Source organism: Lytechinus variegatus, chromosome 2, assembly GCF_018143015.1.
Source record: "Lytechinus variegatus isolate NC3 chromosome 2, Lvar_3.0, whole genome shotgun sequence".
NCBI lineage: Eukaryota > Metazoa > Echinodermata > Echinoidea > Temnopleuroida > Toxopneustidae > Lytechinus > Lytechinus variegatus.
The window spans coordinates 37,232,266-37,299,161 of NC_054741.1; the positions used below are offsets into that span (position 1 = coordinate 37,232,266).

Genomic DNA, 66,896 nt, shown 5'->3' on the forward strand with positions numbered 1-66,896 from the left:
AGGAAGGTGTAGAGTTTAATAAAATCACAACCATTTACGTGATTTTTAATAAAAAAGACGAATTTCCTAGGGAAATCCATCTTTGTTTACAATTACATGTCTCTTATACATATATGAAGGGCGATTCAAGACTCCAACGATGAAGAAATATATCTACGGTATGTCAAAGTATTTGAAAAAGACATCATCATGAGTCCTCAAGAGATGCAAGAGCCAAGAGTCGTAGGATGAGTGGTTTGTAGCATTCTAACCTTGTTCATTGAATGAGTGGTTCGTAGGATGAGTGGGCGTGGCCAGAGCCAGATAATGTCAAATTGTAGATCCTGATGAAGAGGAAAGGCCTAGGCTGTTACTGTTAGCAGTACACCTATGGTATGTCAGTATTTTTGGTGATGTGGTGCCATCTACACCTTTGTCAAGGAGATTTCAAAATTTGAACAATCAGACTATGTGATATAACTGGTGAATTCGCTCTTGTGCTATTGGAACACATTTATCAAGAGTTCGTGATAAACCTATTTACTTGTGTACATAAGAAATGGTACATAAAAGTAATAGCAATGTCAACTGTAGATAGTTACAGAGGCACTTGAATGTTGTTTGCAATGTTTTTGGAGAATGAAAAATTGAAATGCCATGGTATGAAATAAAAACGAATTGTATTCTACCAAACCTTCTCACTTTGTGATACATATTACGAAAATATACCCCCAAATCAAAATAATTAAAAACTTACTAAAATAGAAATTCTGCAGGCTTTTCGCGGGCGTCTGTCTACCGTTACCGAAGCGAGAGCAAATATCGACGCGACTAGACTATTGATAGAGTACGTTGAGCTAGCTAGCTAGTAGCGCTAGCAGCTGCAGCTATAGCATAGAGCTCTTCATCATCGATCATCATCATCTGGTACGGGATCGGATGAAGGCCTGCAACTCCCGGTCGCTTCTTGTATGATTGATTGGTCACTGAAAACTACTACTTCATGAGCTCTTGCCTCTTGGTATACTAGTATTAATTGCTATATTCAGTACATAAACACAAGTCTGTATCAAAAGCCCGGATCAAAACCAAGGTGTTGTATTAGCCAATCACATTGACAATTTAAAATATTACTAACTTGTTATTAATTGTTATCATAAGTGAGAACCCATGCAGGATTACCTATATCTCCCATAATTAAACTTTTAAGTCGATCCACCCTAGAGTTTATTCAAATAAAAAGAGGAAATCCAACATAGAGCTCTTCATCATCATCATCATCTGGTACGGGATGAAGGCCTGCAACTCCCGGTCGCTTCTTGTATGATTGATTGGTCACTGAAAACTCACTTCATGAGCTCTTGCCTCTTGGTATATATTAATTGCTATATTCAGTACAAAAACACAAGTCTGTATCAAAAGCCCGGATCAAAACCAAGGTGTTGTATTAGCCAATCACATTGACAATTTAAAATATTACTAACTTGTTATTAATTATTATCATAAGTGAGAACCCATGCAGGATTACCTATATCTCCCATAATTAAACATTTAAGTCGATCCACCCTAGAGTTTATTTAAATAAAAAGAGAAAATCCAACATAGCTAGAGCTCTTCATCATCATCATCATCTGGTACGGGATGAAGGCCTGCAACTCCCGGTCGCTTCTTGTATGATTGATTGGTCACTGAAAACTACTACTTAATTCATGAGCTCTTATACTCTTGGTATATTAATTGCTATATTCAGACGGTATAAAAACACAAGTCTGTATCAAACTGGGGAAATTTCTCAGTCGCCCAAGAAACCTATTTATATCCCTGTCGCTGCAAACATGATTGCGAATTGTATTGGATTGATCCGAGCAGCGAAGAAGTATTGAGGCCATTTCAAGTATTAGTGTTTTGAGAATTTTATTTCAAAGGGAAAGAGACGGGAGTTCGAGTTTCTAGATTGAAAACACTTGGTTATTAATCTGTACACGACGAAATGACTATTCAGGCGTGAGGCGTCCGTCACGCACCGTCACAGTCGTGAGTTTCGCTGTAGGCCAACAAAACAATATACATGGTTATTATTTAAGAGCGTTAGAAAATCGTGATCAAATTTACAACTGTTAGAAAAACACCGAACTGGAATATCCAGGAGACCGTTTCATCAACATTTGCAATCTAGAAAAAAAAATACTTTTTCGTTGATTGTGAGAACCATTGGGGTTTACTGTAGCTGTTTTTACTTTTAGATATAGACTCTGGCTGATAAGGCGTCCAACGTACAGGTCGATCTTTCATGAAAAACTCCAGAAGATATTGTTAAAATGAAGAGGCCAAGAAATTTGGTTTAAGTTTTTAATTTAGTTTTCCTTTAATAGAATTAAAGTATCTCGTCGACAAAACTACAAAACCATCACTCACCACCACTGGCGTAAATCCCAGGGGATGGGGGATATACCCCCACACTTTTCGAGGAGGGGGGATGGCCTGTACAAACATCCCCCCACTTTTTACGAAAGAAATGAAAAAAAAAATCACAAGAGATAGTTGCTTTATTGGTAAAAATTCTTGCTGAAATACCGCTTAAATAAAACAATATTTTATTGAATCATAAAATGCAAATAAAGAGCCAGTTCACCATTTCCAAACAAAAAACTTATGTCCTTATAATAACATTTAAGAGAAACCCTCGTTTCTTCCAATTCATCAATGTTGGGGTCTTTGGGAAGGGATTAAGATGGAAAGTCAATTTTTTTAATGTAATCTCTAATAAAACCATTGAACCATCATGGGGTAAGAAAAATAATAATATTGGAGGGCCGGTATTTGCCATATGGACATACAGTGGCGTAACTACGGGGGGGGACATACCCCCCCCCCTCTCCATCGGCTCACCCCAAAAGAGGGGGAAAAGGAGAAAAGAGGGAGAAAGGAAGAGAAACGTAGTGGGAAAGAAGAAAATATTATTCATTATAATGTTATATTATAATTATGTTATGTTACGTACTAAGAAACATTTTTATCATAACTGAATGAAACATAATTTGCCCAGGGCCTACGTCTTCATTGTTCCTGGTGCTCGCATTGTCTGTTTACCGAGATATATAATCCTGAAGTACTAAAACATCCCGTTTTCAAGTCAATATAAACCAAATATATTTCCTAGCACTTGAGTTATTGTTTTATGTAGTGACATTTGCTTCTTTTACATGACTCAAAAAGTGATTGCCCCATGTTAAGGTCTTCGTATATATGAAACATTTCCTGTCCGTGATTACGTTCGCATTAGTGGATTGGTGAGATATGTCTGCTCTTCATGAATTCCTAAAATCAGTCCTTAAAATGTCCCTTCTTCTGATCTGAATATCAAAAAAAATTTCAGCTCGCGCTTCGCGCTCGCTTCATTTGACTAATGAAATACGTATGGTCCCAGTTACTTCCTACAAAGAAACCTTAGAATGCCCCACTTCAAGTCTAAATTTTCAGCTCGCGCTTCGCGCTCGCAATATTTGATTAGTGAGATGCGTATGATAATCATATGTTTACAAGCTTTGCTTTTTAATAGGTTCCTCATATTTCACGTAATTGTATATTTTCTTGTTAAATACTACAACTATGTATTTTTTGTCATCATGTATTCATAATTGTGTTCAAGATGTATGTTTTTGTGGAATGTGAAACAATAAATCAAATCAAAATCAAAATCAAATCATGATTGCACTGACTACAAAAAGTGTTTCATGTGTTCAGATGTAATTCTAATAAAATCAGCAAGCGCTTGGCACTCGCATTAGATGACTATGGTGAGATATGCATACTCTCAATGGATTCCTAAAATATATTCCTTAAAATCTCGCTGTTTGGGGTCAAAATATGCGAAAATTTCAGCTCGCGCTTCGCGCTCGCTTTGTTTAGCAAGACAGGTACCTGTCGTGTTTACACAAATTTGATTATGTCCCTTTTTAGGTGTGAATATAAAAAAAAATTCAGCTCGCGCTTCGCGCTCGCTTTATTTGATCAGTGAGATACATATCCGTTTAATGACATTGTCCTTAAAATTTCTCAATTAGGTCAGTATAACTGTCAAATGAGCGCCCACTCAGTGATTCAAAAATTTTGCTGGTGCCCCCACAATGCCGTGACCCACGGTACACCACTGTGGACATATCAATGACAATTCCTTGCATATCTAAATACCTGATTGATTGCCAAACAATGGCAAAATATTTTAGTCATCCCCCACCCATCAACACGGATTTACGCCAGTGCTCACCACCCCCCCCCCCCCCGGACAACAACAGTAAAACGTTTAATTGTCACATTTTCACGAAGGGAACCAACATGCTTTCACCAATAGAGGCAAATCGATTGTCAGATCATTCAAAGTGACCGAGAGCGCAGACACTTTTTTTGTTTACAGGTTTACATATTTGAATATCAATAGATACTGGTTGTAACTTAGGTTATATAAATCAAAAGTCCAGTAGGCAGTTCTTTAAACGTATATACAACAGACATTTATTAGTTGAGACGCAACAACAAAGATCACTACTGCGTCATCTTGGTAGCAGCCATAACTTTCTCCATGCAAGTGGTCACGTGTAATAACAAAGTATAGTCTACGCTTGCAGACCTTTATCAGTTATCACCACACCTCCCTTTCTTTAAAAAGGTTTATATACACATATATAATACTTCTTAAACTACAGAGTGACAGGGTGGACTACCTGTACACTTACAACAGTACTAGGGGATTATTCTGCCCCTTAAAGCTGGAGTACTGTCGCTGTCAAATATTTTAACATGCAACCTTACAGTTCATATATATTTCATTTTTGCTGTTTGTATGATGCGACAATTCGTTAACCGGTAGAGACATCTGTTGAGTTGAGTTTTGTGATAGCGATAAATTCAATCCCGTATTGCTGATTAACTTTAACATGCAAATTTATATCATGCACATGCAATCATGCAGTTATCATGGGGTTGTATTAGAGTTCAAACCATTTACAGTTTCAAAGTTATTTTTGAACTCATGTGGCTATTTACAAAACGAAACGCGAAAGTTTTTCTGTTTAGTTCGCTTTCCTCTATTTACAAGTTTAAACGATCTGGCGGTTTAACGACTCGTCCGCTTCTGGTTGTTCGGGATGGTGACGAAGATGCGCGAACATCAGATGCTGGTTCCGCTTCTGTGCTGTCATCTAGCTCGAAGTCATCCTGTGTTGGTAATGGAATAGACTCGGCTTGGTGTCTGGGATCTGGCCTGAGGTGACGTCTGTTTCTGCGACGTATCTCGCCTGTGGCTGTTTCAATTTGGTATGATCTGTTATGATTATTGACAGACTTTATGATACCATGTTGTGACCAGGTATTAGTTTTCATGTCTTGGAGTATCACATGATCTCCAGGTTTTAGCTTTGGCAAGTCATGAGCATGTTTATCGAATCGCTCTTTTTGTTTCACCTTCTGCTCATCCTTTCTTCCCCTCACAGATTTAGTATCAATCTGTTGGTTATTGAGCAAAGTATCAAGCATGGGAAGGTTTGACCTAATCTGACGATTGTACAGAAGTTCTGCTGGAGATTTTCCGCATGCTATTGGTGAACTTCGATAGACTTGTAAAGCTCTGTGGATATCTTGTCCACTGTGTTGTGACTTCAGTATGAGATTTTTGACAATCTTCACAGCATTTTCTGCGAGGCCATTTGATTGTGGATAATGTGGACTCGATGTGGTATGGTGAAAATCCCATTCTTTTGCAAAGCTTTTGAATTCTTGGCTTGCAAATTGAGGACCATTATCCGACATCAGTTCACATGGTGTACCATGACGAGCAAATATTGCTTTCATGTGATTAATCACGGCCTTGCTTGTAGTTGAAGTCAAAGTACATACTTCAATGAATTGTGAGTAGTAGTCGACGACGACCATATATTCTCTTTTGTTCAAAGTGAATAGATCTACTGCAATTTTTTCCCAAGGACGATTAGGCACTGCATGAGGATTTAGGCTTTCAGCCTGTTGTTTTGGTTTGTACATTAGGCATGAAGTACAATTTTGGACCATTTCAGTGATGTCTGCATTGATTCTTGGCCAATATATTACTTCCCTAGCACGTTTCTTACATTTCTCAATGCCTAAGTGACCTTCGTGTACTTGGTTTAGTATGTACCGTCTCATGGAAGTTGGAATTACTATCTTAGAACCTTTGAATATGATTCCATCTGCTTCAGAGAGTTCACTTCTAATGTTCCAGTACTGTTTTATTCTAGCTGGACATTGTTGCTTACTTTCTGGCCAACCATTTCTGATGGTGGCTAGCAACTCTTGAAGCTCTACATCTTTTTTGGTCTCTTCAACAATTTCTTGTCTTTTGTTTGATGTTACTGGCATTGCTTGTACTATCATATCTACATAGACTCTGATATCTTCTTCAGTTTCAACATTCAATTCTGCTTTTGGATCTACTGCTCGTGACAGTGTATCGGCAGTGAACATGTACTTTCCAGGTGTATATGACACTTTGAGATCATATCTCTGTACTCTGATTAGTAATCTTTGAATGCGTAGAGGACAATCTGCCAATGACTTAACAAACAATGGGATAAGTGGCTTGTGATCTGTTTCAACTTCTATCTTTTGACCATAGATATATTGATGAAATTTTTCACATCCGTAAGTGATAGCTAAGAGTTCTTTTTCTATCTGAGCGTAACGTGTTTCTGCATCAGTCATAGCTCTTGATGCGTAAGCTATTGGATGCCAATTTTGTTCATGTTGCTGTAGGAGAACTGCTCCTAGTCCATTTTTTGAAGCGTCAGCTGATATCTTTGTGGGTTTTGTGGAGTCATAGAAATGAAGCACTGGTTGACTCATTAGAGCTTCTTTCAACTCGCACCATGCTTTTTCTTGTTCATTTTCCCACATCCACTCTACTTTCTTGTCAAGCAAAATACGTAGAGGTGCTGACCTTGTTGATAGGTTTGGAATGAATTTTGCTTGGTAATTTATCATCCCCAAGAACCTTTGTATGTCCTGTTTACAGGTTGGTCTTGCCATGTTTCTGATGGCAGCCACCTTTTTAGGATCTGGTCTGACTCCATCTTGGCTGATCAAGTCACCAATGAAAGTCATCTGGTTCACATTGAACTCACACTTGTCTCGATTGAGTTTCAGGTTTGATTTTTGTGCGATGTCTAGAACTTTTCTCAGACGATCGTCATGCTCTTCTTGAGTGCTTCCCCATACCACTATGTCATCCATCATGGTATTGACACCAGGTATATCTACGAACAAGTTATGTATTATCTTGTGAAATACTTCAGGAGCACTGCAGATACCAAAAGGTAGTCTCAAGAATCTATATCTTCCGTACGGAGTGATAAATGTACAAAGCTTGGAACTATCTTCATCTAGTTGGATTTGCCAAAAACCACTTGATGCATCTAATTTACTGAAATACTTGGCTCCAGCAAACTGAGAGGTTATTTCAGCTCTAGAAGGCAATTTATAGTGTTCTCGTTTGATTGCTCGATTAAGATCACGCGGATCTAGACAGACTCTGAGTTGACCATTCTTTTTCTTGACTACAACAAGAGAAGACACCCAATCTGTCGGTTCATCAACCTGTTTGATTACATTCATGTTTTCCATCTTATCTAGTTCCTCTTTTAGTTTCTTTTGGAGTGGAAATGGAACTTTGCGACATGCATGTTGAACTGGTTGTGCATTGTCTTTCAATGTAATGTGATGTTTGCCTGGAAGACATCCTAATCCTACAAATACATTGTCATAATCTTGCACTACAGTTTTGCCTGTTTTAATCTCTGTTTGTTTATCAACATGATAGACGCGTTTTACTAGATACAACTCTTCACTCGTCCTGAGACCTAGTAATGGTTGACGATTTCCAGGAATGATGAAACATTGAACACTGTGTTTAATTCCTTTGTACTCCATTTGGACATAACAACGACCTTTTACTGGAATGTTAGTCTCATAGTAACCTGTTAACTTCACTTTGGCTTTTTGTAGTTTTGGTTTTGGTTTCAATTTGTGATAGATTGTTTCAGGGAGAGTGTTAGCCTGAGCTCCAGTATCTATCTTGAACTCAACTAGCTCATTATTGACTCTCAAATTGACTTTCCACTCTTCCTTTGATTCATGTTCCTGTGAATCAACTGAACAAATCATGAAACCATCTGAATCTACCTTTAAGTGTTGCAATTCATTGACTTTTGCTACTGGGGTACGACAACACTTAGCAAAATGATTTTGCTTACCGCACTTTTTACATGTTTTACCTTGTGCAGGACATTTTTCTTTGGTATGTCTATTACCACATCTTGTACATGTTTTATTGTTAGTACGATCTTGAGGTTTTGTTTGTCTTGTTTGGTTTGACTTTTTACCAGAAGATTTCTTATTCTTGCTGAGAGAATCAACCGGAATTGAGGCATTTTTCCCGGTGGAACTCAACGCTTGGGCCTGCGTTCGAGTTTGTTCAGCAACCCGACAAACTTGCAACGTTTTATCCAATGTGAGATCATCTAGCCTCAACAAATGCTCTCTTAGACCATCATCTAAGATACCACAGATAATTCTGTCCCGTATAAGACTCTCTTTCAACGAAGAAAACTCACACGACTGTGCACGACTTCGCAATTCAGTTGCATACTGATCAACACTCTCATGCTCTAATTGTGATCTTGTGAAAAATCTATGTCTCTCATACGTTAGATTACGTTTTGGCATGCAATATTCCTCAAATTTGTCCAACACTTTCTCAAGCTTCATGCTCTCATCCTCGGCAAATACAAACGTATTATACAATTCCAAGGCAGCATCACCAATTACGTGTAGAAGCATTGATGTTTGTGACTTGTCATCTTTTTCTGACATTCCTGAGGCAACATTGTATAGAGTGAATTTTTGTTTGAATCTTTTCCAATTCTCGGAAATATTTCCCTTTAAGTCAAGTGGAGGAGGTTGACTTAGATTTGTCATGTTGTCTGTTGTTGTCTTTGTTTCTGTGTATCGTTAATGTTAGTAACTTTGTCTTACTTTTTTAGTTTAGTAACTTTAACATACCAATATCACTTGTGCATATACTCATGAACAGTATAATAATTAGCAAGTATTTGTATCTTTCCAACAATTATGTTTGCTCAATTATACTACTTTCACTGAGATATAATGTTCATGTCCCATAAACGTCACGCTAACTGTCCGTCATACTGTAATTTGGCCAGGCACATTCATGCACTCCAAATCCATACAACGACATAGCCAACTACTATGGACATAACATCACACATACAGCAATGGTCATTCACTGATACACATGAATACAATAAGCTCTTTGTCTTTCACCATCTCTCTCCTCACGGGGGTTAGGGAGAAAATGGAATGAACTGGCCTGATTTCAATGATTCCTCCATCTCAAAGCTCGGTGGGTTACTCAGCATAATAATGCAGGATCTGACACCATGGTTGGAACTTAGGTTATATAAATCAAAAGTCCAGTAGGCAGTTCTTTAAACGTATATACAACAGACATTTATTAGTTGAGATGCAACAACAATGATCACTACTGCGTCATCTTGGTAGCAGCCATAACTTTCTCCATGCAAGTGGTCACGTGTAATAACAAAGTATAGTCTACGCTTGCAGACCTTTATCAGTTATCACCACAGATACCATGGCCATAAAATGTGATGTCTTTTTACACACCCCCCCCCCCCCCACCCACTCCATCCTCATTCAATCTTCAGCATCCAATAACACACCCCCAAAACAGATATTAAACAAGGAGGATGCCACACAATAATTCGTCAGACAAGACGATCGAATTTGCCCAGCACGATCAGTATGCGCCTTTACTGAGGGCCATCGGTCACATGACTAAAAATATGCCAATCTGTGAAGTCAACGAACTTTCTGACGTGACATCACAATGTGATCTGCGCAGAACTAAAACTTTCGTCCAATCGTTGCGCCGTAACCAAGGGAATGGTCACGGCGCACCTGTTTGTTTAGTTCTGCATAATGCGAATGTTTCATTCGCGTTGAAATGACTTCCGCACACGGGATTTGGCCTTTATTTATGAGATTTACTTCATATTATCATACGTCTTTATTAGGAAACTGAGATTTGTTTGCTGTTTCAGAAAGAAGGGAAACATAATGTGTTTGAGGTAAATAATAAACACATTATTATGACGATTTTTTTTTATCATTAATTTCGGAATGGAAGGTGTCTTTTTTTTTGTTTCAAGGTCAATAGCCATAATTTCTTTACGACCGTCATAATACTAGAGTGAGCATTGACTGTTTTATTGATAAATTCAACATCCATCGCTCTCCACTTCAAAATGATGATAAAACTTTAAAAAAGGATAGCTCTCCAATACTACTGAACTGCAGCTTTAACCGCTTCGTTTTTATTTTTTACCTACTATATACACCCTACACTATTATCTCATGCTACTTCTACAGCTAGTGATATGACTGATGTCGCTTTAACAAGAATGCTTGAAAATGTATATACTACTACTACTACTACTACTACTTCTACTACTACTACTACTACTACTACTACTACTACTACTACTACTACTACTACTACTACTACTACTACTACTACTACTACTACTACTACTACTACTACTACTACTACTACTACTACTACTACTACTACTACTACTACCAGTGTTGTGGTGCCTTGATGCTCGGCCTTGGCCTTAAGGCGCCTTAAGGCCTATTTTTTCAAAGCCTTGGCCTTGAACATTCAAGCCTTGGCTTTGAGAGGGCCTTGGCCTTGGCCTTGAGGATTTTGAGCCTTGAAATTTCAAGGCATTTTCAAGGCATTTTCAAGGCTTTTTCAAGGCATTTTGTATTTTGTACTTTCATTTGTTTTATAAAAGTAATTATAAATGTTTCAATTGTTCTGTATATCTAATGACACTAAATACTACCAGTCAGCAGCAGCAGAAGCAGTAAGTGTACTTAGCAGTGCCATCAATTGCAATTATCATCACATAATTATGTAACAAAGAGAAGTGATGAAAATTAATATTTTTATTGGTAATATGATGTAATCATGACTAATAAGGATAATGACAATATCAATTATAATGATAATTATGATTAGGATTATAGTCAGTGGCGTAACTACAGGGGGGGGCACGTGCCCCCCCCCCATCAGCTGACTAAAAAAAGGAGGAAAAGAGGGAGAAAGGAAGAGAAACGTAGTGGGAAAGAAGACATTAATGTTCATTATAATGTTATAATTATGTTATGTTACATTACATAAGAAACATTTTTTTCATATAAATGAAACATAATTGGCTCAGGGCATATATGTCTTCATTGTTCCTGGTTCTCCCATTGTCTTTTTACCGAGATATATAACCCTGTTATACTAAAACCTCCCGTTTTCAAGTCAATATACACCAAACTACCAAATATATTTCCTCGCACTTCAAGTTATTCTTTTACATGTACAATAGTATGCTTCTTTTTCATGAATACTTTAAGTGATTGTCCCATTTTAAGGTCTTAATATAAAACATTTCCTGTCCGTGCTTACATTCGCAGTAGTGGATTGGTGAAAGATGTCTGCTCTCCATCAATTCCTAGAATGAGTCCTTAAAATGTCCCTTTTTCTGTTTTCTGATCTAAATATCAAAAATTTTCAGCTCGCGCTTCGCGCTCGCATCATTTGGTTAGTGAACTACGTAAGGTCTTCTTGAATTCCTACAAACAAGCCTTAAAATGCCCCTCTTCAGGTCCGAATTTCCTAAATTTTCAGCTTGCGCTTTGCGCTCGCAAGATTTGATTAGTGAGATGGGTATGTTAATCATGATTACAAGTGCTTTATGTGCATGTTATGTGCATGTAATTCTAACAAAATCAGCAAGCGTTTATTGGCACTCCCATTAAATGACTATGGTGAGATGTGTATAATCTTAATAGATAAAAGATTCCTAAAATATAATCCTTAAAATCTTCCTGTTTGGGGTCAATATTTACAAAAATTTCAGTTCGCGCTTCGCGCTCGCATTATTTAGCGAGACAGGTACGTATCATGATTACAAAAGATTGATTGTAATGTCCCTTTTTAGGTTTGAATATCAAAAATTTTAAGCTCGCGCTTCGCGCTCGCAATAATTGACTAGTGAGATACATGTCCGTTTATTGGCACTGTCCTTATAAAAATATCTCTATTAGGTCAGTATACCTGGCAACTGGGCGCGCTTCGCGAGCTCACTAGGCAGTTCCAAGTTTTTGCTGGTGTCCCCCAATGCCGTGACCCACGGTACGCCACTGATTATAGTGATTTTATGACAGGAATAATTCTGACAGATCTGACTGCAATTTTGAGAACAATTTTCATAAAAATAGCTTACTCTAAAGAATGATAACAAGGTTGATTTCTATTCCATTAGGTTTTCCTTGTATTATTTTCTTTGACCAACAAGAATGTTTTAAGTCTTAATGATATTCTGAAAAGATTCGGTAAACTTGAACACAAACTTCAATTTCGTCATTTCCAAATGGGCTATGGCATCAATGGCATGATGAGCCAAAAAGTTTTTGAGGGACCAAGCATGGCATACAGAGCAAAATTTTAGGTTTCAAAATCAACAAATTTTTGGATTGTGCTTGCATAAATTATTGTTAAGTAAGGTTCGCATTCAATTTACACAAAAAAATGCCTAGTTTTTAGGTCGGAATATTACAAATTTTTGAGCTCGCGCTCGCATTATTTGATTAGTGAGTTATGTATCCTATTTATGAGTCACCAAATGCAGTCCAGAACAGCTTCCTTTTGTGGTCAGTAAAAATTTCAGCTCGTGTTTTGTGCTCGCGTTAATTTGTTTAGTAAGATGCACACCTTTTTCATGATTACAAAAACAGCTCGAAATATTTAAATTTCATTTCTTATTACAACATCTCGCAAGGATGCCCTTTTAACAGTGATTAGCACCATAATTGACCCAAAATCGAGTTTTACAACTTCAAAATTGATTTTTTTTTCAAAACCACTTGCTCGCTATGCTTTCTATAGCGGGAAATTAAAGCCTAAATCAAAATATCTGTCTTATCAATTAGAAATCACTTAAAAAAGCTTTGCTGAACTGCACCAAAATTCTCATTTTGACTTTGTAAGTGCATTTTTGGCTTTGACCTCCCCCCCCCAAAAAAAAAACATTCTGCCTCCCCTGTACCAGGTAGAGGAGAAAGACATATGTTGAGAATGGGCATGCGAGGATCAGATCACCTTGGTAACAATAATTATTGCAATGTGAATCGCCTAGAACAATAATTAAATGTTTTTATGTCTAAATCTACATCATGAAATTATTTTCGTTTTAAATGTACAAGGGTCAAAAATTTTGCTCGCTCACACCTTTCATACATTTGGTCCTGTGTGTCATGTATGCCGCCTAAGCATTGTTGTCTAATTTTTTTCCATATATTGTACAATTGAAATGCCTTGGCCTTGGCCTTGAGGTTTTCAGGCCTTGGCCTTGGCCTTGAGTTTCCATGCCTTGGCCTCAGCCTTGGTTATTGAAGCCTTGGCCTTGGGTATTAAAGCCTTGGCCTTGGCCTTGGAGGTTTGAGCCTTGACTACAACACTGACTACTACTACTACTACTACTACTACTACTACTACTAGCTACTACTACTACTACCACCACCACCACGGCTATACTTCGTCTTCGATTACTACCACGAGTATTTATAATCATACACGACACTCGAAAAAAATCCCCTAGAGATGTAATAGAGGGAGAGAGAGAGATGGTCCAAGTAATGAACCTTAATTTTTAAATTGAAAATAAATCAAGAAATCAGAGGGGGGGAGAAGAAAATGATTATTATGCATCATTATTAATGGTATTGATGGGAGAGGCCGGTACATTGTTCAGTTGTCCAGGAAGGAAGGGAAGCAAAAGATGTTCATTTTATTTATTTTTTTTTATTTTTTTTAATTTATTTATTCATTAACTTATTCTTGAATATTTAAACAGGGTGGCCTGATCAGCATAAAAAACATACGATATACGAAAAATATGACAGGACATTATGAGATACAGAATAAGAACAAATAAAAAGTAAAAATACGAGAATATGTTACGAGATACAGATGGCAAGATGCATGACATAAATATGCAAAATAGTAACATTAAAAGCTTGTCTTCCTCATGGCTCTGTGATTATATTAATAAATAAAATCATTAAAAAAGACTCTGCAGTGCTGTAAAGTTTGACGAATATAAGATCCCAATTTTGAATAAATGGTAGAGTGGTTTTGATTTTTTTTTCATATAGATATACAAAGCATTTGGCGCATTTTATGTGTGAAAAAAGACATTTGCTCTAATAAAAGTGCTGAAAGTTTGAAAACAAACACACGAACCCCTGTTTTATGTTTGTACCTATTAGTTATACATTCCTCTACAACTTTACAAAGTTTTGGTGAAAATGACATGGATTTTGAATAAAGTACATCATTCATTGTACTTTTTTAGTTTGTTCTTGAATTTTCACATATTTGTGATTGGATTTTTGTTATCTTTTACGCCATTTTTAAGAAATGGCAGTGCTGTTAAACAGAAAAGAGCTAGCAAATAGCACTGTAATAGGCAACGATTCTTAACGATACAATTATAAACTCTCTTGCGTAATTGGATGAAATTTTCATGGATTTGAACTGAGTAATAGAGGGATCACTACAATGGGTTTAAACCTCTATTACTCAGTTCAAATCCATGAAAATAAATGCGAAATTCTTTTGAATGCGCAATTCTTAAGAACATCCAAGCTCTATAGCAAAAAATCAAGCACATGGACCCATGTTATTTTTGTTGTGCATATTTTGATTATTCAGGTAAGTATCTATGTGGAAAGTTTGTTGAAAATGACATAGATTTCCCTATGTGGAGCATCCTTAAGCTGCCAGGGGCTTTGCTCCCTAGACCCCACCCGCCGCGGGCTTCGCGCTACGCGAAGAAGGAAAAAAATGAGGAAGAGATGAATTACAGCAAGATATATGTGAATAAAATAAGTGGAGGGAAAAATTGGAAAATGAAAAAATCGTGTCATTACATAAAAACTGAAATGTTGCTCTCGCTTCGCGTTCGCATTCCTTGTTCACTGAGAAAATCTGCTATAACATGGAGCTTTGAATATTCCATTTTAAAGACAATATATGCACAAATTATTTTGCTCGCCATTCGAGTTGCCATTGCATTCTGTTCATGCTTGCAAAAAAGTAACATCAAAATGTTTCATCGCGCGCCTCGCACTTGTATTAATTGTTTAATTACACCCGTCCTGTACGTGGCAATACCAAAACGGCTTGTAATGTTCAAATTAATTTCAGGTCAGTCAGAAAATAAAAAAAATCAACTCGTGCTTCGTGCTTGCATCATTTATTTAGATAGATACCCACCCTTTTTATAGTCATGAAAAGTGCTGAGAATCTCAAGTTTTTGGTCAGAATATCAAAAATTTTCAGCTCGCGCTTCACACTCGCATTGTTAAGTTAGATAGTCATCCTGTTCATGGTTACCCAAAGTGCTTAGAATATCAAAACTTTAGGTCAGAAAAAAAATTCAGCTCACAAAAAATTGTTTATATAGATATCCATCGTAATAATGGTTACATAAGCTTGTGCTTAAAATTTCAACTTTTGACATGGAATATCAAAACCTTTGGCTCGCGCTACGCTCTTGCATAAATTGTTCAGTTAGATACCCGTCCTGCTCATGATTATCACAAGTGCTTATAGAAATATTTAGTTTTAAGGTGGGCATGTCAAAAAAAAATCAGCTCTCGCTTCGCGCTCGCATCAATTGTTTAGATGCGTTCATGGTTAAAAACAAAGTGCCTAGAATGTTCAATTTTGTGTCGAAATATCAATTTTTTAGCCCGCGCTCCGTGCTTGTAACGTTTACTATACATGTAGATACTGTTTAAGATTCATGTTTATGGGGGGGGGGGTCCATTTTTCGAAAAGTACACAGGGATGCCAAAATAAGTCGGAAACACAACTTGGGTGCAAAATCCTGGCTATGCGCCTGCATTTATATCTCATTTTAATTATTTGTAAAAAAAAACCCCTCAAACTTAGATATATTTTAAATATCAGACACTACCCCCTAATCAAAGATTTCTCGAATCAATGTCCCTTTTGACCCATGCAAAAAAATGCGCCCCTCACGAACATGTCCTTTCCCCTTTCATACCTGAAAAGGACCCATTATATGTGCCCCCTTAATAGAAAAAAATACAATATTCTAGTTTTAGATGTTAATGACTACTTATAAAGGAAATAACTTGTAACAATTATCGTATATGTGCCTTAGACTAGTTTCATGAGTCATGAGAGTGGGGTAGATAGAGCGTACGTACAGAGGGGGGCGAGGCTATATATGGGGGCTCAATTGCCCCCCCCCCCCATTTTCACGACCAAGAAAAAAAAGTAAACAAGATATTAAAAGGTAAGAGAGGAGGGTAAAGTATGATATTATTTTTTAATATTATTCTATCACAAAATTTGACATTCGTTTTAAAAAGTCAAAATTTATGCTCGCTCGCTTCGCTAGCAACATCGCATCGACAGTTAAGTTCTAACGTAGAGTCGGCAGCCGTTTTACTTTTAGACAGATCAGGAAGACCATGAAAACAGCCTATTTAATGGTCAGTAAATAACATTTCACTTGGAATAAAAGTTTCGTGCATCCTGCTTACTCACTCTCTTGTTTTTATTAGAATTTTTTTATCCGACGAACGTCACATTTTGATTTTTCTTCATATTTCAGTCAGTTCGTTTAATTTGGTCTTCGTTTTGTCCCACATATTGAATATTGTGTTACTGTGACCTGTGTTGTTTGGATTCGCAGTGGCGCGACGCCGCGCGCGCGCTCAGCTCCGGAGGAGCATAGAGCTGTTAGCTCGATGGGAGGAGGTTTATGTTCGATACACTCAAGAGTAGCCAGGAGGCTTCTCGAGAGTAAAAATCATTTACTAATGTCTGCTTAATTTTACTTTTCATGGAGCCAGGCATTCTATTGCAAAAAACCCCTCAAACTTTCACCCCTGAGATTTTTTTCTACAGTACAGAAAAATCAATTCTGGGCCGGGACACTCATTCAAGTCAAGGTTAATATAATATAACCTTGTTCTCAGTTATAATTATATCTCCATGTGTGACAAAATAAGGGTGGCAACGTTTGGCTTATTTTCTCTTTTTCTTTGGGGCAAATGCTTGATTTTTTTTACACTGACAGTTTCCATTAGACCTGTTAATTCATACTGCTTGGCTCTTATTTAAATTTGATTCTTTATATCATTTTTTCTTAATTAAAAATAGAGATAAAAAAATGTGAATTTTCTTGCCATATTACTTTCCACCAATAGAGGGCGTACACAAAAATATGCCCAAAATTCAAGTTTTTGAGCGCTCTGGTGAATACAAAAATTATTCCCACATTACTAATGATAAATAAATGTATGAAAATTAGTAATTTGGGTCACAAAAGTGATATTTTAATGATTTTTTTAGAGTGTGTGCTCTATACAGCATTGGCATACCATAGTCCTACCTGTAGATTCTCCACAGGCCAGATGGTAGCAGTGAACAAGTGGGCCGGGATACAACTACCGTACTACTCTTGAGTTGAGAACTTGACGACTCCACCATCTACGACCATGTCTGATATTTGTTTAGACACACTTCTTCAGAGATGGAGAAGTTTATGTCTAAATATTAAAAAATATCAGACATGGAGTCCTCAAGACTAGGATACAACTTTATTTCCGACATTTCTACGCTATCGATTGCAGAATGTTTACGCCGCCATTTTGTTTCTCATTGCTCATCGCTAATGTTAGCGAGATCCACTCACTTAGCCAGGAGGCTTCTAGATAGTAAAAATCATTAATGTATGCTTACTCTCAACAAAACCAGGGATTCCTTCCCATTCATCTGCACGTACCGCCCCCAAAACCTTAAACTTTCGCCCCCAAGATTTCTACTTCTTACAGATCTAGCCATAAATCATGTACATGGGATGCAACTTAATTTCCAACATTTCTACTCTATCAGTTTTATTTTCAAATAAGAATTCATAAAAAGAATGAAAAAAATACTATGAAAAGACGGAAGAGACTTGCCCGATGTTTATGCCGCCATCTTGATTCCTATTGTTCTTCCCCAACGTTACAGGACGCACACAGACCAAAATACATGTTTTTAATGCATTGCTAAAATGCTCTATACAGTGCGTAAAAAAAGTTTTGAAAAGTCTATAAAAACTTTCTATCAAATTATTATATCTAGATTTTGACATTAATAGATGCTTATTTTTGAAATGCAATTTAAAAATATATTTTGTTCATGAGGGTACATGGGACGTTTCTGTTGGTGGTTCAAAAAGAGGCACCAAAATGGCAGAAATGAGAAATTCGATGATTAGACTTTTGGGTGTGGCTAATCAGCAGACTTCCTCTTAATCTTTTCATTAGCTTTGCCATAATTTTCAAATTATGCTGTCAAATTTCATTTACAAATTTATTTACCAATACCTGAATTATTTTGTTTTTCATTTAAACTTTTACCTTTGAATTTTCCTTCATAAGTAAGAAAAGAAAACTTTGTCAAACCAAGTAAGACAATTTGCATTATTAATTGGAAGAATTTGTAATTATTCAAATTCTTTTATTATGTGAAACAAATTATGTTATGGTACCTATGAAAGAGATGAATCCTATTTCAAGAGGTTATTTAATCCTTCACCAAGTTTAATTACATACATGTGCTTGGCAGGACAAACAAGAAAGGATTCATGTCTTTCAATGGCAGTGGCGTAGCCTATTGAGTCGATTTTGAAGGAGCAAGATTTGGCAGATCGGGTAAAATGTATTAAAAAGTTGTGAAGCGAGCAAGCAAACAATTTCCACTTTTTTAATTAAAATATCAAATTTAGAGATTTTGACATATTTAAAAAATGATATCATATTTCACTTTCTATGTTTTCTGTTATTTTCCTTTCTACTTTTTTCTCGGTCATGATTTTTTGTTTATTCACATGTATTTTATTAATTGTTTTTTTTTTTGGGGGGGGTGGCACCCGATCCCCCACTGATCAGTATGCCACTGTTCTAAGGCACCATAACCTTTGTAGCACACAATGAAAGGATTTGAAAAAAAAATTGATGCTCTCCCATACTTTTTTTTTTGCTTAGAGAAGGAATATTCAAAGCTGAAAGAGAACATATTAAAAACGAACAACAACAGAACTATTCAAGCAAGTAAGTAGATTTGGAAACAAATTTTGACCGCATAATTTGAAAATTATGGCAAAGATAATAAAAAGGTTAAGAGGAAGTCTGCTGATTAGCAAGGAGTCCGACCATCATATTCATCATTTTATGCCATTTTGGCGCAAGCCTCCCTCTTAACCCCAGACAAAAACATTCCTTGTTCACTCAAGCATGAACGAAACTAAAGTATTTTAATGGCATTTGAATGATAAGACCTCAGAGCACCTATTGACACCAAAATATAGAGGTCATAATTTGAAACAAAAATTTTATAGACTTCAAATCTGTCCTGTTTTTTTTATACACACTGTATAGATGATAATGTCAAATAAAATAGATCTACTGAAAAATGACATTCCTGTTACAACTCCTTTTTTATTGCGAATTGCGTTTAAATGATTAGTCTAATAAAAATATTTTGTTGAATTGATCTTGCTGTGAACAGGTTTGCTAGATTAAAAACTGATCTTGAACACTATGTTGGAAGGGGTTGGAGTCGTTGGGACAGGGTCCCTCACTAGCATTCTAATCAACACCTTACAGGCAGTTGGTATCAAGGTTAGTCACACTTTATACAATAGTCAATAGATGACAGATTATTTTATTGATGACATAGACATTTTCAGCATAACGTGAGTCACGAGGAAGCTACCACATAAACTTTGGGCCAAGAAATGCAATATTTCTTTACATTATAAAATTGCTGTTCTATCTCCATGAATAATGACAATACAATGAATATAAGTTTTCATAAGTTTATAAAAACAATTTTGGTGCTCTGAACATTAGTGATTAATTGAATCAAATTACAAGATATAGTCTACTTTTCCTTGACATCTTTTAAATCAGTTGCATGGTTGTAACATTTCTTATTTTATCATATACAGGATATACGGTAAAATGGATGCACCAAAAAGAATTGATCAAACATGTCTATGTATATTACTAATGTATGTTGTTCTTGACCTTTTTACATAAACATTGTGGGTAAACATCTCTAATCTTTTTTTTTTTTTAAATCAGGTTGTTGCTCTTTGGGGTCCAACCGATCAAGAGGCCAAGGAGTTAGCCCGCCAGTATCGCATACCATTCCACACGAGCAAGGTGGATGAGGTTCTTCTGCACCAGGAGGTTGACCTTGTCTGGGTGACCTGTCCTCCCCACCTCCACGGTGAGGTTGCATCGAAGGCACTTGGGATAGGGAAACACGTCCTGTGCGAACGACCCGCTGGATTGAAGCAAGCCGATGCCATGAAGATGGTGACAGCAGCTCGTTACTACCCATCACTTGTGTCCATCATGACTCATGGGTTGAGGTTCCTGCCTGCTTTCGTGAGAACAAAACGCATGATTCAGGAGGGCGAGATTGGTGAAGTGTTCCTCTGTGATGTGAAGCTCTCTTGCGGAAGTTTGCTGACAGATAAATTTAATTGGATGTGTGACGAGAACATGGGTGGTGGATTGTTGAATATTATAGGGTCACATATAATTGATATTATCAGCTTCCTTGTTGGCCAGAGAGCATCAAAGGTTCGTGGCATGCTGAAGACGTTCATCAAACAGAACGAGCGGATCAACGGAATCCGGCACATCACGAGCGATGACTTCTGCACATTCCAGATGGAACTCTATCGTGGAGCATGCGCCACAGTGACTTTGAATGGACACTTTCCAGGTCAGTTTAAGCAGGAGATTATGGTGATAGGTTCAGAAGGACGATTGCTCATCAAGGACGCAGACTTGTACGGGCAGACATCATCCCACACGAGGGAGACGTTGCTCATGGCCGATATCCAACATGTCCCTGAACGCCAGAAATACAGCATGGCTCCGACGCCTGAGCTTCCTCTTCCATACTATAAGGGGCTCTTGAAACTCACAGATGCCCTCAAGGAATCTTTTGAGAGAAAGAAGGAAAGACTCAATTGGGATGGGGAGCCTGTAGCATTCGCTGCAACCTTTGAAGATGCACTTTATGTACAGACAGTCATAGATGCGATAAGGAAATCAAACATTACAGGGAACTGGGAATCAGTGGAGACGTTGAATGAAGATAGGAATGGGAGGGGATTCTTCCTTTCATGAGAATTGATATGCTACACTCCCATACATGTCACCCATATTATTTTAAAGTAAGACAAATGTAGAAATGTAATAGAAACTGAAGGATATTTATTTTGATTGCCAGCTTATTCTTGCTTATCATGAAGCCTCTGAACTGAAGCTTAGATACTGTTCAAACTATCTCATTGTATACTTTGTGCTATATGTACAGTTTGTATAACAGGATTAACATATTTTGCTTGTATTTAAGGTCACAGAGATGCTATAAAATCACTCATATTTTGAAACTGTACATAGTCACATAGATCTATAATTCAATTACTGCTCTTAACTATTTCTTTATTAACATAAAACATTCTTCAGTCAACATCGGGATTGTCAAAGACTGAAATACAATTTTGATGAGGACAAATAAAAATTATCAATTCCTGGGGGCATTACAAGGAAATCATATTGTGAAATCGATTGCAAAATTTGATTTCTAATTTGGAATTTATGGAATTTAGTGGATAAGTCTGCTGACTTTGAAACAGAGGGTCGTGGATTCGAATCCCAGCCATGGAGTAATTTCCTTCAGCAAGAAATTTATCCACATTGTGCTGCACTCGACCCAGGTGAGGTGAATGGGTACCCCGCAGGATTAATTCCTTGAATGCATGAGCGCTGAAAAGCAGCTTGAGCTAAAGCCGGGGTAATAATAATAATAATAATAACAACGCGTCTCGGAATAGTATATTTCTAGATAGATGGCGCTATATAAATGCCTATTATTATTACATGTACATGTAATAATCCATAACATGTCCACAGTCCTTGTATAGTGCATATCACATTAAGACAATGTCTCTATGCAATTAAAGGCCTTTGATATTACTACCCCGGCTTGAACCCTGCATCATTTTACAGCGTGCGAGCATTTCAAGGAGTGAATCTTGCTAGATTCCCATTTACCTTAACCCTGTAGATAAGTTTACACAATACAAATGTGTATTATCTGATGCAAGAAGCAGATCAACAATCAGTTGCATATTTACAATTGATTTTTCGACCTACATTAAAATGAACTGCAGGTTTTATATGGTTGTCCCTAAGAGTAGCTTCCAAGATTTAGACTTTCACAATGGAGATGTGTCATAAAGCTGCTAGGGTTCGAGCTAGAGAAATATTTTTGAATGCCAAAATATACTGTCTTTCTTTGCCAACAGATAGTAAATTACTTAAATTACTAGTTACTGAAATTGAGGTTTTGATTCGTTCACTTTGTGGGAATGCTGTGGACTAGTGGTTGTGACTCTTGCCATTCAAACAGAGTGTCGTCGGTTCGAATCCTTGTCATGGTGTGTTTTCCTTGAGGTGGCAGGATTAATTCCTTGAATGCACAAAGCAATGTTAAAAAACTGGCAGCTTTAGCTAAAGCCGGGGTAAAAATAGCAAAACTTTGTATCCTCCGGTATAAAGCACTTTATAAATCCAGCTACTGTTATTATATTTTCCATGCAAACTTGTATCAAATACCGATGCTGCCTGAGTTATGGCTGGTTAACCACCAGATGACTATACCATTGTCAACCGACTATAATTGTCAAACTAGGGGTTGTGATATTGAGAGACACAGGCAATTTACATTTGCATCATTGTATTGTAGACTTGCAGTATATTTTCTAACCACAAATTCGTGCATAGTAATCAAAACTAAAATCATTCTCTGTTGTTTCTCATAAAAACTTGAGAAACTTTTTTGACACCCCCTTTGTCAATCCATTTGATAAAAAACCCTGATATGCAAGTTTTATGAAATTTCTTCCTGAATTTATAAGAATTATTTTATTTGTTTATTTTTGATAAGTGCAATGTCAAAATTTTATATGGAAATCAAGCAACGGCATTTGGAGTTTCTAGCATTAATATTCATTTCATTCTAATTAAAATTAATGTTTTTGTCATGAAAATTGTTCTTATTTTTAATTTTGTACAAAGTATTATTAATTAATTGATTAACTAATGCATGAAAATTACTATAGATGATAATTAATTTCTTTGTCAACACACCTTTTATGTATAGATCTTAAATCAATTATTTAGTCTGCAAAATTGATTTTTATCTTTCAATTTTCAAATGATTTTATATCTTTCTTTTTTAAATTTTCAATCATTGGATATTTTAAATATTTGATTTTTTTAATATTACAATTGTAGATTGTTAATACTTTTCAAGTATTTCATACTTCTATTTTATTGTAAAAAGGGTTCCTAGTTTTTTACTGTACACATTAACTTTTCATATAGCTGATTATGAGCTTTATAAGCCCTGGGTTGCAGTTAGATATATCTATCACTTATTTTCACTCATTAATGATACTTCAAGAAAGAAAATTGTGTTTTAATCGTCCAAGTTTGTACACGCAGTATACTAGGTTTGCTGCCTGCTCTATTTTGCATGAGGTAATAACATTGGAATATATTTTTTGGAATATATTATAATGTACAGGTCCCAGAATGCACTGTTTGTCATAGATGATTACTCTTCCATATGAGTAAACACAGTTAATTACATAAGTTTGTTATATCGGCAGGGGGGGGGGACATAAAGAGATACAGGTACGCTCATTTTTTACTATTGATTTTTCGTACATGGTTCTCCATACACTCACAGTTTTGCTTAATTTTTCAGTTGACTATATCTCCTCTGTTGCAAGGCTCAGGGTGGATATTACCACATCCAGATGCCACATCATGAACTCGATCCGATGCCGATATTGCGGTATTAAATTAATTTTAATATGTGATTACTGATTACATATGCTCATGCTCAATTTTTTTCACAAATAATTACATTATTTGTACATGGTTCTCCATTTACAGTCATGCTTTCGTGTACAATTGACTATATTTTATATGTCACAGGGCCTATTGACAGTGTGGATAACTGGATATTAACCAATTCAGATTCTCCAATGAAATCTGACAACGATATTGCTTTATTAAATTCCATTTGATATGTTATTGCTGACTAGTACATGCATTTGTTTCATTTACTCTCCCAGATTAAGGGTAAATGCCAGTTGTGGTAAAGATATCAAAATGAGTTTGTACAGAATCCAATGAAATGACCACCAAAGTGTCTGTATAAATATGAAATATGTGCCAAAGGATTCTGGAAGAAATTGTGTAATTGCTGAGAAATTACCAAATAAGCACAGGAATAGGTCAAGCGTCGGGCGGACATTCAGAGCAATAATAATACACTGTCACACCTGCGCTTATCTGTGTTGGTGATCTTTAGTGTGAACATTTTTCAGCGTAGATTTCAAGATTTCACCAAGTTCAGTTTATGTGTACCAGATCTAGATCCTCAATGATATACTGACAATTAAGCCTGGTTTTACAGACTTTCTCATGAAATCAGTGTTTACTGCAACTACTGGAATTTCTCTTGACTAAGTTACTAGTATTAGATATTTTGAAGGCACTACCATAGTGCATGTTACATATTAAACACTTTTTAAATAATTTTAGCAACATTAGACTTTAGTTATAATTCAATATTTCATATCACATTTGCGCATAAAGGATACCACAACAATCGTGTATAGAGTACCGAAGTGTGCCGTCATTAATTTTCACTTTTTGCATTTTAGCGTTTTATATACCATATTTTGGTAGAGCATGATGAAAAAAACCCAAACTTGGTGAGAATCGGTCCAGGGGGCCCATGACCTCATGAATACATAATGAGCCCCATTGAATTCAATGTATTATTGGTCTGGTTCTAAATAATAATACATTGACTTCAATGGGGCTAATTATGTATTCATGAGGTCATATCTCAGGCCCCCATGGACTGATTCTCACCAAATTTTGAAAGTTAGGGTTTTTCATCATACTCTACCAGAATATGGTATCAAAAATGCTGAAGTTTTTTGTGACATCATCACTTTGGTACTCTATAATCCAAGTACCTGTATAAATGAATGCAACCCAAATGCAACTGAACTCCAAAACTTAGATCATATTTAGCAACTGGCAACAAGAATGGGATTAGATCATGACATCTTTGGCAATAAAAAGATGGGAAGATTGTAGTGTCGTTAGACTTCATCACTTTAATGTTTTAAGCCACTTTTGCACATGAACAATAAATTATTCTGTCAGGACCAGCAACCCTCTCCTACTACATACAGCGACCCTCTTACTTGATTGGGATTAGTATGAATGAGATTATGAACAATTACCTTTATCATTAACTTTTCAGTTTTATGTCTTTTTGCGATCCTTTTATGACCTTCGTTCTATGACTAGCGATTTTAACAATCAATGAGACACTGATCATCATGGTTATTTATGACAGGGCTGCCAATAAATTTGTTGAGAGTGAGGAGCGAAACTCGATCGAGGCCAATTATATAGGAGTCAAATGAGTGAGATCAATAGAAATCCATACAAGTTTGAAAGCAAATTGTAGAGTGGTGAATTGAATGCCAGGAATGAGTGAGAGTTGACAGCCCTGTTATGAATAGCAACCTTCAGACTTCATCTTGCATGATGAATATTGGACCTATTTATTATGACTGAGCTCCGGTCTGGAGAACTAGTATACCCCGAGTATACCCAACAAATCTAGCAACTTGCGTACAGTGAATGAAACGACTGTCCCATTAGACTACCACCGTGCGGTGAACGTTTACCGAACGACCACAGCTACTGAGCTAGCTAGCTAGGGCTCCGGCGCTGGATGTGGCCGGCGCGGGACGTGGCCGGCGTGGAGCGAGCGCTGGCGATGGCCGTTTAGCAGCATAGCAGACGGGGTTTGCAGAACTCGGGATTCGAAATAGCTGATGAAAAGGTACACGACATTTCTACCCATCTAACACAGAGATGGCAGCGCCCGTTCCTAAGTTTTGGAAACCAGGTGAGGAGAAAACTGAGCTACCGTACCGTACGGTATGCTTATTATTTTTTTTATTTTGTATTATTTTAATAGAAGACGAAGCAAAACTAAAAAGCCTAGAAAATGGCCAGCGGACCAAGTCAGGGCAAGGGGGCTCCGCCGCTGTGCCCCGGCGGTCGGCTTGGAGGAGCCGCCTGCCTCGCCCTCTGGAATAGACAGCTGGCAGCCGGCTGTTCTGAGGTCAGGAGTTTTTTAAACATTTTTTTAAAATTTCTCGTATACAGGTGGCTCTTGATCGTGCAGCCGCCATGCAGGCATTAGTACTATAGCATGATTAGGGCTAGACCAAAAGCTTCGGTCTGTGTTATGTTGGTTGTTCAGCTGAACTTCGTTGGCTTCACTCACCAAATACATAGACCGAAGTTTAACCGTCGTCTGTACGGGGGATCAATGGCCACGGCTAATTTCTCGTTTTTCTCCTCAATACCGTGATATTTTACACAAACAGTGCATTCATATGCACCTTTAGGTGATAATGTTTAAGTAACGACAGTTTCTTACTCTAAATTCCCGCTTTGAAACTGGCATTCAGAGGATTGTCTCTAAAAGTTGACACTTGCGACTCGAGTGGGCAGCCATCTTGGTAATGAATTATTCATGAAAAAGTGGCCGACGAAAGTTAGACTCCGCCCCATGACCTTTACGTCACACATATAGCTTGGCGAGCGCGAGGAAACGTTGAAAAGGAAAAGAATATTAATATTCATAAGCCTGACGTAAAAGAGATGATCTGATTGGCCAACGGTTTCGATAAGCAGTTGACCCGGAAGTTCATCCCACCTCATATGTTTGTGTACAATATCGACTTCGGAGGAACGAGTGAATTGGGAGCTACACGACAGCCGAGGAAAGTCACTGTTTTTGTTCCTTTCGAATTGATGTTTTACCACTTTAATGCCAATTAATGCCAAGAGGAATTAACAAGCTGCATTTTGGTAAGTTTCTTTTTATATATCGTTGTGAAATAAATAAATTATTCGATGAGCCCCGCCGGGGGGATTTTGCGTTGTACCTCCCCTAATGGCGGGGACACGCTAGCGAGCCGTCTGTGGACGAGGAGAAATTAAAAAATAAAAAAATGTTAAAAAACTCCTCGAAACAGACGGCTGCCAGCTGTCTAGATTAGGGCCAGCCAGCGCCAGGGGGTAAACAAACTTACAAAGCAAAATCCCCGACGACGGGGCTCATCGATTTTTGTCTTTTTTTTTATAGAACTTTATTTCATAAAAATTTTGTTCACAAAAAATATTCACAATTTATACAAAACCAATTCAAGAAATAGTTGCCACCTGCACCTTGACGGCAAGATCGTAAACTATGAAATCATTGACGAAAATGTGAAGTAGGTCAAGCCAGTGACTGTATGCGAAGTATGCATGGACAGTCCGACTCCGACACGCGAAGTTTGGACTCACTGCCATAATAAATAAACTTGACCAAAATAAAGATTATTATTCTGTTTTGGCCTGAAATGCACCAAAACGGGAAAAAAAATTAAAAAGGACAAAAACGGTTAAAAATCCCAACTCTGGCGTATCGAAGAGTTAGGGGTGATATGATTGAAACATATAAACACTTTAATAGTTATGATTAATGTACAAAACTTAATCTAGAAGAAAAATATAGTGAACATACCAGGGGTCACAGTAAAAAATTGTTCATACCAAGGACAAAGACCCAAAAATATAGGAATTCTTTTTATGTTAGAATACGTAAGACATGGAACAGCCTAAATAATGATGTTGTCACTGCCCCAAGTGTGCACAGTTTTGAAGCTGTCCTGGATAGATGCTAGAAAAATGAGCCAATAAAATATGACTACGAAAGCCCTGTTCCCGGAAGTGAGCCAGCCATCTTGAGGAGGAAAAACCTAGAACTGAATACAGAGGCATAACATGCCTACATTCAGAAACTTCCCTAGGTATCCCTAGGTAAAAACAATGACTTACTTCGGTCGCCGTGCAACTCGTACTTCCCTGCCCCTGGTTTATCCCACTCATTCTAAGAACAAGGTTATGATATAATCTTGTTCTCTGTTATTCCTCCCAGTTTGGTGAAATAAGGTTGGCAATGTTTGGCTTACTTTCTCTTTTTCTTTGGGACAAATGCTTGATTTTTTGACAATGTCAGGTTCCATTACAGCTATTCATCATATAACTTGGCTAGACGTAAGTAAATTTGAGTCTATAAAATAAACTATTTTTTCTTAATTAAAAGTAGAGATTGAAAAGCTTCAATTGTCTTGCCAGTTGCCATATTACTTTCCACCAATAGAGGGCGTACCCAAAAATATGCCCAGAATTCAAGTTTTTAAGCGCTCTGGAGAATACAAAAATTACCCCCAAGTTACTAATGAAAAATAAATTGCAACTGTATGGAAATTATTATTTTTGGTCACAAAAGTGATTTTTAAATGATTTTTTAAATTGTGTGTTGTGTGCAGCATTGGCATGCCATAGTCCTACCTGTAGATTCCCCACAGGAAGGATGGTAATGAACCCTGATGGGTTTATCCGAACTTAATACATAAACATATGGCGAGTGCCAGTGAGTCCCTGTAACGTTAAAGATCGAGATAGAAGTTAGGTCTCTGTAAATAATTGGGGAGTGGAGCCAACAGAGTTCAGCGGAACAACCAATATAACAGAGACCGAAGCTCTTGGTCTATGATGGTGGGCCCCAAGTCTGCACACCTAACAATTTGATTTAAGATTTAACATGAATTTCTTATTTCACAAAATATTTCAGTTAATAATGTTCCTTATATTACTATAAGAAAGTCACATTTCTCATTGAAAAATGAAGGATTTTCTTGAAAAAACCTCGGGTAGTCATTTTCAGATTGAAAAAAAAATGGTACCCCATGTCTGCGCACTCATTCACTTTGCACACAATTCGGGGATTTTGATGAGAAAGGCTACATTTTGAGGCCGTCACATGAAATGCCCTAAATTCATTATTTTTCCACTATTTTGAGTCAGATTTTTATGAATACCTGTCTATGTATTCCATGTGTAAAGTCTGTGTTCGTTGCGTATCTTCTTTTACTAGAATCTCGCAGATACGCGTGTGCGCAGACAAGGGGGACTGCGCAGACTTGGGGGAACTTGTCATACCTCTGGAATAGTCCCAAACTTGCCTAAGAGTAATACTAAGTCAAGAATAAGGCCTGAGACTCCCACATATACAGATATAGATACTGGTAATGCCGACTAATGGTGGAGGGCGACTGACGCTTAACTGCAGCGTCTATGGAAAAAAGGGTGCACTAGTGCATCCCCGATTAGGCCTGATGTTACTGCTAGCCTAATTCCCCCTTTTAATGGGCGAAAAGGGGCACAATAATAAAAGAAAAAATGATAGTGAATATAATCCCCTGACCACCTTTCTGGAATATATGCTGGAAAATACAATTTTTTTATGACAAACATTCAGCTGACACTGACCATACGAACGTGATTGGCTGGCGCGTTCGAATGCTCGGTTGCATTACAATCATGACAGAGAACGATCGAAAAAGAATCAGATCCTGAATGTTTGTCATAAAAATTTGGTATTTTCCAGCCTATATTCCGGAAAGGTAAGCTGATTACTATTTTCTCTTTATTATTGCACCCCTTTTAATCATAGATGTTGTAGTTAAACATCAGCGGAGCATATCCCTGATATTTATCGGTGTAGGCTATGCCTAGCCTGGCCTAGTCTGCAGGCACAGACCCTGATTAAAACTTTGATCAGCAAGTGTGTCTCCATGCTGTGAGAGGGCCTTCAGTACATAAGGCATGAGTAGGCTGCAGTTCAGACCCTTTACTTGAGTGAAGGGTTGCACAGCAGACTAAGCCTGGCCTTGGTTTCTGTTTATTTTGCTTAATGTTCACTTAATGGTTACTGTGACAATGATGCACTCTATAGGCAAAGGAAAATGAGTGTGGAATATTGTGTTTAGAAAGTAAATCTACCTTGTCGATAAAGTTTGTTAGAAAGAAAAATTGAGAAAAATATTGTTGAATGTTTGAGAAAATCCATCTAAGAGTAATGACAGAATTATGATTTTTTTTAAAGACTTTGTTTATGTGAGACCTGTATCAGACAAGCTCCTCCAAGACCTCCAATGTTGTGATCATGTGGCATTAATTCCCAAAATGCAATTACATTAAAAAAAATGAAAGTGATTTTCTTTGTTGGTGATCATTAGACACATTTCATAGAGTTTCATTTCATCAAGTTTCATTTCATTCTCCTTTCTAGTATAAGAAAAATATCTTTATTCATCATTTATGTTTTGTTAAAAAAATTTGATTTATGTTTGGAATTTGGCCCTATATGGGGGAGCTGCTTGCATGTGATGTCACATATCATTTGGAAGCGTTGAAAATCCATAGCTCTTCTTTGATGTACTTTTTTATCAAACTAATATCTTCCTCTAATTTTATCTTCCTCTAAAGTTATTGTAAGGGTGATCTTACCCTTTATTAGAAAATGCTATTGAAACTGTGTTGCTAACTGTCAGTTGTACATTTACCGTTCATTTTTATACAGGAACTGCTGCTCCCGGGGAAGGCTTGAAAGAGGAGAGATCTGGCAGTGGGAGTGGGGAGGGAGAGACTCAGTGTGTCGTATTCAACCAGTATGTATCTCTCTCAATAGAACAACAGAGACAGAGACTGCCAGTATTTAAGGTGAGCAATGCTACCCTCCATGGAAAAAATATACACAGGGGCTCAGGGCAACACTCAAAATGCTATTTCGGGCTCTGGAAACTAAAAGAGCAGCCCTGTAAAAATCCCTATTAAAGTTTATCCAGTGTTGCAGATTCGGGTAGGACGATATGAAAAATACCCCCCCCCCAAAAAAAAAAAAAGGTAAATAAATAAAATAAAAAATAAAAATGAAAATAAATAATAAATTTTAATTGGAGGAAAAGGAGAGGGGGCAGTGAGTGACTGCCAAAATTTTGAAGTGATATAGATTATTAGGGAAGTTGGGAGTCAGTTCTTCTATGTTTTACTTTTGAGAAAGGTACCTTCCTTCTACCAAAAGCAAAACTGAACTATCTCTAGACGGGCACACTTTTCAATTGTATGATTTTCTTTCCCTGTACAGCATCGGAACCATATCCTGTACCTGCTAGAGAAGTACCAAACCTTGGTTGTTGTAGGTGAGACAGGAAGCGGAAAGAGCACCCAGATACCACAGTATCTTGTAGAAGCAGGTTGGGGAGCCGAAGGTCATGTCATAGGGGTCACTCAACCAAGGAGAGTTGCTGCTGTTACAGTAAGTGGAGTTTGAAAATATGTTCATTTCAAATGCCATGTTTTGGAGATGATTATGTACTCATATAAAGCGAACACTCATCAAATTTCAACATTTCTACTTTGTTTGAATTATAGTCACCATTATCATCATTCGGGGGGGGGGGGGGGGGGGGGGGGCAGATCTCTTTGACCATGAGTATAGGAACCTGGATGGTTGTGTATTAAAATATTCATATAATGATTTATATAATTTCCTGTTCAATTATTTGATTTGGTAGATTGGATGATGGATCCATGCTTTTTTTCTTATTAATATGTATATGTGTGCTTATTTTCTTTTCAATATTGGATATCATGAATTTATCTGCTTATATTAATAGGTTTTTTGTCTCACCTGCATAGCAGAGTGAGACTATAGGCGGCGCTTTTCTGACGGCAACGGCGGCGGCGGCGTCAACATCAAATCTTAACCTAAGGTTAAGTTTTTGAAATGACATCATAACTTAGAAAGTATATGGACCTAGTTCATGAAACTTGGCCATAAGGTTGATCGAGTATTACTTAGCATCCTATCAGAGTTTCATGTCACATGACCAAGGTCAAAGGTCATTTAGGGTCATAAACTTAGACCATGTTGGGGGAATCAACATCAAAATCTTAACCCGAGGTTAAGTTTTTGATGTTGGGGGAATCAACATCAAAATCTTAACCTGAGGTTAAGTTTTTGAAATGTCATCATAACTTAGAAAATATATGGACCTAGTTCATTAAACTTGGACATAAGGTTAATAAAGTATCACCAAACATCCTGCATGAGTTTCACGTCACATGACCAAGGTCAAAGGTCATTTAGGGTCAATGAACTTTGGCCAATTTGGGGGTATCTGTTGAATTACAATAAAAACTTTAAAAGTTTTTGGATCTGATTCATGAAACTTGGACATAATAGTAATCAAGTATCACTGAACATCCTGTGCAAGTTTCAGGTCACATGATCAAGGTCAAAGGTCATTCAGGGTCAATGAACTTTGGCCGAATTGGGGGTATTTGTTGAATTACCATCATAACTTTGAAAGTATGTTGGTCTAGTTAATAAAACTTGGACATAAGAGTAATCAAGTATCACTGAACATCCTGTGCGCATTTTAGGTCACATGACCAAGGTCAAAGGTCAATGAACTTTGGCCATAATGGGGGTATCTGTTGAATTACCATCATAACTTTGCAAGTTTATTGATCTGACTTTTGAAACTTGGACATAAGAGTAATCAAGTATCACTAAATATCCTGTGCAAGTTTCAGGTCACATGATCAAGGTCAAAGGTCATGTGAGGTCAATGAATTTTGGCCACATTGGGGGTATTTGTTGAATTACCATCCTATCTCTGTAAGTGTATTGGTCTAGTTCATAAAACGTGGAAATAAGAGTAACCAAGTATCACTGAACATCTTGTGCGAGTTATAGTAGTTTTCAAAGTCAGCTCTGCTGCTATGTTGAATCGCGTGATGCAGGTGAGATGGCCAGAGGCATTCCACTTGTTTATCTTTGATTCAAATTTTCAATTTTTATTAAAGAAACTGTGAAGTTATATGAAATAATAGTACAGAATTTAATAGACATCATTCTCATTTGTATATTGTCTTGAAAATAGAGCATATCTTTAATGTTTAAACATGATTCATCATTCCCTCTGACAGAGTCCTATCTGACATACTTTTGTTTTCATCTGACTGGCAGGTAGCCCAGAGAGTTGCAGAAGAGAGAGGGGCCATTGTTGGCCATGAGGTTGGGTATGCCATTCGCTTTGAAGATTGTACCGATCCACAGTCCACCAAGATCAAGGTAAGGGTGACCTATGACGTTCTTGTCTTGTAATAATAATAATAGCCAATTTTTATTTTGCGCTTTTCCCAGAATGGCTCAAAGCGCTTTACAGTATATTATTACCCTGGTCATTGGATTCATTTCAATTCCGCACGAAAAGTGCACAATTTCGACTCCCGTGGGAGCATTCCTTGCATTCATCACAGCCTCATTATGGCGCTGGCAAATTCAAACATACAATATCTTTGGCATCCTACCGGGTACCCATTTAGCACCTGGGTTGAGAGTGGCAAAGTGTAGATTAATGCCTTGCCAATGGACGCTAGACCGCGGTGTGATTTTAACACACGACCCTCTGTTTACAAGGCGAGAGTCAGAACCACTACACCACAGCTCTTCTAGGCTTGTTTTATTTGTTTCACTATGTAAGCCAACATTCACATGGATAAAACTATAAAAAAAAGAGATAATGTTACATTTGCAGGAATGGGGAACAGAGTGCGTAAACAAATTTATTTTCAAAGTGCAGAGTTCCTTGACTAACATAGTAGATCTGTGATTGGTTTTAGTAAACCATGGCTTGAATTATTCATAGTAACTGAAACAAGAAGTAATAAAATATAAATTAATGCCCTTGCAGCATACTAATTACATTTTGAGAAAAGTGAAGACATTATCATGCACCTCAAGATAGGTACTGCACATCGATGATGATGTCCTTATACGTCTAGTAATAAGCATGTTTGATGGTATATTTTGAGAAAAAAAAAATTCAAGCTTCTATGCCTGGTCTCTGTAGAAAGATATGATCAGCTCAAAATAATCTGTAAAACCCATCATCCCATATTCATGAAGATGGGTCAAATTTAACACATGAGTCAACTTCAACCCATCAATACTGAGGTGTCAAATTTTCATTTCACAAAGAGTGGGTTAAGTTCATCAGATGTTGTGCTAAATAATGCATTCAGACTTGCTTTAGCAAATGATGTCAAATGACGACTCTCCTATTTTCCTGAATCTGGGCAATCCATTGGGAATAAAGTGACCACATTTTGTTGTATTGCTCAATGACTTTGGGTGCTAAGCCCAAAGACTTTTACAAATTACCAGAAGAATCGGAAGAAGATTGTAAAGTCTGCATTCACTTAGTGCTTTAGCTCGTTTCCTTCAACTCGGTTCGAACCCGGCTCGTAAATCTTATCAGAATCATAGCTCGACCCGGAGAGGCCCGGTAACCCGGTCCGGCTAAAATTGATTTATGTCCATGCAAAAGTACAAAGTTTTGACCTACTTGACCTTGTTCTCAAAAGACGATACAAACCCCCAAAATATTTAATTCACTGTTTATATCATCCAGTAGTAATGTAGAGAGGGGATGGAGACGATACAAGGCCAAATTCGTCACATGCTTATCACCAGTGCAGCGGTCAACAGCACAGTCTGTGCACCGCTAGTGATTTACTACGAAACATGTGCTTTGAGATGATTTTTTTTGTGTGTGTGTGAAATCAAGAGGCAGACTACAAACCACATTGTTTATTATGTTATCATTCTGGTGACCCAATTTTCAAACAGGCTCTCACAGTTTCTGTCTATCATAGGGCAGATTTTTTTCGGAGGGGTGGAGGTGGCAGAAAGAGTTAATTTCTGAGCGTATTTCATTCTTCATATTTGCTTTGAAGCAATAGAATATTTTACTCAAACTATTTTTTGTGTATGATTTATTTTTATCTGTCTTATTCTAGCCTTCAGCTACCAGTAATAATATTTTTAATAAAAATATTTTTAATAAAAAAAATGAATCAAAATACATTTTTATTTCATATTAAACTTTGACAATCGGACCAATACCATCCTACCCCCATATCCATTTAGTCATCTCTCATGTTTTTTTGTTTTTGTTTTTTTTGCTCTTGTACACATACCCCCCCCCCCTTCTCTCTCTCTCCTGGTAACGGCACCCTCCTCTTCTCGTCCGTCTCGTCCACCCTCTTTAATGTATCCTTTAAATGGGAATTAAATTGTTTTGCACCCACTCCCAGCTGAGCTATTATTTTCGGATCACCGACTTTGTGGAAAATGTCAACACGACAGGGTTTGGGGGGGGGAGGGCTTTTATGGTTAGCAGAAAAAAACTGGTATAAAAGATATCTCAATAAACCGGACAGATTATTTTACCAAAAAAGAGAGAAATATTCTGCATGTCATCACAGTCATAATATCAAAAGGAAAACTTCTTGAGTTATGACCATGCCTAATGGACCAACTGGCCTTTACTTGTAAACAAATTGGACATTCTCACCCAGTGAAACCATTACTCTCAGCCAATCACATGACCAGTCAGACGATATCACATGGCAGGTACTGTACATGTGCGCCGTTAGCCGGCTAGCTATATCATCTCGATCCCTCACACACAAGGCCATAACTCAGACAGGAGGTCCGATCATGATGGGGAAAAAATGAAAATAAGGTTGGGATGGTTGGCCTTTGACCTGTCCCCTCGACCATCACACTAGGTGGATGGATTGCTTGTTAAAAATAGTTTCACTACTTTTATTGCGGTGACAAATGACACCTCAAATATTATCAAACAATCCGGGTTTATTTTCCGGGTTCGAGGGATTCAAAGTGAAACCCGACCCGTAAAGCTCCGAGCCGGTCAATGCCAACTCGGCGGGATTCAGCCCGGTAAACAATCCGAGCTACAGCACTACTGCATTCACTCTGTCCATTTTCATTGCATCAATATTTTTTTGTCATTACCCAAAAATATTTTGTTTTAAATACAAATTGGCACATTTATTACATCTGAAGATATTCTTTTTCAATCACTATTTTTTTCTGATACATATGCTGGAAAGGGACGAAATGTGCCAATGAAAGAAAAGCTATGTTGCCAATTTGAAGAAAAAGAATTGTTAAATAAGGTCGAAAATAATTCATCATCCTGTGAATGAGTTTAAAGGGAGGTCAAATACGCTTTTTTTTTGCATTCATTTGTGGATAGTTTATGACAGATGGGTACCTGCTGAGAGAAATGATGAGAGATCCCCTCTTAAAGAGATACAGGTAAGAACAATTCGTCAATTCATTCATTCATTTTTTTGGGGGGATGCAATGATCAGAATATCTTTCAATCATGGCCCAATTTTGGCTCGTTACCCACTCGAGGAGTCCAAATTGCATCTGTTTGCTCTTTGTCACTTTATAATGCAAGACTCTCTTGGAAGTGATAACTTTTATAAATAAAATACCACGTTAAATATCATGCATGCGTTGTCACTAAACTTGATTCTAAGCCAAACTTAACTCTTTGTGAAATGCTTCCCAAAACTAAATTTCATCTTGAATTTGCTTTCATTTCCCGATCGCCATCACTGTATGCACAGTGTGTTGATGCTTGATGAAGCCCACGAGAGGACCCTTTTCACAGACATCATTGTCGGGCTGCTGAAGAAGATCCAGAGGAAGAGACCTGAACTCAGAATCATCATTGCCTCGGCTACCCTCGATGCAGAAGCGTTCAGGGACTTCTTCAATAACAATACCAGCAAGGATAAGATGTAAGTCTAAAAGCCACCGCACACCTAACAATATGGTCTTTGATCCGTTTTTTTTTTGGAGCAAATTGCATTATTGCTTATTTACTGAAACTATGAATGAGTAGAATATTTTATTTGAGGTCATGGGTGTCAATCCGCTCGTGCTTTCTATTCATTAGGGGGGATGGCACTTTGTATTATTATGTAATACCCCCCATGAATAGAACTTTCTGCAGATCGACACCATTGTTTGAGGTTCAAATTAACTCTAAATAATATTAGAATTTTGTATACTTGCAACCCTTCATTGTGGAGTGAAGGTCAAATTGGTTTGAAATCATAGCCAATTTTTCAATTGCTGTGTCGTCCATAAATTTAGATATTGAATTTGATATTGGTCTAATAGGAGGAAAGCATGCATCTCTCCCAAAGACTGGATCTATTTAGGCATAGACAACTACAGCTAGGAACTGGTACAGATACATTCTCTTTTGTTACATAAAAAAAAGAAAATGCTAATTTGTTCAATCAGACACTAATTGTTGTTAGTTAGAACAGGGTTCCCAGCCCATCAGGGAAAATCATTTTACTTGTTTCCAGTCAGGGAAAAATCAGGGAATTTTGATTGGCCCAAAAGTCGAAAGCACGGAAGTCAGTCAGACTCTGTTATATTTTGCTGCATATCAAAGTGGCTTCTTTAACATAGTGTGTTTTGATTTAATGATATGTATTAGGATTGCCTTGAATCAACCTCTTTCTGTATAAGGTGAAGAAACGATGGCTGTATGGGGAGAAGGGAGGTCATTACATGCCTGTGTAATAGTACTAATTAGTTTTACATAATTGTTTTTATACTGAAAAATGTAATTCATTGCAACAACTTAAAAAACATGCGAAAATTGGAATGGGTTTATATAATTATCACTGGGAATTTTTAAACTTTATCATGGAAAATCACAGATTTTTTTTTCTTGAAAAGCTGGGAACCCTGTAGAAAGTGTGTGATTTCTTAAATATACAATAGGGTCTTGGCCATAATGGGAGAAGAGGGGTGCTATTCATAATTGATTAAGAGGGTAGTTGAAAAGTTAAAAAAAAAGAAAAAGAACATCTCAAACTTATTCAAAATGATTATCTTAATGTATGTGATAATTATACCAATGGCTTTGATTTTGATTGATGAGATATTGGAAGAAATATTTTAAAGAATCATCATTATTCTTTATTCCTCGCCCTCCTGGATTTTCCATCTTGTTTGCTCTCTGCTTGTATTTTGAAGGGAGGATACTGCAACTGTTCTCACTGTCGAAGGAAGAACTTACCCAGTCGACATACTCTACTCCACAAGGTTAGTTTGAGTGTCTTGGCCTTGTGGTTCCAAGTCTAACCTTTCAATTAGAAGGGTTTTGGGTTCGAATCCCAAGTATGGCATTATTTCTTTTAGCAAGAAATAATCCACATTGTGATAGTGTATTCCCCGTGAAAGTTCAAGATTTTTTGCGGAATAAGAAAGGCATTTATGATTCATTTTACAGCTATCCCACCCCCCCCCCCAAAAAAAATAACAAAATACAATAACAGAAAACACAATGCATGTATGACTGCATAAGACTACCAACTTAACAGGGACACTCATAAATTACAGGAGACTTGTCTGCTGATTTTTTAGAACTTCCAGCAGTTTGGGATTTTGTAAAGCACAGGACAGAGTGTATAATTTTGACTTATTTTTTTTTTCATTACCAGTCCTGTCCCAGACTACCTGAAGGCCATGGTCGAGACCATCATGAAGATTCATAAATCAGAACCAACTGGTGACATCCTTGCTTTCCTTCCGGGTCAGGACGAGGTTGAGAATGTCCTTAGAATGGTCATGTAAGTCACAAGATATCCTCATTACTTATATTCATATAACAAGGATTTTGCTTTCTAATTTTATGATCCAATTCGTTTAAAAATTAATTTTTACCCTCTGGTAAATGGTTGTTTAATCATTGGCCTGTGCAGTACTTATAGGTAACTTTGCCTGATTCAAATATTTTAGGACCTTGGAAATCTATTTGACTTGTTTTAAAAGAAGTATTTAACATGTTTTACATAATCTGGTCTTAAATAATTGCTACGAATTTTTCACTTGTGAAAGTTTGTATTCTGCAAGTTTACTTCTACTAAGTTTCTGATTTAGATTTATTCTGTAATCCTTAATACCCAAACAGAGATCAAATCCGAGGACTACGAGACAGCTCCATGAAGATGATGGCGCTGCCTATGTATGGCAGTCTCCCTGCCAAGGATCAGATGAGAGTCTTCGAACGTGTTGGCAAAAACACCAGGAAGGTTGTCATAGCAACCAACATCGCAGAAACATCCATCACTATCAATGGGATTGCGTATGGTATGGAATTAATGCTAGTTGTAACAATCTCAAAATGTGATCAAGCAGAATACAGTAAAATGACCACCCAAGTGTCTGCATGTATGAATAAAATATATGTGACTAATAATTTTGGTGTGAAATGTGCCAAATAACCATGGCATTTCAACCAAATGTTGGGTCTTTTTTGAGCAATGATTATATACAGTCCCACATGTGCTTATCCGTGTTGACAATCTTCAGTGTGCTTGGCTTTCAGCGTGGATTTCATGATTTCACAAAGTCAGGTTTATTTTCATGTGCCGGATCTAGATCCATGATGGTATGGTGGTAATTAGCCTTGATTGTAAAGACTTTCTCATGGAATCCTGTACTTTATTCATTTAGCTTAATAGGTTTATGAATCATTTCAACTAGTGTCAGATTATATCAATGTAGGGGATTCCAATGTGTTACAGCATAAATCAGTTATGATGATGCCTTTCCACAATATAATTTGTGGCATGTTCGTCCAGTTTTACGATTATCCAATTGTACTTGTGGAGGTGCTGTGGCTTGGTGGATAAGTCTCCAGACTTTGAACCACAAGGTCTAGAGTTCAAATCCAACCGTGGCCCCCTCACTTCCTTTGGTAAGATGATTATCTACGTTTGCCTCTCTCAACACAGGGGTAGTAAATGTGTACTTCCTGGTGGGTGTTTCATAAAGCTCTTTGTAAGATAAGAGCAACTTTAAGAATGACTGGTGATCGTTTCTTGTGTAGATGGTATATTAATTGGTGATGGTTTAGTGCGTAAAAAGGATCACCGGTCATTATTAAAGTTGCTCTTAACTTACGAACATCTTTATGAAATGGCCCCCAGGAGTGATAAAGCGATCTACCTGGGTTGCCATGCTAAAGCCGGGGTAATAGTATGCAGTGCTTTATAGTAAATGTTGCATATTATTACTATTTTTGTTTAATTAAAAAAAAAAAATTGTCACTCGTACTCCAGTTATTGACGGTGGTTTCGTCAGGATCAAGGCATTCAATGCCAAGAATGGTGTAGAGGGTCTTGTCACCGTTCCTGTGTCGCAGGCATCGGCCCAACAGAGGGCTGGCAGGGCTGGGCGTGTCAGATCGGGGAAGGCCTATAGACTCTACACGGAAGAAGACTTCAAGAAACTACCCAAGACAACCGTGCCAGAAATGCAGAGGTATGCCTTGTAAAAAATAAGCGAGAAGAGAATACTAGGGCCCGTATTCTGAACTCAGGTTTAACTTAAACTCAGGTTTAAAGTTGTGGTTTAAGTATGGGAAGCCAATTGTTACATAAATCACTAACAGTCGAGATATCATATTTCAGCTCATTTGGTTCTCAAATCATTCATAATTGTCTACAAAGTATATATAGATTATTGTCTTCACCATCGATGAATCAGGAAAGAGCACAGTAAACATAAGAAACGTACAACTTAAAAAAAATTGATACTTTTGGCTTCCCATACTAAAACCACAACTTTAGACCTAGTTTAAGTTAAACCTGACTTCAGAATATGGGCCTAGGGGAATAACTTTTTCTTTTGAGATGAGAAGGGTAAGTTTATAAAGTAATCAACTATGTTGTATTCTGGAAATTCTGGAAATAATGTAATCTGTGGTGCACATAGATGTTAAAATATAATTGTTAGAACAATTTCAAAATCAGGGAGGTAAAAACTACAACTTTTCTGGGGGTTGGTTAACATTTCCATCGACTTGATCAGTAGCTTTTTATTACCATTTTATACGATTTTATTTTTGTATATTTGTAAACCCGACTAGTTGGAGCTTCACAACAAAAAGCAGTTTCCTTTTAGTCATCCTCAGGCTCTAGTCAGTAGTGATTTCTTTCTCTTGTACATATCCGTATTGTCTTTTGCCTGGAAATAAAATGAATGAAAAAAATAAAGCTCAGAATGTATGGATTTTATCTTTGACTATTCTAGGAGCAACCTTGGTACGGCAATCCTCCAGTTGAAGTGTCTTGGGATTGACAACGTCCTGCGCTTCCCATTCCTCTCGCCTCCATCCTCCAAGGCCATGGTGAGAGGGCTGGAGCTGCTCTATGCCCTGGGTGGTCTCACTGACCATGCCAAGCTCTCCGAACCCCTAGGGGTCAGGATGGCCGAACTACCGGTCAATCCCATGTTGGCCAAGATGCTACTTGTATCGGGTGAGTTAATCCTCATCCAGTTATGTTTCGTCAAAGATTAGAACATTTCCCATGGCATTTACATAAAGTGCACTGTACTCTTAAATCATATTGTAAAAAATTTCCAAGTTACATGGACCAACCCATGACCTGACAATAATCATGTGGTATTATCTTCATGTCATGACTGGTGTTGTATGATCATGTGATGATTTAATGTTAAGGTCATGAGCCACTTTGAATGATATCATGACGTGATATTTCATCAGAGTTGGTTTCTTCATAGATTCACTCCCTGTGCCATGAATTTAGAAGTAATTTTTGAGAGCGAAATTCAGAATTCATTTGCATGCAAAGTGCAAGCACCAATTGTCTGGTGGCTTGTAAATTGATGCTTTCATATCAGATAAGGGAATAATTCTCTACGAAATTACTGTTTGATATTTCTATTCAGGGGAGTTTGGTTGCTCAGAAGAGATACTCACTGTTGCTGCAATGCTGCAAGTCAACAATGTATTCCAGTGTCCTGCCAACCAAAGAAATGCAGCTGTAAGTTCACTTCTTTTGAATGTCATTTCCAGGTCATATGAATATCAAGGTCATTATACATACATTGTTAAAGGGGAAGTTCAACCAGACATCGGGTTAGTTTCGATGAATTCCAAAAAGTGAAAGAAATATGTTAATGAAAGTTCGACTCAAATCCATTTTGGACTTGGTGTCCTTCATGATTTTACAATGCCATATGGGAAAATGCTCATAATATTCTTGTCAAATGTCATGAATAACAGAATTGTCAACGCGTCTTCCAGTTATGAATGTGCACATCAAACTGCTAACATTTGCTTTTGTTAATCACTTTAAACAGAATAATAATCACATGATATAGCTCTGGGATATTACAAAAATTTCATTTTAATACAATTTTTTTAAAGTGAACTGTTTTTTTAATTTTAATTTTTAGGAAAGAGCTAAAAGAAAGTTTGGAGTGAAGGAAGGAGATCACCTGACATTATTGAATGTCCATGAAGCATTCCTGAAGGTAAATATTAATAAAGGACTATATTTGAATGAAGATACTACAAGGGGAAGATTGGACACTTCGGCGATTTTTTTAAATGCTCCCAATCGCCCGAAAAATGCTCTTGGGGAAGGGTGCCCAACAACATTGAGTAAGTAAACAATGGCACATTGGCACGCAGCTGTGTATAAAACATATGGGGGGGGATGAGAAAGGGGATTTTGGAGAGGGCTCAAGTGTGGTGCATGGGAGTAATTTCACTTTTTATTACCCAGAAACCTCTGAAATATATTCATCTTTAATAAAAAAAAAAATTAAATGAACAAAATTTTAAAATGTAAAAATCGTCAATTCCTTCAACCCGTCACCATTTCTCTCATTTGTTTTGCACACAACCATCTCGCGATATGCAAAGGTAAAAAATGGTTGTTACTCAATGCTGTGGGGCACTCTTCCTGAGCGTTTCATTACGCGGTCTATGTACTGTCCGATCTTCCCCTTGTAGTATCTTTGGTTTGAATGACAACCCTTGAGCTAGAGGAACCAGGTCATCAATGACAGGATACCAGCTACTATTTTTAGCAGGACAATTTATGGTGGTCCAGAAAAATTTTGTTTATAGAATTCTTGCATTTCGAACTGCTGACATGCTTATGATACCGCAAGGAACCGAGTGGCCTCTATGTCAATTGTATGGGAGTAGAGGAATTAAGTAAACAATATTAAAGTCGCTAGGAGAATATTTAATTTCAGGTTGTAATTTTCTTGACATTTTTATTTTACGCCTCCAGCCATGGTAGCTGGTTCCTGGAGGCATTTTGTATGTCTATCACCTGTCCAGATATCTCACATGTTTTGTTTCTTGGGATATCTGACAAATTTTTTTTGACAAATCAACCTACAAGTTAGCTTTTGAATGCTTGTTGGAGTGGCTATGATTTGATTAGCTTTGCAGTTATCAGTGTAAAAGTGGTCATATACCTGAAAGTGCCATTTTATTGTTAAGATTACTAAAAGATAAATTTAAACTTAATTTAATTCGATTGGATTGGAGCCTGATTCTGCTCTTTTCATTTCAACTCAACTTAACTCGACTAAATTCAATTTAATTCAGTTCAAATCAATTCAATTCAGTTCAATGTTCAGTTCCATTCGATGTTTAGGTTATTTACAAGTCACTAGTGAATCTTTGATAGATTGTTCATAAATGTAGTTATACATAAACATGGTTGCAGAAACATATTGGTAATCGTGCATTTTCCAGTTGCTTCTAAAACGGGATGATTAATGCAGTCATGTAAGAAAATATACTCTTGGAAATATCAAATAGATATTTAGCTTTACCCTTTACTTCCTTTTCTCTTATACAACAGTACAAGAAGAACTCAAGATGGTGTCGAGAAAACTTCTTGAATTACAAAGGTATGTTTTAGTTTAACAGTCAACACAAAGATTTTTTTCTTTCAAGCATCCAAAAATTAAAAGAAAAAGTCATAACTTCAAAATCTGCGACAAGCCAAAATTGTATTCATTTGAAAAGAAATGTATTTTCATTTAACTTTTGAAAGTGGATACAAGAGAGAGAGAGAGATAGAGAAAAGAGGGGGGGGGGGTCACAGCATAATAGGGTATTCTCTGAACAATTTGCATCAAGGGGTGGGGGTTGCGACCCCCAAATAGATTTTAAGGTCAAGTTCCGGAATCTGTATTTCAAAGTATGTAATTATTGATTTAAAAACTGATGCAACATAGTAAATATATAATTGTGAACCTGTTTTATTCTTGCATCCAGCCCTCTGTAGAGTGGTTGTGGTCAGGGAACAACTGAAGAAACTCCTCAAGAAGTTCAAGGTCAAGATGGTGTCAAGCGAGGGCGATGCAGATACTGTACTCCGCTGCATTGTAGCTGGTTTCTTCCCCAACGTCGCTCATTACCACCCCAGCGGGGAGTACAAGACGATACGAGACGACTTTCCTCTTCACATCCATCCATCTTCTGTCTTGTACACTGAACCTCCTCCAACATGGTAAGATTAAGTTTTATATTGTCTTGGTCTACTTCTCATATTGTCAAACACCATCATGGCCCAACCCATTGGCCCAAATTCACAAAGGTGGTTTTGAAAACCCATGGTTGAGTCCATAGTTTATGCAGATTTCCTGTATAAATTACGCTTATTCTACCGCGTATGTTGAAAAATGTCCAATGCTGATGCGCGCTTTTGTCACAGTGCGCCAAATTGATGCCTGTTACCATGGTTAGATACGCTCTTTTATTCATGAGTCCACTGTTTTTATTCATGAGTCCACTCTTCAAACAGTGCAATCATGAATGAAATAGTGTATCTAACCATGGTAACAGGCGTCAATTTGGCGCACTGTGACAAAAGCGCTCATCAGAATTTGACATTTTTTATACATGCGCCAGATACACGCTAAATTAAGCGTAATTTACACAGGAAATCTGCATAAACCATGGACTCAACCGTGGGTTTTCAAAACCTCCTTTGTGAATTCGGGCCATTTGGTCTACTTTCAGTTTGGTCTAATTGCTGTTTGGTCTACATGACGTTAGTTGTAATACCCACTTGATCTGCTTATGTTATTTCCTTTTGTCAAATGAAAATTTGGTCCATGAATATTTCATCTTACCATATAGACTAATTGGTGTTCGGCTAAGTGGTTATTAAACAAAATGGTAAATGGGCTAAAAGGCAATGAGACCAAACGAATAATAGACCAACTGGTTGTAAAAAAAGTGTTATAAAACCATGTGTGACAAGACAAAAGCGATAAATGATATACAAAGATTAAAACCCATATCGAGTTTTGGTCAGTTTTCCATAAGAGCATGAATGTTTCATTGTTCGATTTATTATGAGATTATATGAATGTGTATGCCCAAATCAGTTATAATGTGAAGAACATGAAATAAAGAGTTGCTTTATTTGGTGAATTTCACAATTTTACATGAAAATCCTATTTTGATCAGGCACATGATTAAAGTGTAATATCTGAATTCTGTCTTTTGATATATATAACTACTTCCTAAGCATCGATTGGGGTGAAAATTTTGAGACATAATCTTTGTCTTAAGCTTTTTGTTACCCAATTACATAAGTTTTTTTTATTGGTGCTTAAAGGTGCAAGTAAAATTCACATTTTTGACACTTTACCTAAGTTCTATACTGGATTTAAGTATAAGTTTTAATTGTGGGAAATGTGAGAAACTTATTACCTTGAACTAAATTTCAATTTATTTATTATACATTTATTAATTTGTTTGTAGGGTGGTATATAACGAGGTTCTCCAGACCAGTAAAGACTACATGCGAGATGTAACAGTGGTAGAATCATCATGGCTGTATGAGTTAGCTCCCCACTTCTACCAATTTGGAACAGTGAGTTAAATTTTCTTCTCTTCATAATAACGTGAGGTCTAGTTAATATGCATATACTCTATTGCACGTAATACTTGGCATCAGGTTATTACTCTGAGTAGCCACAATATAGGCGAGAAAGTGGCAAAGGAATAAATCCTACCAGGTACTCATTCACATCACCTGGGTCAAGTGCAGCCAATGTAGATAAATTCCACACCTAAAGAAATTTACACCTGAAATAGGATTTGAACCCAATATGCTCCAACTGAAAGCCTAGAGTTGGAAAAACAACACCCCGACACCTTCACAAATATCGACTTGTATTATGTGACCATATGCATAATTGATTACATGGTATATATTGCGTGTCCTTTGAAAATGATCTGACCAATGCCTTGGAATTCAATTCAGATTTGAAGTATTTATTAGGCATACAATTTGGTAAATGTATCTCTATATTCAAGGTATATAGTTGATACTGTATTTGCAGTTTCAGATAATTATTCTTCTTGCTTTCAACACTTAGTATCAGCTTCAATAAGAAATTAACAAGTAATTTTTTTTTCTTTCCAATCCAGGACAATGAAATAGCTGCCAAACGCCAAAAGACTGAGAGGTGACACAGGGACAGCTAGTGCCTGAACTTAAGAAAAATCAAGACTTTTAAGAGGGATAATTCTATATGTGATGATTACGAGGGTGATTTCAAAGACTTTACCCTTGGAGAAAAGACTACTAAGATGTGATGTCACATTTGGCGCAAATACTCACTGCTGAATGATACGCGCCGTATAAGCTCAAACAACAACACAGGCATTCTTCCCAGTGGCAACGTATTGTACACATTGTTTGTCTAACATTGCAGTGGTTGCTTAGTATGTAAGCACAGATGCAAATCTGACACTATACAAATTACACCATGGCGAGAGTGAAGACTAAAACTCTGAACTTTCTGTCTGTGTAGAGGCAGCCACAGTACATGAGTGAATCTAGTCTCACTAGATCAGACTCTACATCATGCACTTTGTGGAAACAATAGGTCTGTGCCTAAAGACTAGTGGTTAAAGGTGATACAAGGCCATGGCTCTAAATCACTTATGTCTGGTGCAAGGATTTGTTACATGGAACCATCACTATGCCAAAGCAAGACTGCAAAGCCATCACTTTGGTACTCCAGTTATACCCGTCTGCATTAGTCCAGCTGCCAATAGGCCTTATGCATATGTCATAATCTGATAGCGCCCTCCTTTAGAGGACATAGTGATATACATAAACAGAGTGGCAAATGTAGATTGTCTTGCCGAATGTACCAGTAGTACTACTGTGGGATTTGAACCCTGAACCTTCCCTTGTTCACTGACCAAGAGCTTATCTGTGAACAAGGGAAGGTTCAATGTTTTCTTGCAGTAATTGCTTCTTGTCATTGTTTATTGTAGTTAAATGACACCTTTTTTCAGACAAAGGTAACCAGCAAACAGTGAATGCTAAAGCTTTTCTTAGAATATGCAGCCAAGGCTTCCACACAAAAAAGTGGCCAACCAGGTTAGTCACGGTTACTGTCAAGACCAAAGTAGCCAATTGGGCTTGTTACGGCTATTTTTCCAGAAAAAAAAAAGGTTGCCAATAACTTAATAAGGCCCTTTGAGGCTATTTTTGCAGACAAAAGTACCTAACATTGCTCGTGAAGACTTACATTGTTGTATTATTGAAGTTGTTTCTCCCCTATTGCTTTTAATAGTACTGAGGACGACAAATAAATTAACGTGAATACATTTCTCCTTGTATTGATTTTATTCATTGTAAACTCATAAAAATGTGAATATTGGAAGATAAAAACAAAAGTATGAGATTGAATTTGTATTGGTACATAAAAAACATTTTATTCCTTAGAAAATTTGGCTGAATGTGTAAGTTTGATTTTTCAAACCAGTGCAGCCAATGTTAAGTTTCATTTTTTCAGATTTTATTTATGTGGTGGAATGGAAAAATTCAAAGCTCCCCCAAACTTCAAAATTGCATTGTCATACATAGTTTGTATTACTTTCTGTCTAATTTCAAATCAGTGGATAGGCTATCAAATGGTTATTAAAAACCACACTCTCAAGGCAATCTATGTGCTTTGCTTGGTCAAGCCAATACTACATATTGCAATGATTGCATGGATGAAAAAAGCTCTTTCTTGTGAAAACTTGATTGACTATTGTAGTCTCTTAACAAGATGTATGCTGTATCTGGGACAAAACAAATGTTTAGCCCTAAGAATTCAGCAGTTATTAATACAGTCCCAGAAGAAGAGAACTCCAACATAGTGGACCTTTACTAAAATTGTTTGGTTTGACATTACATGCTTGGTATATTCTCAAATGGTCATTGATAAACAAAATGGGAGAATTTCTATAAACTTATATAATCAGAGCTGTTTCATCTTTTATACTTCAGAAACAAAAATTCATCATCCCTTAACCACTGGAAATAAGCTTTCAGTGTCAAACTTCCATTGGTTATCCGCTCAGGTATACAGGGCAAATGAAATAAATCAATCACTTGGAATTCATAAATAGTAAAACCAAACAAGGTTTAGTCAGGTTGTTCGCAGTTTTCAACCGAAACAGAATTAGTATCCGCATTGTCAACTCTGGGTAGCACTGAAAGATGGTTAAATGATTATCAGACTTTATTGTTTTAACCTCTCCATCTACATCTCTGAACATTGTAGCAGTGCAATGTCTCTTCATGACTCGAATGGAGCACCCATGTTCTGACCCACTTTTGGGATGATATAGGTCAGGCATTCTCTTGAAGATATAAGCTGTTCCTCTCATAAGTCCCTCATCCATCTGCCAGGAAGAATGAAACATGTGCCAGCACATCTGAAAAGAAATGAATGGACAAGCTATTTGTTAAAAGACAAAATTATTTTCATAAAGTGGACAATGGACACATTGTTGTGTCTAAATATGGTGACCCGACCGTCAAATGCTCCTGCAACAGTGGCTTTTATCTTTATATCTCAGAGCCATAGGATTAGAGTTAGGACTGTAATTTGGACTGAGTTTTTGGCTCAGATTAATCTAAAGATAAGTATTTATGTGTATTTAGTTTTGGAGGTTAGGTTTTATTTTTTACTTTAACCACTGGAGCAAATGTCATGGAACCCCAAATATACATATGGATTAAAAGGGGATAGCCAAAAACTTTGCTACAGTTCAGTAATGTCACCATTTATTGAAACATTCTAAATATACTATTTATTATGTAATATAAATTGATAATGTCTATGACATACTTTCCATTTTATATAGTCAAAAGTGAGTGATATACACGGTCCAATAAAAAAACCCTTGGCAATATACAATAGGGCTAAGTTTTACAACATTTTCTCCTGTCATTTTTTAATCATTAAGTGACAAGAGAAACCCCAAGAAAAATGAGTACTCAACATTATGCCTGGTATATATTTGTGCCCAAACTTAACCTTCAACAGAAGTCAACAAGACTATAATAAACATCTCAGACATAGTACAACTATATGTTTCTGAGATTGATAGTTTTTCCTTTGAAATAATAAAAGTGGTTTGTAATGAGCTTCCATGGGGAATGGATAATAATCTGCTGACACCAGCTTTGTAATACGTTTTATCCAGCTGAATTTATAAAGTTCATCCAATTATGATGTCCCCACAAATATAGACAATTCTGAGCCAGCCACTGCCATTGTTGAGCTAGAGAAAAATGAGATGACGACTTTACGAAATGTATATGAGGGTGGATTACAGAGATTGCCATTGGTCAGACTCCTGATCGTGATAAAACTCAAATCCATTCTGGGTGATACACAACATCTGTTACAAGATGCACAACATTTATTAGGTAATACACTTTATAACTCACTCTCAAGAGATTCCTCTGTCTCTTTGTAGCCTCTGTTCCAATTCTTAGATAGATTTTGCATAAGCTCCTCATTTTCGTAGTCAACAGTTGCCAGGACTTGTCTTTGATTTTCATATCTTGTGGAAAATATTATCATGGAAAACACACCAAAATATCTATCAACAGCCCCCATTCTTAATTTCTTTTTTTTTTGGGGGGGGGGGGGGCAAAAAGACCTAATTATGACAGAGACATTGAATGTTGCCTGACCAAAGCATTGCTTACCAAATGCAACTGAATTTCCAGTCACAAATCTATTTAATGTATTGATTTCCCAATTCCCACGTTCCTTATGTGTTGGTTTTGGCGATCATGAGCAGAATGAAAAAAAATATTGAACACTATAAAAAAATTAAAAACCTTATAAATTCTAACGAGCAATAACAATACATAGTTATTTTAGGTGATTTCAAACTTTGCTATTTTAATGAAATTTCTCTCCAAATCACTTTTATTGTTGAGACTTATCATTTGAATTAAAGAATCTTGAGCTATTTCAGTCTTTTTAACTTGGTCCAGCAGCCTTCTCACGCTCTCTCAACCCCAACATCACACTTTTTAAACACACTCCCTATGCTTGAGGAGAAGACTTTTACTAGATAGTGACTACTTTGACAATATGATTTTTTTCACCAAATCCCATAATATTCAAATACTACATTAGGTTATCAGAATGATATTTCTAAAATAAATTTTTAATATTCTAAAAAAGTTACCCAATGCACTTTTCTCACTTTTCTTACAAAGCTTTTCTCACATGAAACTATTTTCACATTCTTGATATCTTGCCAAAGGATACAGGAAACTAAACAGGGAGTCCAGATCCTTCAGCCATTCCAGGATATCAGCAATAGACGGCCAGGTGGCTGTTCCTGTTGTAATCATGTCCAGTGGTAGATAGTCTGCATTCTTCTTGTAGACAGTCATACTGTTGATGTACTGTTGGTGCACTTTGGAATGGATGGCCTGAAGTTCATCTCTATAAAGTTAAAAAGAAATTTATGTCAATTTTGGTACTAAAAATATTCCTGCCCGCATACGATTATGAGATGATATCAAAGGTTTCTACTAACCTGATAAGTATGACTTATCAATCAGATTTGGGAAGTCCACAGAAGTGAAAACAAAAAATTATGCCTAACTTATTATGATGGGGGGACCTAAACAAGCTACGCACTTTGTTTACAAATGATATAAAATATGCCAATTGTAATATTTGAACAAATCATCTTTTACTAAATTGTGGCAAATATTTTAAAGATCATGCGCGATGTGTGGTGCATAGCTTTAGGACCCGCGTAGCTTTATGAACCCCTACAATACATACTCAGTTAATTGTAAATTAAATTTTCAGGTGGCAGTAATGCTGCCTGCTGCAGGAGACTAGTCTTTTTTTTCTCAAATTTATTTACTTAAAGTTTAAATAATAATTATTCATATTTAGATAATTCCCTTCAAGTTCTCATCACTCTAGTGGGCTCTAACTTAAGACTTACTAGTTTGTTTCTTATAGTATAATTACAATTGTAAGTTGTCTTTGTTGTAAGAAGATTGCTTTTTATTTTATAAGACTATTAGGTCAGGCTGAGTCTATTTAGTATTTTACTTCCATCATCATATTAATTCTGCTTCAGGTTATTACTACAAATTTGGGTGAATGGGTAAGAAATGAAAGAAACAGCTACTTACATTGCATTTCTAAGCTTCTCCATCAGAAGTTCCATTTCTTGAATCAGTTTGTATTGAACACCCTTGAGAATGTCTGGAAAACGTTTTACCAGCATGATATCTGGTGTTTGGGACTGAACACACCGTAGGGTGCAGTGATACTGCTCAATAACATTTTGTAGTGAATTTATGGATGACAAAGCTGCACTCGAAGTGACTTTCCAGGCGTCTCTGAGTGAATCAATGTTCTTTAGTGATTTTCGGAGTTGTTTGTGCATCAAATCGAGTATTTTGGACGAGTTTGAATTGGCCATCGCGTTTTTCGTCGTCGTCAGAATGCGTTACCGGTTCCCACTGATTGACATGTGCAAGAAATGCGAATCCACCTAACCTAACTGAAGACAGTCGGACCCCGACGACCGACCCCGCATCTGATTGAGAAGAATTTCATTTATTTTAAGAGAATAAAATGTCTGGTGCAGCTCGAAAAATACTTATAGGACAGGTTATAGGAACCAAGATGACACGGACTGCAAAAGTTCGGGTTAATAAGTTACAACTGGATCCATTTGTTACTCAGGTAAGCACGCGCGTGCTCGATGGAGGTGCTCCTCGCAAAGCATACCCAGAGCTTCGGCGGCGAAGAGGCGCCTGCGCTGCAAGCATGACCGCTAATTAGCCTTAGAATTCTAGTCATTTGTTACCACTCGTCAAGTCAAGAATCCCCCTGCCCCCACTCAATACCATATTCAGAGCTACCAAGTCTCACGCATTATGCGTGAGACTCAAGCATTTTGGACTCTTGTTCATCCCCTAAAATCTCTGTCTCACGTCACGCAACTATTGTCACAGCCTATCCCCCATATACATTGTACACAATGTCTGTGATCTCACTCAGATTAACAAAAAAATCTCACGCATAGCTGGTCTTTGAACTTGGCATCTCGCCATATTATTATTACCAGGAGCGTTGTTGCATGCATTGATTTTAAGGCCTGGTCACACCGCCCGAGCGTTGTTGGAGCGGAAGGGAAAGAGGGTCGAATTTCGCTCACAAAATTGGGGGAAAAAATCGAAAAAAAAAAAAAATGGTGAATGGTAGCGAGTGGTGATAATTTTTTTCTCTCCGCTCCACAAATGCTCCAACAACGCTCGGGCGGCGCGGTGTGACCACTTTAATTCATTCAATGAACAAGGTTATGATATAACCTTGTTCTCACTTAGTTATATCTCCATGTGTGGCAAAATAAGGGTGGCAAAGTTTGGCTTATTTTCTCTTTTTCTTTGGGGCAAATGCTTGATTTTTTTACACCGACAGTTTCCATTACACTTATTATTCATACAACTTGACTCTTTAAAATTTGATTCATTAAATTATTTTTGTCTTAATTAAAAATAGAGATCAAAAAATGAAAATTTTCTTGCCATAATCACTTTCCACCAATAGAGGGCGTACATAAAAATATGCCCAAAATTCAAGTTTTTGAGCGCTCTGGTGAATACAAAAATTATTCTCAAGTTACCAATGAAAAATTGGAACTGTATGTAAATTAGTAATTTTGGTCACAAAAGTGATATTTTAATGATTTTTTTTGAAGTGTGTGCTCTGTACAACATTGGCATACCATAGTCCTACCTGTAGATTCCCCACAGGCAGGGTGGTAACAGTGAACAAGTGGGTGTGACCATGCCTTTACTGTCTTTAATTTGGGACTTTGGGGCCGATAACACGAAAGGGTCTTTGCAAGAACTGTATTGTCTTTCATGTCACCCGTTTATTATGATGCGCTATGGCCATGCATGTGAAACGTACTTTAAATAAAGTATGTGCAAACATTTTATTCATCCATTAAAGTAAACAAAATCTTTGTTTATAAAATGATGTGATATATTTTGAAATCATATACAAATTGATTTAAATGCGAGCTAATGAATTATATTTCAGAAATATCCCGCATACAAAAATCAAGAGATAGGCGACACGAAAGACCGCCGGCGGCCCTGCTTTAGAAAGACCCTTTCGTGCAATCGGCCCCAGGCCCTGCCAGGCTATTGCCTTTCCGAAAAATTTGTTCTGGATCTTCTGGTCATGCTGATTAAATACAAGTGTGAATATGTTGGAACATGTTCAATGTGTTTTTTTGAATTTGGAATGCATGTTAACCAATATGCTGCTCTGAGTCTGACGGACAAAAAAAAGAAGAAAATTTCCCAAGCAACCATGGCCATGTTCCATGCCATGAGGCATGAGTGATTCTGATCTGAAAGAAAGTGGTGTGATTGTGAAAAGTAAAGATATATGTTTGACTTTGATGACTGGTCAGTAGCGATGGAAAATATTGGCCTACCCCTTCCCCTGGCTTGCATAGGTTACCTGAACACAGGCCTGAACATAATTCATTTTGGATATTGTTAATGGCTTTATATGAGCTATTGCTGAATATTAATTAGGGCTAATAAATAAAATATAGATCTATGTAACTTTCAATTGTACATGGTCAATTCCAGCGTAACGGACATGACGTTCAGACAAATTTTTGTAATTCAAAGAGTTATACAGTAGAATTAGCAGTCTTTTGATAATTGTTACTAAGCTTATCAGACACATTTAAGTATCTGTTACATACACATAAAATTTCAAATCGTTTCGTTGAACAGTTGCGGAGAAATTGCACTCTTCGTGAGCGTAACGGACATGACACGAAATGGACGAAGCATTTTTACCTCCTATTGCTTATCAAAATTCCTGTGAATTCTTAGATTGCATGCACCTGACGTTGGTGTTAATTTAATCTTAAGATCATGCTCTATCCATAAAATGGTGTTTAACAACAGTTTTGCAGTGCATTCTGTATTCCTAGCTCAAAATGTAGCGTAACGGACATGACACACGAAGCGTAACGGACATGACAGTTTCGTCCACTTTTTGTAAGCGAATATAATTATTTTGTTACAAGATATGGTACAAGTCTAATTGTTTACATGTTAAGGCTAGAGGTTAGAGAGACATATCATAACTGGTAATCTGTAATATCTCCTATTATTTTGCAATTTGAGAGGGGGTCTTTTTGTACAATATTTATAAAACAAAAAAATATTTAGAAAAATTAATTTTACACCGGTTAACAACAGTTAATGAGTATTTTCAAGTTACTACCATCCACCACACCTAATTAAAGGAGAAAAAGTTGATAGAAAAGATTATTTTTTATTCATGCCTTAATATTTGATAATATACTAGCGTAACGGACATGACACCCTTATGAAGTGAACTTCATCAGCACTTCTTAGTTTGAAAATGAAAGAAATATGAATAATGAAAGTAATTATGTAACAGCAAAGTACCTTTACTAACACTCTAAAGAAAAATATGTAGATATTATTAGCAGGTATCATTAATTTAATAGCTATAGCCTAAGTGATAATTTTATATTGAATACAATGTTTATCATACCACTACTGCACACTGAGCAGACCAAATCTCATTTTTTGTGAGAAGAAAACAAAATATACCAGACCTGTATAAATCCAAGATGAACATATTATGGAATGTATTGTATGATAAAGAACATGTACTCGTATTAATGTCAGTTTTAAGATGACAAAAAATGGTATTAAAAAGTATTTCAATAAAAATTTAATAGCAGTACCTGGAAACCGGCTTTTCATTATCGATTATGTATGAGTTGAAAGGTAATTAGAATGTTTGTAAATAGCTTCTGAGATTTTTTTTTCATTCAAAATAACTATCATCCTGAGTATAATCATCCTTTCATCAAATCTTGGATGTTCTTAATCGTACGATCTTGCTTGCTGACAAATGTGGCTGTATCTAATTTTGTTGTATTGTCCGCGCTGCTTGTGTACAATTGAAGATACATCATTCAAATCTTGATTATGGCTGACCAAAATACTACTATGATGACATAATTTATTGATCGCGCCACATTCTTTCCACGGCCCCTTTGCTTTGTGATACTGCAAAGAAGTGCCACTGTAGATTCATGGATTCATAGAGCTACATCATGTAACACAGATATCCGAATACAAACTTGCTTTTAAATGTGAGCCCATGCCATCACTGAAGAAGTATGTAGAGGTTGGTGAAAGTCAGATACTTTGAAGAAATATCATCAATGATCATGAATTCACGAGTTGGAGTTTTATAATGCTCCAAACTGTCAGTGCAAAAACCTAAGATAATCAAATGTTTGTTCAAACACAAATGATGCAGATTGTGATCTGAGTATGTTGCCAGATCTAGCTGCATCTTATCCTAATATTATGTGGCATACCGTTAATTCTCAGAAAAATCTACCAGAACAAGAGCTGAACTTTCATCATTCACCAACTTCTAAAAATAGCTTGAAAGACATGCAGATTCTAGGAAATATTACATTCAGCTATCCTCAAACAATTGAGGCTGACCTCAGTCTGTGACACTGAGCCTAATATTTTGTTTTTGTGAATGCTGCCTTTTGCCATATATAAGGCGTCATGTCCGTTACGCGAATTGTCATGTCCGTTACGCCATTTTTATGAAAATGAGAAGTGGTAAGGGAAAATGATTGCTACACATGGTAGGGGGTTTAATTCTAACATAGAATCTGAATCTGCAGTACCTTTAGACAAATTTCCTGGAAGCTGTGAAAACTTTAAGTGAAAAACGTAACGGACATGACACTGATAATGGTAAAGAAATCACACAAATCTGAAGACAGATTTCTCTAAAATTGATGAATGGCATAAAATTTAACGATTATTTTCTGTTGATTTAAACATTAATCAACTATTCAAAAGTTAACAGAGACCTCTGGGACCTTGTTTGCTTTTAGTAAAGACAGGAAAGATAAATTGTTTAAAAATAGCCACATTTTTTACATTTTGCAATTTACTATTCTATTTTTTGAATGATGGAAAAAACTACCTAATTTTATCAATATTGCGATTTTTCTATTGGAAATTGAGACTTTATAGATTACTTTTTAAGAAAATTTGACTGCTGAAGTGAAATCTTAAACTTCATTTTTTCTCTAAAGTGAACATTTTCCATGGAATTGCACACATAGATTATTAGATAGCCATTTTGCCTAAAAGATGAAATTACAATTTTAGACTTTACTCAGTAGAGGTGCTGGTCAGAAAATTTGGATCGACCCAGTTTCGGCTGTTTCAGTTTTTAGATTTCTCCACACAAGAAATCTCTAGAGGAAAGTTCATTCACCTGTCTAGTCCTGACACTAAGTGCACTAGTCAATGTAAACATATCGGGTTTCGTAACAAGATTATTGGAAGATGGCAAGTCTTGAAAAATAGATGGTGCACTGGGTGGATTTGAGGTCACTTAATCTATTTTTAGCATACTAATGACGCTATATCCCCATAACTGCTGTCTATGTAAAACTGTCCCCATAAACTAGGACAATCTCAATTTATCGAGACATGATTTGTCTTGGTTTATGAGGATATCCTTGTTTTCTGTGATAATCCCAATTTTTGGACCAGGGCCTCTACTGTTACTATACTTTGGTTAAATCTGTGAATTCTGCAGTCTGACAGCTACCACAGATCAGGTTGCCTAATTATATTTTCTATCTAATCAGATATTCCACACAGTTGAAGGTGATGGTGTCGCCTCACCTCAATTGCTAATGTTAGTAATGTTATGCAGTCATGTAAAATGCATGCATTTTGTATTTAAATTTTATAATTTTCATCTCGAATTTCAATTAGATGTTCAGTGTATTGATTTATGTCACCATTTCATACCAATGAATCTCTGTAAAAAATTACAGCCCTAGTGTGAATGGAATCCTGGATGTAGGCAGACCAAGATGTATAACATTTCAGTTATTTAAAAAAATTGATCTTGTCTTTTTCTGTGTTTTTCCCTCAGTATTTCCCTAAGCGGTCCACCGTGTTTGCACATGACCCCGAGGAAGCAGCGAAACTTGGAGACATTGTCCTTGTGAAGGAACTACCAATTAAAAAGTCCACCCACGTCAAGTACCAGATGGAGCGAATCATCTACAGCCTTGGAAATGTGACTGATCCAATCACTGGCAAGAAATGCGACTGCTACTCATATTGGGATGAGGGGGAGGGCTCCGATGGTGCTCCGGTGTCTGATCATAGTACAGATAGTGTGGACAAGGAAGTGGATGTCACAGGAAACATTTCAAGGACGATGGGAGATGGAAAAGATCTTAAAGTTGATGGCACGCCTGTATGAATCCTCAGTTTTACAAGTTAAGCATTAAAGACATGTTTATGCCCTGCCTGTCAGAAGGGGTTTGTGTATCAATGGGAATCAGCATACCGTTGGATGGTTGGTAGCAAACCTATCAGATCAAACCTACGTTATTTCCTCAGTTTTCAACCAATGCTCACAAGTGATAGCACACACACCAATGTCTTGAAGCTTCGGCCAGACAAAAAAATTGACGAGGAAGAACCGTCCAGTGAGGAGGAAGTGGAAATTCTGTAATAGCATCCTAGAATGCACTGCAGATAATTCTTCAACCTTTTGAGAAAATGATTGTAATCAGCCGAAGAAGATTTGAAATGGCTAGCTTGTCTTTCTCGGTGAATGGGAATGTTTTGCATCAATCTTTGATCTGTTTGATCCTCGGCAATATATTAGTTGTATGTAGATAACGATAATCAGTACATATAAGTTCACTGTTTTCTGTTTAGTATTTTATGAGGCCCTTCGGCTCTGAGTAGACGATTCTGTTCAAAGTTGCTGTCACACCTTGGCTTTATTCACAGTGTGAAAGAAAGTTTAGTATACATATATTAAAGTCACTGGAAATCATGGTTCGAAATTGATGTCCGTCTCCCAGAAGTATTTGTATACTAGTCTGAACTTGAAAACCAATCTAGCTTGGTAGCAAAACTAGAAATGAACTTGAGTTGGATTTGTGATGGTGATGCATGTGATGTGAAAATGAATTTTTGTTGGACATTCTGACTTGCATTCTGGCAAATAAACTTTTGGATGATGAAATCAACCCGTTTAAATCATCCTTCATTTTCAAAATGAGTTTGCTTGAGTATTCTTCATTCCTCAAGACATTCTTCATGTTAAATGAATAAATAAGTGTTATCCTTATTACACTTGCAATTTTTATTTCATTTTCCTTTCAAAAGTGTATCACCTACATGTATATTCAGTGCTCACAGTCATATTTTTGGTGAATTAAGAAGTGAAAATTAGAAAAAAATATTCAGACAGGAAGTAAGATAAATGGCATTTGTCATTAGCCAGATAGGTATTTATTGTCACTGTGATATAGTGATCTACATATATTCTCAACACACTGATTTTTTTTTAATGTCATCTTTACCCCAATCTGCTACCTCTCATACTGGTCACTGGTTTAAATAAAAGCAAACAGTGGAACAACAAAGTCACAGTAAATTGGACCATCATTACCTGCAGAGAATTGTGACATCACAGTATTCAAGAGAGGGGATGACAAGAGATAACTTCAACCCCCCCCCCCCCTCTTCCAAACAATAATTTCTCTGTTTGAATATCTACCATTGAGCATTACATTGCTATTGCTGTAACGAAATAACCAATTTTAGATTTTGTCATCTCACTATTCAAACATCCAGAAGTATTTTTTCCTTGTGCTAATCCTATAGAACTTTCATCATTTGTTTCCATTTGTTTTTTTATACTAAGTACTAATGTTACTTTTATTTGTCAGATTGCCTTTGATGAGACATTTCATTTTTTTTCACTACATGTACAATAAAACCTGTAGATAAAGAAGCAGGTAGAAGAAGGTAGACAAGGAAAGTGGTCTTTATGAACTGGTTTTTGGAACACTTTTTATAGGGAAAGTACTATTTAAAGGTATACCAAACATGTGGTCCTTCTGTACAGGTTGATAGCAGGTTTGACAGTATTACATGTACACTCCAAAGTCACAAGTTCCAAGCTTGTAATACTGTACAGTATGTCACAATGCTCAGCAACAGTTCACCAGAATTTCTGTGTACAATAAAGACATTTTGGTCCCAAGGATAAAAAAAAGGAAATAAATTGTGTATTGATCAAACTTTTACTTGAGCACAAAATAATTTGTCCAGAGTCGTGCAAGTCAATTACATCATTCAGCGCAACACCTGAGGTCATGATGACGTCATTTAAACATATCACAAATCTTTCCATCATGCACGAGTTTGTCTTTGTAACTTTGATCAATTTATGTATAATATGCATTAGGCCTACATGTAATATGCATTTATTGGCATTAACGGGGTGATTGATCCCTCCATGTCAGGACATGCCTTGCTGTGCATTGTCCCTGCATCGTCTCTCTCACCATTTTCAAACCAGACCTAAAGCAAACACAAATGAGATCACTCACAATTATATAAGTAAGATCTTTTATTCTGTTGAATTTTGTACATATCACAATATATGTATACAATTTGATGTAAATTATCAAGTTTACAGCAAACCAAACACAGAGTAAACATTTGATTGTGCATAATTTGATCTAAAACATAACACAAAAACACACATGATAATCTTTAGAATTCTAAATCTTACAAGAGGAGACATGTAGAACTCTGTCAATATTGTATGAATGATTTCATGTATAACTACAGGGGAAAAACTTAAATTGACAACATCCATGCATATTAATATTATGGAAGGTTGCAGAAGTCAAATTTTGTTATTTGTTGTCCCTAATGTGATATTCAAAAATTAATACAAGTGGATTTTGGATGAAAGTCTGTAAAGAAGAATGTCTATTCATAGGAAGTTTGATTCACCATTCTGGTTAAAATAAGTAGAGAAAAGGAAATACGATTTCTTCAGTGTACTGACTCTATACAGTATAGACCAACCAAATCTATTACAACATCCAATCAGTTGGTTCAGTCGGATTCATTGGTGGTCTGTGGCATAAGCTTCATCTCATAAACATTTTGCAATGAGGCTTCTTTTTTTCAATTGCTGATGACATCAAAAAATGAGAGTGCTATACATGTAGTTGTCTTCATTTTTTTCTTCAATAAATCATGCATGCAATAGCAGACTATGAGCTCTGCTTGGCATATGTCATTGAGATATGTTTATCTTAATTACTTTATCATCAAACAAATAGATGCATTCTTAAAGATGTTCAGAGAAAATGTAGCATTTCTGATCTGCCTAAAGAAGAGGAAAAGATGGCAGCAACAAGGATAAGATGGTTGAGCAGCAGGAAACAGTCGAGGACAGAGACTAGAAGAGGCCGCAGACATGGAAGAAAAGCACAAGGGGGAAGACCAGGACGAAGAAACCATACAAAATTACAGTAAAATCTGGAATATGATCTGCTAGAAGAGGAAGAAGACAAGTTACCTAACATGCAACAAAGTCTAAGACCATATCCAAACAAAGAAATGTGATGAAATAGTCATGCGTTTGCTGCAGGGAAAATCCACTATTAAAGAGAAGAGCATTTTGTACTGCCTCATTGCAAAATGTTCAATTTTTATTTGACTAAACAATTTCCTGGAATAAAACCCAGGATTCTTTACTTGTAGGTAAACCTATAAATCCGGCACAAAATTTGAATAAAATTGAAAAAAAAATCCCTTGGTAAATTGGTCTAAAATGTCTACTGCCTGTTTGGTCTCGTCCTACATGGTGTTATCCCTTTTTGTCTACAACCAGTTTGTCTAACACAATGTTGGTTTAATTGCATCTTTAGTCTATCAACCATTTCATCTAGGCCCTATATCCAGTTCATCTAATATTCATTTGCTACAGTACATTTTGTATGATTAGATGACCTGCTCATGAACCAAATTTTCCTTTGACCTAATAGAGGATCATTAATAAAGTGTGAAAGTCTTTGCCTCTTGGGTCATATCACATCTAAGCGTACATGCAAAGCACAGATTGCTTTCAGGGTATAAAATACCCCCCGACTTTGCGTGTACGTAGTTCATGATAGCGTTTCATTCGAAACGTAAACATGTTACGTAATTCTGATATACCCCATGGCGATAATGATCAAGTCAATTTTTATGTAAATGATGAAAATTTTCATGGCAAGTTCACAATTACTTTTTTCTCCAAATGCATAAACCTAGCCAGGAATACACTAATCATTCTTTGTGCCATTGATATCTAATGACAGCAAACACCTCTACTGGGGTCCTATTTCACAAAGACTAGTTATAGTAACAAATGCACAATATACTATTAGCCAATCAAATTGAATGATTTCAGTAGCTTTTAACTGTCATTGCAAATTTGTTATTAGAACAAGTTTAATAAAATGGGCCCCGGGGGCCCATTTCTTAAAGGACTTCCAACTGTTGTAACTTTGCCACTATGGCAACTTCCATGGAAACCTTGATTATGATTGGCTGCTGAGCCCTGTTACCATGGTAGTTGAAATAATGGCAAACTGTCCTTCATGAAACAGGGCCCCTGATCTAATAAAAAAATTAAGACACTCATAAACCTTTGTATCAATAACACAGCGATGAGAAACATTCCATGATCAGGAAAATCTATACTGGCTGCTTGCATATATTGCTTTGAAAGGCTACACAACATGTACTTGTGGGGTGTTTCATAAAAGCTGTTCTTAAAGTTCCGAATGAATGAACAAATGACTGAATGACTGCAATATGAATTTCAAAGTATAAGCCCCCAGTTTTTGTTTTTTATTTAAGAAATGACTGACTGCTTTATGACTTATCTCAAAAAGTTACAGCCAAAAAATTTACATTGCCATAAAATGTGTTATAACAGTAAAATATGGATATATATATACATTGGTATTTCAACTAGTGCAATTGAGACACTATTGGCTGCCATATTACAGTCATTTATGAGGTAGTTCATAACTTTAAGAACAGTTTTATGAAACTGCCCCCTGCACTATAATGATTATTGTACCCTGTGAAAGCACACTTCTTATTCATCCTTTAAAGGGGTACCCCAGGCTGAAAAGAATTATACCTCAATAAGTAGAGTAAAATTCACCAAACACAATGCTGAGAATTTCATCAATATCTGATACTAAACAAAACAAATTTATTTGATTAAAAAGTTTCGCAATGTTTTCTGAAAACCTCCATATAATTGTCGTCATGTATATGAAATAGGTGGGCTGAAGATGTCATTTTCCCACTTTTCCTTTTCTTATGTTATTACATGATATGAAAATACAATCATATTTTCATACATGTGTGCATGATAAATTATGTTTCATCTGTAACAAAATAAGTTTCAGCAATGATTTTCTTACTCATTAAATCAGGAGTAAAGGTCCATCCATGTCGGTCATAATTCAAGGATAAATTTCAGAAAATAAAAAAGAAGTAGAGATATGACATCATCAGCTTGCTCACTGCATTAAGGTATTCATGGAAAAACTGTTTCATCAAAATAATGCAGAACTTTAAAATGTCATAACTTATTCTTTGTACGACTTTGATTAAATTTTTCTTTTGTTGGATTATACTCTGCTCAAATCATTATTTTCAGCCTGGGGTACCCCTTTAATAAAATCAAAATCTTGAATATTCCTAGCAATATACAAATTATGTATTTCATTTAATTTCCTTTTTTTCATACAAAAATCATATAAGCTGATATGTAGTACTAAAATATAATAAAATCTAATCATCTGTACACTTCATACTATGCAGGAGCATTTCAATTAGCTTACCTAGCAAAAAAACTTCGCCATTATCACAAATATTGAAAAGACTATTGATGTGATATGTACTGATCCTTAATTACTGCCGTCTATACAAATAGAATTTCAATATATACATATTCAACTTTTAATAACAAAAATGAATGTTAAAAACACCAGGAACTCAATATGAAATCTCCATGAACCAAATGAAACCTGTGACCCATTTTACAAAATTTATTATTAACTTTGCCATTATTAAAAAGAAACTGTGCTTTTGATAAACTGCTGAGCCATGTTACCATGGTAATTACCATAATGGCAAAGTTACCACATGGAACAAGCCCCAAATGTTTTTTTCTTGCAAAAATACAAAAGAATAAGTGCATGGCTTTGGTTTTGCTATTGTTTTGAAAGAATCTGGAAATACCTTTAAAAAAAAGCAGTATGCATAGAACTGTAAAAGTGGCTATTAACATTGCTTTTCTTGGATACCGGTAATTACTATTATCAAAGACATCATGTGACTTTTCCTTGAAAGGCGAATAACGAGAAAGGGCTGCATAATACTGTGGATATGGGTAGTGATTCATGAAAGGACTTGTCAGACGTCTATTTTATCCGACAGTTACCATAGTAACAGTGCTTCTCAGCCAATCAAAATCTACGAAAGTTGTCAGATCTGACAATTTGTCGGATGAAATGCTCCTCTGGGTGTAATGCCTTGAGTCAGTGAGTTGCAATGTCGTCCACGCAGCAATCTTTTGTACGGGGTAAATTAATTTCTTATCGAGTCATAATCCAATATGAGAAACAAATTATAGTAATGGTTGTATGGTTTAATCACAACTCACAACTGCATATTATTAGGCTTGTGAATGCACTGTCTTGCTCACTCAATAGTAGTCATACCTGGCAAAGTGCCGTAAAAAATACATTGCAAACTACATCAAATTTCACAAGGGCCTATTTGCTAATTACTTTCCGGTTATAGAACTTTTAAATTATCATTGAAGCACAAGTTTAATTGCCCTACTTCTCAAGTTGCAGTGTTTTATTCTTTTTTTATTGATTGTGGATATTGATTTGCTATTAATCCTCTGGATGCAAGTCAAGCTCTTACAGCTTTGATTTTGTATCAAGCTATTACAAACATACTACCGGTACACAATACTGACTGATGCCCCCCCCCAAAAAAAAAAAATTGTTGCGCATTGGCAGGGACAGCTATAGTTAATGTTAACAATACACAGCAATATAAAGGTGTGATCTTGGCCGGAATGCCAACTTCAATGATTGCTTTGAAAATGGTTTCTAAAAACATTTACTCTACCTCAAATACTATATTTAGTAATTATCAGTTGCAAAACTCTATTCCTTCTAATAAAAAAAAACAATCAGTCTTGCATTTCAGAATCTAAACCCTAATAATTGGGGACTATGAAATAAGTGTCAGTATCTATGGTAATCTAGTTTGCACAAAGCAGACTCGACAGCTGAACCTCTAAATTCATATATACACTGTACACATTAACAAAGTATAATGGCAAGGTTTGATATTATTCTTACGTACATTGTCATTCTTGACTTTCACATGGAAGAAGCTTGAGCCATTCTTGATATGGATCAAAAACATAATGAAATAAAGAAGAAAATCTGAACAGAATAATCAATATCTGTTGCCTCTGAGCATCTAGGATAACTTTCAGTTCGACTTAGTTTGTCTGTCCAACTAGGATTGGCTGCTGAGGACCTGTTACCATGGTAGTTGTCATAATGGCAAAGTTACCAGTTGTAACACTTCAAAGAATGGTCCCGGTTTTCTTTGGATTATGGATGATTCCGGATGTCATTTTGCTTGTGCAAGATGAAAATGAAATAATAAAAGTTACTCTTATTTTTGGCTTGTATCTTTTAGCTAAAATGAACAGGAGATACTACGGCCAGTTAATGGAGTTGTCCCAATAAATCAAGGCCTACTAAATGAGGTCAGATTGTACATAAGGGCCTTTTCTTTAAACTTGACTAAATCAATAAAACCAGTAAAACCAACAATTTGTTTTTTGCAAAAAGAGCTTTATCAAGTATTAAACCAATCTTGAAAATGGAAAATGCATTGAATCATCCAGTAAAGTGCACACACTTTGGGATGGAGCCCTCGTTATACACAACAAAAAAGAAATATAGCTCTATAAAGTTTTGGTGGAAAAAGTGCCAGAGAAAACAGGAAGCACGACAGGAGATAGACAAAATGAGTGAGGCATTAGGTAAGAAACCTTTTTTCTATCTCTTTTTAAGTTATCTTTTAGGTTTCTCCTTTTGCTTTCATTTTCTTGATTAAAGCAGTAGTCCAGGCTGAAAAATTATTTAATTTGAACAAATACTTATCACTGAAAATTTTGTCATGGACTTTTACTCTGTTTTTTTTTTCAGCCCATAGTACCCATTTATACACATGATAAATCCCTATGAGTTTTTTGGGACATTAATTTATCAGGGAGTTTGTAAATTATTTGCAGCAACACTTTGAGAATGTCATCCTGATGCTTTTGATTTAAATCATTCTTGTATTAACAATAACAGGAAGATCATGAAAAACATGCAAAATACAGAATTGGTCAATGGAGGCAATATAAATCTAATAATGAGTTAGCTTTATAAGATAACCGAGTTTAACAGACTACATGTAACATTATGTCTCCCCAGAACATTTTGCCGAAAAAATAACACTTGACACAATAAATAATTCACAACTCTATTACATACAATACATTAGGAATTCGAATTAGACTCAAATCAAGTCTGATGTTGAAATCCACAAAGTTTGCACAAATAATGATTTAAAAACTCTTTGAGAGCTGCGATGCTCACAAAGCACAAGCAACTATTGGTCCATATCTCAAAATTAACCTAAAAAGAATTAAGCTCATGAACAGGGTTTTTTCTCCTGTTTTGACAAATGGTGAACAACAAACATTTATCTCTCTACTTCATTATATACAAAGTGTTAAATGTACAATTCACCCGTATTGAAACTTGCTAATTAATCCAGCATTCATGCTGGAAGATTGGTAATTACACATTCATGAATCACAATAGAACTAGCAAAAAATGTGTGCTTCTAGGTCCGTCTTTTTAATATCAACATGCAAGTTGGTTTCAAAAGCAGTATTTAGATTTCTGGTTATCGCTACATGTAATAAGACAATGAAAAAACTGCAACAAGGAAAGGCTGATATTGGCATTAACTTGAAGGTCAAGATCTGTTATAAATTTTAGGAAAGTTCTTTGAGTGACAAATCATGTTGTAGCATGCATTTTGTCATTTTTCTAACCTACAGGGAAGTCAATTCAACTCAATTTATAAAGGAGCTATCAAGGACGGAAAGCAAATCAAGAACAGGGGCAAATCTTTGTGCTTTATACACCATAATTAGCAGTACTATTGTAAATAGAATCACATAATTCATAACTAACTCTCATTGGTAATGAAATCCGGCATGATCAACCTTCATCCCATTTTCTGACGCTTCTCTTGTATGTCAGTAAGTCATCAATGGCATTTGCCATCTTCTGCCCTTCTTCCTCACTGAACCATTCTTCTCCTTCACTCAACCCTGCACTTGAGCTACTGTCCTCTGCAGGCCTATTGGCAAATGGGTCAAAATCATTCACATCATCGTCATTGTCCTCCATTTCTTCCCGCTTGCGCTTCCATCCTCT

The 66,896-nt window shown here is 36.5% G+C and overlaps 7 protein-coding genes across 7 annotated transcripts in view; 3 read left to right on the forward strand and 4 right to left on the reverse strand.

Annotated features, from left to right (window-relative positions):
* Nucleotides 1-820, reverse strand: part of LOC121408011 (ATM interactor-like) — a 21,973-nt gene extending 21,153 nt beyond the window's left edge. The window contains exon 1 of the mRNA XM_041599310.1: nt 737-820. The gene's annotated coding sequence lies outside the window, so the exon portion shown is untranslated. The remainder of the gene's footprint in view (nt 1-736) is intronic.
* Nucleotides 821-5,067: 4,247 nt separating this feature from the next.
* On the reverse strand, nt 5,068-8,982 carry LOC121406797 (uncharacterized protein K02A2.6-like). The gene has a single exon (XM_041597666.1). The coding sequence runs from the start codon at nt 8,980-8,982 to the stop codon at nt 5,068-5,070; it is 3,915 nt and encodes a 1,304-aa protein (XP_041453600.1).
* Nucleotides 8,983-16,615: 7,633 nt separating this feature from the next.
* LOC121408012 (glucose-fructose oxidoreductase domain-containing protein 2-like) lies at nt 16,616-21,972 on the forward strand. The gene is made up of 3 exons (XM_041599311.1): nt 16,616-16,689; nt 19,760-19,872; nt 20,338-21,972. Exons 2-3 carry the CDS (start codon nt 19,792-19,794, stop codon nt 21,397-21,399), a joined length of 1,143 nt encoding a protein of 380 aa, XP_041455245.1. The 5' UTR covers nt 16,616-16,689; nt 19,760-19,791; the 3' UTR covers nt 21,400-21,972.
* A 3,892-nt stretch (nt 21,973-25,864) lies between these two features.
* On the forward strand, nt 25,865-47,678 carry LOC121408014 (probable ATP-dependent RNA helicase DHX35). The gene is made up of 17 exons (XM_041599313.1): nt 25,865-26,287; nt 30,866-31,005; nt 31,430-31,600; nt 33,320-33,424; nt 36,420-36,481; nt 36,802-36,975; nt 38,234-38,302; nt 38,701-38,829; nt 39,171-39,349; nt 40,324-40,525; nt 41,297-41,523; nt 41,957-42,051; nt 42,467-42,544; nt 43,897-43,945; nt 44,316-44,550; nt 45,813-45,924; nt 46,485-47,678. The coding sequence occupies exons 1-17, from the start codon at nt 26,254-26,256 to the stop codon at nt 46,524-46,526; spliced, it is 2,103 nt and encodes a 700-aa protein (XP_041455247.1). The 5' UTR covers nt 25,865-26,253; the 3' UTR covers nt 46,527-47,678.
* LOC121408015 (uncharacterized protein C1orf109-like) lies at nt 47,365-51,889 on the reverse strand. Its single transcript, XM_041599314.1, has 4 exons — nt 51,526-51,889; nt 50,636-50,815; nt 49,798-49,913; nt 47,365-48,776 (listed from the first exon to the last, which is right to left on the reverse strand). Exons 1-4 carry the CDS (start codon nt 51,816-51,818, stop codon nt 48,736-48,738), a joined length of 630 nt encoding a protein of 209 aa, XP_041455248.1. The 5' UTR covers nt 51,819-51,889; the 3' UTR covers nt 47,365-48,735.
* An 8-nt stretch (nt 51,890-51,897) lies between these two features.
* On the forward strand, nt 51,898-58,475 carry LOC121408016 (28S ribosomal protein S17, mitochondrial-like). Its single transcript, XM_041599315.1, has 2 exons — nt 51,898-52,084; nt 57,401-58,475. The coding sequence occupies exons 1-2, from the start codon at nt 51,974-51,976 to the stop codon at nt 57,734-57,736; spliced, it is 447 nt and encodes a 148-aa protein (XP_041455249.1). The 5' UTR covers nt 51,898-51,973; the 3' UTR covers nt 57,737-58,475.
* Nucleotides 58,476-63,114: 4,639 nt separating this feature from the next.
* LOC121408017 (RNA polymerase II subunit A C-terminal domain phosphatase-like) overlaps nt 63,115-66,896 on the reverse strand; it is a 13,592-nt gene continuing 9,810 nt past the window's right edge. The window contains exon 6 of the mRNA XM_041599316.1: nt 63,115-66,896. This exon is cut by the window's right edge and continues 1,369 nt beyond it. Within this exon, the coding sequence (XP_041455250.1) occupies nt 66,678-66,896 (219 nt within the window). The 3' untranslated portion in view covers nt 63,115-66,677.

Bases quoted from the DNA above. Each gene is read 5' to 3' on its own strand.
- LOC121408016 (XM_041599315.1), top strand. From the start codon at position 51,974: ATGTCTGGTGCAGCTCGAAAAATACTTATAGGACAGGTTATAGGAACC. The intron at 52,085-57,400 runs GTAAGCACGCGC...TTTTTCCCTCAG, and splicing joins TGGATCCATTTGTTACTCAG to TATTTCCCTAAGCGGTCCAC.
- LOC121408014 (XM_041599313.1), top strand. From the start codon at position 26,254: ATGGCAGCGCCCGTTCCTAAGTTTTGGAAACCAG. The intron at 39,350-40,323 runs GTATGGAATTAA...CTCGTACTCCAG, and splicing joins TATCAATGGGATTGCGTATG to TTATTGACGGTGGTTTCGTC. The intron at 42,052-42,466 runs GTAAGTTCACTT...TTTAATTTTTAG, and splicing joins CCAACCAAAGAAATGCAGCT to GAAAGAGCTAAAAGAAAGTT.
- LOC121408015 (XM_041599314.1), bottom strand. From the start codon at position 51,818: ATGGCCAATTCAAACTCGTCCAAAATACTCGATTTGATGCACAAACAA. The intron at 50,816-51,525 runs GTAAGTAGCTGT...TTAACTTTATAG, and splicing joins GAGAAGCTTAGAAATGCAAT to AGATGAACTTCAGGCCATCC. The intron at 48,777-49,797 runs GTGAGTTATAAA...ATTTCTTTTCAG, and splicing joins GACAGAGGAATCTCTTGAGA to ATGTGCTGGCACATGTTTCA.
- LOC121406797 (XM_041597666.1), bottom strand. From the start codon at position 8,982: ATGACAAATCTAAGTCAACCTCCTCCACTTGACTTAAAGGGAAATATT.
- LOC121408012 (XM_041599311.1), top strand. From the start codon at position 19,792: ATGTTGGAAGGGGTTGGAGTCGTTGGGACAGGGTCCCTCACTAGCATT. The intron at 19,873-20,337 runs GTTAGTCACACT...TTTTTAAATCAG, and splicing joins TACAGGCAGTTGGTATCAAG to GTTGTTGCTCTTTGGGGTCC.